A 72,089-nucleotide genomic window follows, 5' to 3' on the forward strand; every position below is an offset into this window, starting at 1 on the left:
GACTGGCAGATTGGCCCCTTCTGGGATGTGCAAGTGTCACAGCAGTGCATGAACAGCTCCACGTCCTCCCAGCACCCAGGCCGACAGAAGGACTCAGGCAGCCTGCCCAATGTCTTTGCAGCTCCAAAATGGCCGACCCTCACCAACCGCAGCAACTTGGCATGGAGCCGCTGGGGAGCCCCCAACTTCAGGAGATGTCTGTCGCCATCGGAAAACCGCCAGCGCCGAAACAGCAAACCATCACGTACCCCCCGCACGCCCTGCTAAGATCCCAGGGCTATGGAACCTGAGTCCAAGGCGGAGATCTCTGTACACTCTGGCTGCCATCTCACACTTAGCCATCGTTCCACCTGGGCCAGCACAGGATCACTCTCCTGCTTACTGAGCAGCTGCCGGTGGTCAGTGGTGGGGGAGGGGGTTTCCCTCACCACCGGCTACCGCAGTAACCATTACTGCTTACTCTGGTCTCTCAGTGTGGTGTTGGGCCGCTGCAGGGTGTGCTTCACTGCAGAGGGCCGCTGTGAGACCGATGGTGGTTGTTGCAGACCGGCCTGGTCCGTTACCTGGAGGTGCCCTGCCGGAGGGCCACACTTCAGTGCTGAGGTAGTGTTGTTGCCCCCTCAGCAGGACAGCAGGTCCAGGCCAAAGATGGATGTTGGCTAGCTACACCTTGTGCTCCATTGTGTTTTCCTTTCTCTTCCCTCTCATTGCTGCACAGTCGCTGGTGATGGCAGCCAGCTGGACCACCGTCGTTGCCCACCCAGGCGAGGGGGTTGGTCTGCGTTGGGGAGAACACCCAGTCAGATGACGTTGATGATGGTTGACCCTGTGTCTACCAACACACAGCCTCTGATGCTCACAGCCATGCAGTCTGCGTATATGCCTTGCTCTTCACCCAAACAGCCCACCCGGAGAGGTGACAATGGAAGGATTCTGCTGGAGGTCTCAGGCAGGGCCGCCCACTCGGTGATACCCGATGGCTGCGCTGGGTTGTTGTGTGGTGCTGGTGCGGGGCAGCTCTGGGACATATGGCCAGCTTCACCACACTTGAGAGCGGGCCTGACCTGTCTCACGGGCTCCTCCTCGGCAGTTGCTTCCCCTGCCTCAGTGACACAAGCACAGGCTCACGGCGTGATGCTGGAATACCTTGGGGCGGTTCAAATTGCTGCCTCCACCAGTGACGACGGTGGTGTCAGGCGAACGTGCTGCCTCGACTAGTGACGACGGTGGTGTCAGGCGAACGTGCTGCCTCTGCCAGTGCCTCGACCAGTGACGACGGTGGTGTCAGGCGAACGTGCTGCCTCTGCCAGTGCCTCGACCAGTGACGACGGTGGTGTCAGGCGAACGTGCTGCCTCTGCCAGTGCCTCGACCAGTGACGACGGTGGTGTCAGGCGAACGTGCTGCCTCTGCCAGTGCCTCGACCAGTGACGACGGTGGTGTCAGGCGAACGTGCTGCCTCTGCCAGTGCCTCGACCAGTGACGACGGTGGTGTCAGGCGAACGTGCTGCCTCTGCCAGTGCCTCGACCAGTGACGACGGTGGTGTCAGGCGAACGTGCTGCCTCGACCAGTGATGATGGTGGTGTCAGGGGAACGTGCTGCCTCTGCCAGTGCCTCGACCAGTGACGACGGTGGTGTCAGGCGAACGTGCTGCCTCTGCCAGTGCCTCGACCAGTGACGACGGTGGTGTCAGGCAAACGTGCTGCCTCTGCCAGTGACGACGGTGATGTCAGGCGAACTTGCTGCCTCTGCCAGTGACGACGGTGATGTCAGGCGAACGTGCTGCCTCTGCCAGTGCCTCGACCAGTGACGACGGTGGTGTCAGGCGAACGGGCTGCCTCTGCCAGTGACGACGGTGATGTCAGGTGTACGTGCTGCCTCGACCAGTGACGACGGTGGTGTCAGGCGAACGTGCTGCCTCGACCAGTGACGACGGTGGTGTCAGGCGAACGTGCTGCCTCTGCCAGTGCCTCGACCAGTGACGACGGTGGTGTCAGGCGAACGTGCTGCCTCGACCAGTGATGATGGTGGTGTCAGGCGAACGTGCTGCCTCTGCCAGTGCCTCGACCAGTGACGACGGTGGTGTCAGGCGAACGTGCTGCCTCTGCCAATGCCTCGACCAGTGACGACGGTGGTGTCAGGCAAACGTGCTGCCTCTGCCAGTGACGACGGTGGTGTCAGGCGAACGTGCTGCCTCGACCAGTGACGACGGTGATGTCAGGCGAACGTGCTGCCTCTGCCAATGCCTCGACCAGTGACGACGGTGGTGTCAGGCGAACGTGCTGCCTCTGCCAGTGACGATGGTGATGTCAGGCGAACTTGCTGCCTCTGCCAGTGACGACGGTGATGTCAGGCGAACGTGCTGCCTCGACCAGTGACGACGGTGGTGTCAGGCGAACTTGCTGCCTCTGCCAGTGACGACGGTGATGTCAGGCGAACGTGCTGCCTCTGCCAGTGACGACGGTGGTGTCAGGCGAACGTGCTGCCTCTGCCAGTGACGACGGTGATGTCAGGCGAACGTGCTGCCTCGACCAGTGACGACGGTGGTGTCAGGCGAACGTGCTGCCTCGACCAGTGATGATGGTGGTGTCAGGGAAACGTGCTGCCTCTGCCAGTGCCTCGACCAGTGACGACGGTGGTGTCAGGTGTACGTGCTGCCTCGACCAGTGACGACGGTGGTGTCAGGCGAACGTGCTGCCTCTGCCAGTGACGACGGTGATGTCAGGTGTACGTGCTGCCTCGACCAGTGACGACGGTGGTGTCAGGCGAACGTGCTGCCTCGACTAGTGACGACGGTGGTGTCAGGCGAACGTGCTGCCTCTGCCAGTGCCTCGACCAGTGACGACGGTGGTGTCAGGCGAACGTGCTGCCTCTGCCAGTGCCTCGACCAGTGACGACGGTGGTGTCAGGCGAACGTGCTGCCTCTGCCAGTGCCTCGACCAGTGACGACGGTGGTGTCAGGAAAACGTGCTGCCTCTGCCAGTGACGACGGTGATGTCAGGCGAACTTGCTGCCTCTGCCAGTGACGACGGTGATGTCAGGCGAACGTGCTGCCTCTGCCAGTGCCTCGACCAGTGACGACGGTGGTGTCAGGTGTACGTGCTGCCTCGACCAGTGACGACGGTGGTGTCAGGCGAACGGGCTGCCTCTGCCAGTGACGACGGTGATGTCAGGTGTACGTGCTGCCTCGACCAGTGACGACGGTGGTGTCAGGCGAACGTGCTGCCTCGACCAGTGACGACGGTGGTGTCAGGCGAACGTGCTGCCTCTGCCAGTGCCTCGACCAGTGACGACGGTGGTGTCAGGCGAACGTGCTGCCTCGACCAGTGACGACGGTGGTGTCAGACGAACGTGCTGCCTCGACCAGTGACGACGGTGATGTCAGGCGAACGTGCTGCCTCTGCCAATGCCTCGACCAGTGACGACGGTGGTGTCAGGCGAACTTGCTGCCTCTGCCAGTGACGACGGTGATGTCAGGCGAACGTGCTGCCTCTGCCAATGCCTCGACCAGTGATGATGGTGGTGTCAGGGGAACGTGCTGCCTCTGCCAGTGCCTCGACCAGTGACGACGGTGGTGTCAGGTGTACGTGCTGCCTCGACCAGTGACGACGGTGGTGTCAGGCGAACGTGCTGCCTCTGCCAGTGACGACGGTGATGTCAGGCGAACGTGCTGCCTCGACCAGTGACGACGGTGGTGTCAGGCGAACGTGCTGCCTCTGCCAGTGCCTCGACCAGTGACGACGGTGGTGTCAGGCGAACGTGCTGCCTCGACCAGTGACGACGGTGGTGTCAGGCGAACTTGCTGCCTCTGCCAGTGACGACGGTGGTGTCAGGCGAACGTGCTGCCTCTGCCAATGCCTCGACCAGTGACGACGGTGGTGTCAGGCAAACGTGCTGCCTCTGCCAGTGACGACGGTGATGTCAGGCGAACTTGCTGCCTCGACCAGTGACGGCGGTGATGTCAGGCGAACGTGCTGCCTCTGCCAATGCCTCGACCAGTGACGACGGTGGTGTCAGGCGAACGTGCTGCCTCTGCCAGTGACGACGGTGATGTCAGGCGAACTTGCTGCCTCGACCAGTGACGACGGTGATGTCAGGCGAACGTGCTGCCTCTGCCAATGCCTCGACCAGTGACGACGGTGGTGTCAGGCGAACGTGCTGCCTCTGCCAGTGACGACGGTGATGTCAGGCGAACTTGCTGCCTCGACCAGTGACGACGGTGATGTCAGGCGAACGTGCTGCCTCTACCAATGCCTCGACCAGTGACGACGGTGGTGTCAGGCGAACTTGCTGCCTCGACCAGTGACGACGGTGATGTCAGGCGAACGTGCTGCCTCTGCCAGTGCCTCGACCAGTGACGACGGTGGTGTCAGGCGAACGTGCTGCCTCTGCCAGTGACGACGGTGATGTCAGGCGAACTTGCTGCCTCGACCAGTGACGACGGTGATGTCAGGCGAACGTGCTGCCTCTGCCAATGCCTCGACCAGTGACGACGGTGGTGTCAGGCGAACGTGCTGCCTCTGCCAGTGACGACGGTGATGTCAGGCGAACTTGCTGCCTCGACCAGTGACGACGGTGATGTCAGGCGAACGTGCTGCCTCTACCAATGCCTCGACCAGTGACGACGGTGGTGTCAGGCGAACTTGCTGCCTCGACCAGTGACGACGGTGATGTCAGGCGAACGTGCTGCCTCTGCCAATGCCTCGACCAGTGACGACGGTGGTGTCAGGCGAACGTGCTGCCTCGACCAGTGATGATGGTGGTTTCAGGGGAACGTGCTGCCTCGACCAGTGACGACGGTGATGTCAGGCGAACGTGCTGCCTCTGCCAGTGACGACGGTGGTGTCAGGCGAACGTGCTGCCTTGACCAGTGACGACGGTGGTGTCAGGCGGACGTGCTGCCTTGACCAGTGATGACGGTTGTGTCAGGCGAACGTGCTGCCTCTGCCAGTGCCTCGACCAGTGACGACGGTGGTGTCAGGCGGACGTGCTGCCTTGACCAGTGACGACGGTGGTGTCAGGCGAACGTGCTGCCTCTGCCAGTGCCTCGACCAGTGACGACGGTGGTGTCAGGTGAACATGCTGCCTCGACCAGTGATGACGGTGATGTCAGGCGAATGTGCTGCCTCTGCCAGTGACGACGGTGGTGTCAGGCGAACGTGCTGCCTCTGCCAGTGACGACGGTGGTGTCAGGCGAACGTGCTGCCACGACCAGTGACGACGGTGGTGTCAGGCGAACGTGCTGCCTTGACCAGTGACGACGGTGGTGTCAGGCGAACGTGCTGCCTCTGCCAGTGCCTCGACCAGTGACGACGGTGGTGTCAGGTGAACGTGCTGCCTCGACCAGTGATGACGGTGATGTCAGGCGAACGTGCTGCCACGACCAGTGACGATGGTGGTGTCAGGCGAACGTGCTGCCACGACCAGTGACGATGGTGGTGTCAGGCGAACGTGCTGCCTCTGCCAGTGACGACGGTGGTGTCAGGCGAACGTGCTGCCTCTGCCAGTGCCTCGACCAGTGATGACGGTGATGTCAGGTGAACGTGCTGCCTCGACCAGTGATGACGGTGATGTCAGGCGAACGTGCAGCCACGACCAGTGACGATGGTGGTGTCAGGCGAACGTGCTGCCTCTGCCAGTGACGACGGTGATGTCAGGCGAACGTGCTGCCTTGACCAGTGACGATGGTGATGTCAGGCGACTGTGCTGCCGAAGCCGCTCTGGTGTCAGCGCCTTTACAAAAGCGCGGAGGGCAAGCTCTTCTTGGGTCAAGGGAAGGAACTGGGAGTAGCCATGCTAAGCGCAGTAGCAGAGATCTGCCATGAATGTCCCCAGGCTTTCTCCCACACGGCACCACCTGCTGCACAGTTCTCATTGCTTCCTCCAATGGCCTCTGCCTGAAATGCCACTCCTGCATCGCCATGAGGGCCAGTCACATTCCACAGCCAGTGTTAGGATGGAGGGCCCAGAGGGCATCCTCCTTCAGCGCCAGGGCAAGGTTCACCACCATCTCCGAGGGATACCACCCAATGTGCCATGTAAGCACGTTCGACCGTTACCAGGTAAGGATTCAGGTGGCTGGTACCATTGTACCTGGGGAGCTTCAGGGTGAACATTGTGGCGTTAATTGCTGGGACCTGTTGGTCTTCCTCTTCCTCTGGCGTTGCCCATCAGTTGTCTGCTCGCTCATGGCTGTGGTGTCTTGGGTTCCCCAGTGCAGGGCCTAAGAGGAGCAGGTGATACGTTCCACTGTGTACGCTGGGTGGGAGAGCCTAGGTATGCCTGCCTCATCAGGGCTCCTTGTGAAGGCACGATGCTTAGTCCCAGTTCTCCCTCCAAGTTAGGAGCCTGGCCCGGTGGCGTGGGGGTGGTGTACTGCTCTGATTTATTCCCCAGGTCTGACGTTGTAGCTCTTCAATTTCTAAACCCACTCCTGACACCAATATGGCGAGCATTTCGTCCATGATGACAGATGAGAAGGGCCCGTTTATCTCACTATCGTTTTTATTGTGGCAGGCACAATAACAGACAGGTTGCTATTGCTCAGTGAGAACCAACTCAGTCACAGACAGATGGGGGAGGTGATTATTACACCCCTCGGTCACAGTCAGGGTGACAAGCAAACTATCCTCTAACCCAAGCTAAAATATAACAGTAAATGAACTTGAACATCTCACCATAATTTCATGAATGCATTTAAAAATAAGAATAGTAAACAGTGCTGGCCACTAGGGATGCTGTGGCGTTCTGTCATCCACACCCCCTGAAGTGCCACAATATAATGACTGCAATTGTGCTAAAAGTTTGTGATCTAGGCTCTGTATAATATCCTGCCTAGTCCAGTGAGCCTTTTTGCTTAGTGCAAAAGCGAGGCACCATCATGTCCTCTCTTCCTGGCAGATGGACCCCGGAACGCATCCTCAGCGGCCGCCCAAAAGCCCTGGGAGAAGGCTGCTACCACTGGCGCCATGACCAGGTGCTGAAGGCAATGGCCGAAAGTATCTCTCAGCCATTAACAACAGTAAGCATCTCCATTAACACCGAAAGCCCAGAGCTTTGGTCAAAGCTGGAGACCAACCTTGTCCTCAGCCCGGAACACTTGCAGGCTTGCTTGCCATGGCAACTGACTGGTAATGGAAGGTTGATCCAGGCTCATAATTAAAGTTCCCTGACTTCACCACTGAGGCCTGACATGGGTATTCTGTCAGAAATCTCAAAGCAGGTGGTTATGATAGAACTGACAGAGCCGTGGGAAGACCAGACTGAGGAGGCGTTCGACCGTAAGAAAGCCAGGAGCTGGTAGAGCAGTGCCAGAGACAGGAGTGAATTGGAATGGACAAATTCAACGCGGAGTCACAGCATTCATGAAGCCATGAAAGCTTTAGTGAAGAGAAAAAAAAGGCAAGAAGTTTTTTTTTCAAAGTTACCACTAACAATTAAAATCTAAAAGAACAATTCCTAATTAATTTTCATGTCAGGCAGGTTGTCTGGCAATAAATAATTTTTAGTGGGTTTCATTTGTGACAAACACAATAACTGCAACTTCAAAGAAATTCAGAGGTTAGCAACACCATAAAAGTTTTTAAAAAGCTTTTGTTATCTGGTTGATATAACAGCTGCATACCTTGACACCAGTTTGAGGACTGCTTTATAGAAATCAGTCCTTGGGCTTTCAACCTGATACAAATAGCCACATGATATGTGTTCATTGCAAAATCTGGCTTCCATTGAAACTGAGGGAATTGCATCTTGGAAGAGGAGCACAATACACACTTAAATACATAGACACGGTGCTGAAAATTTAGCAAGGTTATTAAAAAAAGGCATAGCAACACATCAATATGAATTGGAGAGGAAAGATCTACTCTGTGATAGCAGGAACACACCAGTGGTTTGTTGCGTACACGAGACCTGGTTTACACTAACATACCAGGTGCCTGTAAAGCAGTCCCTCGACCTCTCATTGGACTCCCAGGTCACTTATTTGTGACGTTAATTCCAGCATGTAAACCAGTGATCAAGAGGTTCAAACCAGTTCTGAGGGTAGTGGAACACTGGCCTGAGGGTGTAGTCTCTGCACTGCAGGACTGCTTTGATGAAACAAACTGTCCAGGGAGGCTGCCACCTATGGCAGCACTGTTAACGTCGAGGAATATGTGGATTCTGTGACCAGCTACATAGAGAAGAGCACTGAGGATGTTACCATCATGAAATACTCTGTACATCCGGGTGAGGGCAAATCAGAAGCCATGGCCTGCTGCAGACATCCCACCCTGCAAAGCCTCATTTCAGGGAGGTAGCACCCTACCCCACCCCCGGTCCATCTCCAAGGGTGTATGTAATACTTTGTTTAGTGATTTTATCTAATCTCTAAACCAAGTTGAGTGTATGCAGAAAATGTGATATTAAAACATGTACTTACATTATATTATATTATCATGGAGTCGTTTTTTTTCATTCCATTACAACTTTGAGCAAGTCTACAGGCAGTTCGGTCTCATCAAGTAGGACATCAATAGAGTTGCTCCTTTGCAGCTCACCAGTTAGTTTAAATAACATTAGCTATGCTAATGACCAAACGACACCTGTTAAACTCACCTCAACGTGTTTTTTTTACATTTTAACCCACCATGGGCAATAGAAAAGTCACTGTTGCAAACAATGCAGCGAGAAACACTGTCATTATTTTTGAGGTCGACTGTAAAGCCCGCCCACAGGGAAAACTGATAGGTCTACTTAGCACGGAAAGAGACCAATCAGGATGCTCCCTCTCGCTCTCCCTCTCCAAAAAAATCGATTTCCGGGATATTGTATATAATTTGTGGGCATCAGGGAGCTGCTATCAATATGCAGGAGGCTTCCGGAACTTCCGGGAGAGGTGGGATGTCTGCTACTACAGGCTCCAAGCCAGGCTGAGGGATTGTGATGCTGCTAGATATTGAGATGCATCAGGTCTCAGGGAAGCAAGATCTGTGCTTTCCTGCTCCATCATGAAGGTGAAATGGAAGCATTCTCAGAGAAATTACAGTCACGCCTGCAATACAGAGACAAGAAATGCATGTGACAGGGAATTCAGCGAATTACAGACTACAAGTGTACCCTGCATTTCAGTGACCAGGATGCTTCACTCCCTGAGAGGCTGAAAGTCTTCTACGCTTGGTTTGATGTGCAGAACTAAGTGCTGGCGAGGAAGGCACCCCTCCCAGAGGAGCAGACACTCCATTTGGCTGAAGCTAATGTGAAGAAGACTTTGGCCAGAGCCAACCCATGCAAAGCTGCGGGACCTGATTATATATCTGGTTGTGTTCTGAAAGACTGCACAGTCCATCTGATGGAGGGGCTGATGGATATTCAACATCAGTCAGGAGCAATCCATCGTCCCCTCTGTTCTCAAGGATGCAACCATCGTTCGAGTGCAAAGAAGGCGCCAGTAACCTGCCTAAATGACTATCATCCGGTAGCATCAACATCAAGCATTATGAAATGCTTTGAGTAACTGCTCATGGAGAACATTAAAGCCTTTCTTCTGGCTACACTGGACCCTTTCCAGTTTGCTTATCACTCGGATCAGTCCACTAGAATGTAGTAGCCTCTGCCATCCACTCTGCCCTGTCCCGCCTGGAAAACGGGGTCTCATATGCCAGCCTGCTGTTTTTAGATTTCAGTTCAGCATTCAACTCCATCACAACCCAGAAACTGGCGAGAAAACTGTCCTCACTGTGTCTCAACATCTCCCTCTGCAAATGGACACTGGACTTCTTAACAGTAAGGCCACGGTCAGTCCGTGTGGCCAGCAATGTCTCTAGTTGCATTACGCTAAACACTACCCCTCCCCAAGACTGTGTGCTCAGCCCGCAGCCGTTCACACTGCTGACGCACGACTGTGTCGCAGGATCCAGCTCAAGCTGTGTCATCAAGTTTCCGGATGACACAACAGAGGTTGGCCTTAGCAAGAATGATGACAAGATGGAGTATAGAGAGCAAGTAGTGCAGCTGGCAGATTGGTGTGAGAAGAACAACCAAAGCTTGAATGTGGAGAAGACAAAGGAAATCATTGTGGATTTCATGAAGGTGCAGACAAACCTCTGCGAATACATGGCTCCTCTGTAGAGAGAGCTAAATGTATCTTTCCTGGGAGTTCACATCATGGATGACCTCACCTGGTCCCTTAATATCACCTCCTAGAACAAAAAGGCACAGCAGCACCTCCATTTCCTAAGAAGTTTGAGGCAAGCAAGGTTTCTCCTCCCATCTTAACTGTGTTTTACAGGAGCAATATTGAGAGTGTCCTGACTAGTTGCATCTCTATCTGGTATGGGAGCAGTCGAGCATTGGACCAGAAGTCACTACAAAGGCCTGTAAGAAGAGCTGAGAGGATCATAGTGGTCTCCCTACCATCCATCAGGAACATATATCAGGAGCACTGCATATGCAGGGACCTTAGTATTTATTATTCAGGATCCCACCCAACAATCTAGAATCCTCTTTGACTTTCTACCATCAGGCAGGCGACTCCAATGCAAAAAAACAAGACCGGTCAGGATGGGAAACAGTTTCTTCCCCCAGGCACTTTAGTTTGTTATTTATTTGTGATTCATCTGTAGATTTTATCCTTACCTTCATAAGTTTCAGGTGTTATGTATGTGTACTATTATGCTTTACACCCTGGTTTGGAGAAAGGGCTCATTTCTATATATATTATATGGTTATAGATGTTATATACATGTATATAATTAAATTACAATAAACTTGACTGTCTAATTTTTGCTGTTTTAAAGTATATTGCATCAAAGTTGAGAGCCCTGCCAGGAATCCTTCAGCAGTGTGTTCAAACATCTTCTGCAACCCACACAGAAAATATGGCAATAATACTGATAAATCTACTATACAGAATAAAAATGTTAAACTATCTAAACAGATTAAAAAGTTAAACTGAAGGTGTTGGATCAGAATTCATGAAGCGTTCATAACAAGGTGGTTAAATTAGCAGTGTAGGTAGGTCTAAATCAGAGGTTCCAAGGGCCCCTTGCTTAATGTTATTGGTTCATGGCATAAAAATGTTTGGGAAACTCTGGTTTAAATGGAAAAAACACATAAGAGATTTTGCAGATGCTGGTAATCCAGAGCAACACAAAATGCGGCAGGATTTCAGCAGGTCAGGCAGTACCTATGTAAATAAATAAACAGTCAATGTTTCAGACCGAGGCCCTTCATCAGGACTGGAAAGTAAGGGGGAAGATGCCACGTTAAGAAGGTAAGGGGAGGGAAAGGAGTACAAGCTAGAAGGTGATAGGTGATGGGGGAAGTGGGGGGATGAAGTAAGATACTGGGAGGTGATTGGTGTAAAAGGCAAAGGGCTGAAGAAGAAGGAATCTGATAGGTGAGGACAGTGGGCCATGGGAGAAATTAAAGAAATAGGGGCACCTGGGGGAGGCAATAGTTGAGGAGAAGAGGTAAGAGGGGGCCAGAGTGGGAAAATGAAGAAGGGGGAAAGGAAAAAATTGCTGGAAATTGGAGAAATCAATGTTCATGATATCAGATTGAAGGCTGCCTAGACAGAATATGAGGTGTTGCTTCTCCAACCGGAGAGTGTCCGATTATGGAAGAAGAGGGGACCATGGACCAATATGTCAGAATGGGAATGGGGATTAGAATTGAAAAGGCCACTAACAGGTTGGAGGAACAACACCTTATATTCCATCCAGGTAGCCTCATTCCCCCTACCCCTCCTGCCTGCCTTCACCTATCAGCTTCTTGCTTGTACTCCTTCCCGTCCGACTAACTTCTTATTTTGGCATCTTCACCCTCCTTTCCAGTACTGATGAAGGGTCTTTGCCCAAAACATCAACAGTTTATTAATTTCCAGAGACTCTGCCTGACCTGCTGAGTTCCTCCACCATTTTGTCAGTGTTAAATGGATACAATCTGATAATTATTATCAAGATCTGACTGCTGTTGAACACTTTGGGAGCCAGTGTGTCAAATGATATTTCAAAAGGCAAAGTAAGATCTGTGATAAAGTGATATTCCTAGTCAAGGATGAAGTTGAAAAAACAGATTTGGTTTGGATAGATCAAAGACACATCATGGGGTGGAAGATATTGGTGGGAGTTATCTGCATACCCCCAAACAGTACTAATGTATGTAAAATACATGTAAGTGAATCTGCTACATACTCATGAGTGATTTTAATCAAATCACCAATAATGCTGTGGAGGAATACCTGGAGTATACAAGGGTATGTCTTTGACCAGTATGTTGTCAGCCAAGTAGATGATAGCTTTTCCTCTGGTATTGTGCAATTAGCCAAGTTTTCCTACTAATCTTGTGTGAGGTCTATTGGGGAATAAAAAAATCATTATTAAGATGCAGAGTGAGATACTGTAGTTCAGTCAGAGATTAATGTTCTAAATCTAAACCAAGGTATGGGGGGTAAGATGTCCATGTTAGAGAAATAGATATACTGTTGACACAGCTGGTGTTGGCAGAATCTTAAATGGTGATGAGGGAGGTGGTACACGGGAGTGAGGTCGGTCAGTTGGTTGGACGGTGTTGAAACAATAATCTTGCACTCAATGTCAGTCAGGCAAGGAATTGTCTGTGGACTTCAGGCATTGAATTGAGGCTTCAGCAGTGCAAAAGGTGAGCAGCTTCAAGTTCTTGCATATCAACATCTCAGAGGATCTATCCTGGGTGCAATATATTGATGAGATCATGAGGAAGGCATGCCAGTGGCTGTACTTCATTAGGAGTTTGAGGAGAATTGGTGTGTCACCAATCCTATGGATGTACACTGGAGAGCATTCTGAGTAGTTGCCCCACAATCTGTTGTGGGGCCTCTGCCGTGCAAGGTCAAAAAGATCTTGCAGGGGTTATAGATTCAGCCAGCTCCATCATGCACAAGAGACTGCCACCATCAAGGACATCTTTAAAAGATGGTACCTCCATCATTGGGGACCCTCACCATCTGGGACATGGCCTCTTCTCATTACTGCCATTGGGGAGGAGGTATAGTGCGCCTGAAGATGTGCACTCAGTGTTTTAGAAGCAGTTTCTCCCCCCTCCACCATCAGATATCTGAATGATCCATGAACCCATGAAAACAAACATAATTTTTGCTCTATTTTTTATAGTTCTTATTGTAACTTCATAGATTTTATAGTTCTTATTATAGCTTGGTTCCTTAAAGTTGGCATAGCTGGGGGAGATAGTGGGGATAAGCTCCCACTACCTATTAAATGTTCCCAATGGTGTGCATCTCAAATAGTCTCTGATACCCAAGTCCAGCTTCTGGCCTTCACGTGTGTCTATTAAGACCAACTGAACCATTTCTACTGACAGGAGAAGAGGCAAAGGTGACTTAAAACCAGTCATTTCAAGCAGATGGGGCTCTTCAGCTGTGGCTGGCATCTCATCTAGCAGAAGGAGAGCTCTGATTTCAAACCTCTGCTGCCTTGTGTTTATACCCACTCATGGAGAAGGCTTTGGGAGTAAACCCCTGGGAAGGATCTGGAGCTGCAATCACTAAGGCAGTTCTACGTTGAGTTCAACATGGACTGACTACTCCTGCGATGCCATTGGTGCCGACTGTATCAGTCTCCACTGTTCGTTTGGATTCATCAGCTGCATGGAGAGGAGCAGCCTTCTGCATAGGCAACAGCTTGCACCCCATGTCGTACTGTACTGGCCTGTGTATCGTGTGGACAGGTAGGATACATTATCCATGGTCAACCCTGACCACTGGAGGGCCTTATGACTCTTGTAACTCATAGTACTTTTTATGTGTTCCACTGTACTGTTGCTGTAAAATTTCACAACATATGCTAGTAATAATAAACCTAATTCAGATTCTGATTCTGAAGTGCATGATAGCAATAGCTAACATTTAAGGCATTAATGCAGGAACTATAACAATCAGCAGCTGGGCGGAGGGAACTGGTATCATGTTGCATTATTGTAGTTTTTATGTTCCTGACCAGATTAAAAAATATTTAAAAATGATGCAACATAGCTAACAAAAGGCGTGAATAGTAGTACTAGATCATAAGACATAGGAGAATAATTAGTTCATTTGACCCATTGAGTCTGCTTTGCCATTCCATCATGGCTGATTTATTATCCCTCTTAACCCCATTCTCCCGCTTTCTTTGTTAACTTTTGATGTGTTTACTAATCAAGAACCTATCAACCTCCACCTTAAATATACCTAATGACTTAGCCTCCATAGAAATCTGTGGCAATGAATTGCACAGATTCACCTCCCTCTGGCTCAAGAAGTTTCTCCTCATTTCTGTCCTAAAGGGACATCCTTCTATTCTGAGACTGTGCCCTTTGGTCCTAGACTCCCTCACTATATTCTTGCCACATCCACTCTCTCCAGGCCTTTTATTAAGATTCATATCAGATGAATGATCTGGAAGAAGATGGCACCAGTGAACAATGCAGCCAGTGGGGATATCCTCCAGGCAGTTCACAAAACTACTTCTTTCACTTCTCTGTCTTCCTCTTCTTTCAAAGATGGTTCTGCTTCTGTTGAAGCTTGTGGACTACATTTTGATGGTGTTTTTTCAGGCCAATTGAGTGAGGTTTTGAGTAGAGGCTGTGGCCTCAAGACTACAAAGCCTGGAGATCACAATCAACTCCATTTCTCGCCATCACCAATTTAAAGCATTGGGGAGAGCGGAAAGCGAGCTGGTGTTCAGTGCCATCTACTAGTTCCATGCCGGCAGCTGCCAAAGGAAGGTGTCTAAGTGAGACAGTCTCTCTCTTCTTCTCATTCACTGCTCCTGGAGGAAGGTGCTAATCTATGAATGGTCTCTCTCTCTCTCTCTCTCCCTCCCTCTTGCTCAAAGCTGCCGGAGGGTGGTCTTAGACAAAGTTTAAATGACGCAGTTTGTGGATTGGACTCTAGTTCACGTTATGATCTGTTTCTGGTCACTCCTTTCTTTTGTTGCTACTTTGGGCATTTTTGATCAGGGCGGCCTATAGATAATGAACATCACATCGCAGATTGAACTGAACTGAGCTGAATATGCCTGGACTCTTTTGATTTTGAGTTCTATATTCTGTGTTTTTTACTTCTATTTTTTGCTGTTTTGCGTGATTTTTTTTGTACGTGGTGAGGTTGTGGGGGGGGGGGTGTTGTTGATGTTTTTCTTTGAACGGGTTCCATGGTGTTCTCAGTTTCATGACAGTGGGAAGCTGAATCCCAGGGTTGTATACTGTATATATACTTTGATAATGTACTTTGAATCTTGAATCTTTGAACATTACAAGACAAGGTGGTAAACTTGAGGACTGGGAACAATTTAGGTCTCAGCAAAAAGGACAAAGGAATTTAACAAATATAGAGTATGAGAATATACTTCTTGGGAACATAAAAGTGAATTGTTTTAAACTCTCTAACAAATTTGTAAGAAAAGGATTAATTAAGCCAAGTGAATATCCTCAGAAATTGGAAAATTCATAACAGAAAGCATGCAAGTGCACAGCAATATACCAAATTCTTTGTTTTGGTTATCACAGAAGTGGATACATCTGAAGTTTCATGATGTCAGAGAATCAAAGATCTAATGAAAGTGCATATCTCTGACTGAGCAACATTAACAAATGGAGTAGAAATTAATGGCACTGAGAGCCAATAAATCTAATGGCCCTGATTATTCAGATGCCAATATAATAATGGAGGAAGCCATGGAAATAGCTTATGTATTGATTTTATTGTCCAGATATCTATAGAATAGCAAAGGTGATCCTACTGTTTAAAAAGAGAAGGATGGAGAGAGAAACCTAAGTTTTCTGGGTTTTATATCAAATAAAATAGATGCATGAGTTAAGTAGATTTTCATACCACCTTTGATAAATGATTAGTTGGTACAACAAAAGCATATGATATTGCAGGTAATAGTGTTATGAATGTACCACAGCTCTGAGGGGCCGAAGGGTGCGGGGTAGCCCCCTCCTTTGTGAGAATCGCAAGGTCACTATTGATTTGGGTCAGGAGACCCAGGAAATGAGAGAGAGACGTGCGGAATGTCTTGTTCGCCGGGCGATATAAAGCTACGGGAAACGGCCATTGTCTCTTGGAGACGGACTTGTGTATTGCAATACTGTGCTACGTGGAAGCCCTCAGGCAAAGTGGGCTGGTTGAGGGAGGGATTGCATCACCCCCAACCTGATTGACATCTGAGACCCTGTGAGTCAGGATAAAAGAGGGTCTGTGGGAACAGCCCCTCAGAAGCACCAGAAGAAAAGCTAACGATCCCGTAATAGCGGAAGCCGATGGGAGGAGGCCATGCGCGTTTGGTTCCATTTTGCCCCGGAACCGGTGGCTTTTACCACGGAAGAACGGCTTTTAGCTAACCACGGGGAAACCAACTCCCAAAGACTCTCGAAGGATTGGCATCATAAAAGACCTGGGCATGTTTAACCCGTCTCTCTCTCAAACCAAAATGCTGCAGCTTGAACGAGCTAACAGTGACTTTTATATTTCCATCGGACAATACATTATCCCCTAGACAATGATAGAGCTATTTCTTATTGATTATTATTATACCCACGCTTTTAGGTTTGGTATTGACGACGTGTATTATCTGTATGTTTGCATTGATATTATTTTTGTGTATCTTTATCAATAAATACTGTTAAAAATAGTACCATCAGACTTCAACGGACCTCTCTATCTTTGCTGGTAAGTGACCCAGTTAAGGGGTTCGTAATAATAGTTTGAAACAAACTGAAAACTGGTTGACTGATAGGAAGCAAAGTAAGCTTTGATTTGGGGGCAGAAGGTAACAAATGGAGTCCTACAGGGACCAGTGCATGGGTTTCAGCTGATGTTCTACCTGAGGTGTGCACACGTGCGCGCACATATCTTTTGCTACACAGGAACTTATACTGCACACTAAAAGGTTGTCACCCTCTACCTCGTTGGCATGTTAAGTATATTTCACGATCGTGCACAACCACATGTCATTTTCCTATTTCTGATGCGCACAGCATTGACACCATGGAATTTGCGATGATTTGTCTGCAGATTTTAGAACTGGCTTATTTTTATTGTTTTAATTGAATAAACTATTCAGTGCATTCACGTTGTTGACATTGAGCAAAAAAAAAACTGCACAGCACAGAATTTTTGTGCACACTGGTCATTGCAAATTAGAGGTAACATTGGTCTCTCTTTCTGACATTCATTGATGATTTGGATGAAACAACAGAAAGTAATATTTCAAAGCATGCTGGCAACATTAAACTCAATAGGTTGGTAAGGAGACTTCAAAATAACAGAAATAGGTTGAGTGAATGGGCAAAAACACAGCAGGTGTGGTATAACCTGGATTAAGTGAAGCCATCCACTTTCACAGGAAAACAGAAATTGAGGGAATGATGTTAGTTTAGCCAGAGTTGATATTTAAAAAGGGATCTGGGTGTCATTGATTGATTTTAGTGAGTGGTGTACCTGTAGATGCACCAAGCGGTTAAAAAGGCAGATGATAACTTAACTTTCATAACTAGAGTTCAGTGTATGTTTGAAGACATCTTACTGCAATTACACAGGATCTTGCTGAAATAATACTGGAGTATTGTGCACAAATGAACAAATTCACACTGATTCCCAAGCAAGCTTTGCTGCAGCTGTTGCAGGATGTTGCAGAGATACAAATCCACCATTGAAAATTCTGGCAACAACAGTTGTGTCATCAGCAAATTTATCGATGGCATTTGAGCTGTGCCTAGACACACAGTCATGGGTGTGGAGAGAGTAAAGGAATGGGCTAAGCACACATCCTTGAGGTGTGCCAGTTTTGATTGTCAGTGAGGAGGAGATGTTACTGCAGTGACTGGGGTCTCCTAGTGAGGAACTCCAGTTGCAGAGGGAGGTGCAGAGGCCCAGGGTTTGGAGCTTATTGATTGGTACTGGTGGTATTGAAAGCTGAGCTGTAATCAATAAACAGCAACCTGACCTAGTATTGCTAAAGGCCAGGTGGTCCAAGGCTGAGTGGAAAGTCAATGAAACTCTATACACTGTAGACCTAATGTAGCAATAGACAAATTGCAACAGATCCAGGTCCTTGCTTTGGCAAGTGTTTACTCTAGCCATGACCAAACTCTCAAAGCACTTCACCACATTCAATATGAGTGATAGTCATTGAGGTAGCTCACCTTGCTCTTCTTGGGCACAGGTATGATTGTCCCCCTTTTGAAGCATGTGGGAGCCTCTGACTTGAGAAGTGAAAGATTGAAGATGTCCTTGAACACTGCTGCCAGTTGGTTGGCACAGGTTTTCAGGCCCTACCAGGTACACCATCAGGGCCTGTTGCCTTGTGAGACCTCACCCTCATGAAAGGTGTTCTGATATCAGGCTCCAAGACAGAGATTACAGGGTCACCAGATGCTACAGGGATTTGTATAGCTGCAGTTTTATTCTCCCTTTCAAGGTGAGCGTAAAAGGCATTTAGCTTATCTGGAAGTGAAGCATCTCCACTGTTCATGATATTTGGTTTCACCTTGTAGGAAGCAATGGCCTGCAAACCCTGCCAGAGCTGATGCGTATTCAAATCCATCTCTAAGTTCAACCAGAATTGTTTTCTCACTCTTAAAACAGCCTTCTGTAGGTTGTACCTGGCCTTCCCTTATAGTTCTAGACCCCCAGTCCTGAATGCTGCAGATCTAGCTCTCTGCAGACTACGTGTCTCCTGGTCATCCACAGCTTTTGGTTTTGGCCTGCACAGTAGGCTTTCAGAGGAACACACACATCCACACAGGTCTTGATGTAATTGGTGACAACTGTGGCCTATTCATTCAGATTCGAAGATGAATCGTTGAGTATATTACAATCCACTGACGCAAAGCAATCCTTTAAGCGCTCCTCTGCCTTCCTTGACCATACCTTCTTGTTGCTCTCCATTGATACTGTGGTCTATTCACCAGGAGTAGAAGTACAACACAAACACCTACATCAGGATGCTGCTCATCAACTATAGCTCAGCATTTAATACCATCATTCCCACAATCCTGACTGAGAAGTTGCAGAACCTGGGCCTCTGTACCTCTCTTTGCAATTAGATCCTCAACTTCTTAACCAGAAGATCACAGTCTGTGTGGATTGATGATAACATATCCTTCTCGCTGACAATCAACACTGGCACACCTCAGGGGTGTGTGCTTAGCCCACTGCTCTACTCTCTATATACACATGATTTGTGGCTAGGCATAGCTCAAATACCATTTATAAATTTGTTGACAATAGAACTATTGTTGGTAGAATCTCAGGTGGTGACAAGAGGGCATAGAGGAGTGAGATATGCCAACTAGTGGAATGGAGCCGCAGCAACAACCTGTTACTCAACGTCAGTAAGATGAAAGAGCTGATCGTGGACTTCAGGAAAGGTTGGATGAAGGAACAAATACCAATCCTCATAGAGGGATCAGAAGTGGAGAGAGTGATCAGCTTCAAGTTCCTGGGTGTCAAGATCTCTGAGGATCTAACCTGGTCCCAACATATCGATGTGGTTATAACTAAGGCAAGACAGCAGCTATACTTCATTCGGAGTTTGAAGGGACTTGGCATGTCAACAAATACACTCAAAAACTTCTATAGTTGTACCATGGAGAGCATTCTGACAGGCTGCATCACTGGTATGGAGGGACTACTGCACAGGACCAAAGGAGGCTGCAGAGGGTCCTAAATCTAGTCAGCTCTATCTTGGGTACTAGCCTACAAAGTACCCAGGACATCTTCAGGGAGTGGTGTCTCAGAAAGGCAGCGTCCATTATTAAGGTCCTCCAGCACCCAGGGCATGCCCTTTTCTCACTGTTACCATCAGGTGGGAGGTACAGAAGCCTGAAGGCACAGACTCAGCGATTCAAGAACAGCTTCTTCCCTTCTGCCATCTGATTCCTAAATGGACATTGAATCTTTGGACACTACCTCACTTTTTAAAAAATATACAGTATTTCTGTTTTTGTACATTTTTAATCTATTGAATATATGTAATTGATTTACTTGTTTATTTATTATTATTATTTTTGGGTTTTTTTATGTCTCTGCTAGATTATGTATTGCATTGAACTGCTGCTGCTAAGTTAACAAATTTCATGTCACATGCTGGTGATAATAAACCTGATTCTGATTCTGATTCTTCTGATTGGACTTTCCAAAATACAGGAATGGGATGGCATACTGATCATTCTTGATGGTGGTATAACAGTGGTCAATTGTGTTGGCTCCTTTGATTCCTCAGCTGATGTGTTGATAGTAGTTGGTCAGAGACTTCTCCAAGCTGGCCTGGTTTTAATTTCACACAATGATAGGGATGGCATGAAGGTACACTGTTTCAACTCTGCTGATCATGATGCTCAGCTCCTTCAATGCCTGAGGTAGAATGTACACCACTACCGGGATAACAATGGAAAACCTCTTTGGCAGATAAAGTTGATGACATTTGACCACTGGATGTTCCAATTCAGGTGAGCAGGTCTGAAGCACAGCCATCATATCTGTCCATCACAATGAGTTAATCACGAAGCATACAGTCGGCCCTTCTTATTCACAAGGGATTGGTTCTGGGAACCCCTGCAGACACCAAAAAATGCAAATGCTCAAGTCCCTTATTTAACCTGTCTCAGTGCAGTGGATTTTAGGACCCGGCGGAAGCCCAGACCTTATTTAACCTGTCTTAGTGGCGGTGGTCTTTAGGACCTGGCAGAGCTCTGAATCCACTGTGTTTCTGTTCACGAAAATAATCACAATCACGATTGAAAATAAAGTGGAAATAATAAAGCGATTGGAAAACGGTGAAACACCATCAGTCATTGGAAAAGCGTTTGGCTACAGTCGGTCAAAGATCGGAACAATTTTAAAGGATAAAGTGAGAAAGGCCCTGGCCCGATGAAAGCTACATTTATTACTAAGCAACGCAGTGGCTTAATTATTGAAATACGTATGTTTCTTAAGTGTTTTATATGCATAGAAAGGTAAAATATATACTATTTTCTAAGACAAACAGTGGAGGTGGTCAAATGTAAGGAATTCAGCGTGAGAATGAGATGAAGGGTGAAGGGCAAAGTAACAAGCATTGAACATACACTTGGACTGCACACACAAAATGCTGGTGGAACACAGCAGGCCAGGCAGCATCTATAGGGAGAAGCACTGTCGAGGTTTCGGGCCAAGACCCTTCGTCAGGACCTGTCCCTATAGATGCTGCCTGGCCTGCTGTGTTCCACCAGCATTTTGTGTGTGTTGTTGTTTGAATTTCCAGCATCTGCAGATTTCCTCGTGTTTGCACTTGTAGGACTGAATAGGACTGTCCTGCAAAATCTGCATTTCCCCAATTGAAGGTAAGTTCACATCATGAGCATCAAGTATATTACACTTGATTCAATGCTTCATCTGGCGGGAGAAGGGAGGAGTTAAAAGACAGGGGTCCCATCTCTTCAGTTTTACCATGAGAAAGCTGGTGGTAACGGAAGTGGTTTGGATTACTAATAGGGATGAGTGAAAGGTAAGTGTGCCTGTGGCATTATATTGAGAGTGTCAGATGCTATAGGCAATGATGCAGATGGTTTTCAAAAAGGAATGCTATACAAATGCATTGCTATTTCAACCTTTAAAAACATTCATTTCTGGTTACTAAAAGTAATGATCAAAACTGTCAGGATCATGAAGTTACTTTTTGATGTATCACTTACTGAATGTTTAATACACTCTCCTGAGATGTCTCACTTTTTGTATTTTAGGAGAAGTAAAATAAATGCAATACATTCAAATACAAAGCATCTCTTTAGGGCTCAAGAGAGATGAGCAACTGTTTTCCATGATCTGTGAGGTATTGGCACTTCATTCAATCTGTAAAAATGCTGCTTAACTACATCACAGAGTGATGCATTTGATGTTTTGCTCCCACTCTAGAGATGTTCCAAATGGGAATATTAGCCTGTGTGTTTCAAAAGTTGCTTACAAAGATGCTAGAATTGAATTTCAAGAAGTCATAGTGAGAGAACTGATGATAAAATATCTGATTTGATTAATAATACAATTTTCTGTTGTTACTTGAATAATGTGGTATCACAGATTGACACTTGGTAAAGTTTAGAAATTGTAAAATTGCAGGCAACGTATGGGGCTATCTGGATACATGGATATAAGTTTATTGATTCTACATATTAGATGAAGGAGTAAAATTATTAAATTAAAATAGAAATGCAAGAAATATGCAGTAGACTGGGTTGTATCTGTAGAGAGAGCAAAATTGAGTTAAGGTTACAGGTGAATGACATTTCATCAGAACTAAGGTTACAGGTTGGTGACATTTCATCGGAACTGGACAGTTCTATCACACATTTGAGAGGCTGGTTTCCTGAATTTGTCACATTTGGTATTAAATCTGAAGTACTGCATAATGCCTCAAGGGGAGATATAGTTCCACAAGCTTACGTGTGGCTTCATTGGGACAATTCAAGGGCATTGAATGATTGGCAATGTATTTCTAAGTTAGCATGACTCATTACATGAAGGTTATGGTGGTTCCATGTTCCTGTTGTCGGTATTCTCCCTAGCAGTAAAGGTCTCAGGTTTGGGAGGGGCTATCAACATAACTGCAATATCATAGATGGTGGAAGGGCATTAGGATTTGAAAAGTCAAGTAATCTGTCACAGGATACCCTGCTGCAATCGATCATTATAGTTAAAATACTTATAATTGTATTCTTGGTCAATAGTGACACTCATTATGTTGATGATTTGGGATTTGACAATAACAATTCATAGAATTATCAAAGATGGGTTGTAGATTTTCTCCCGTGATATCCTAGGTCTGGGATGACTGATCTCTGAAATTGAGCACATCTACAAGGAGCACTGTCACAATAAAGTAACATTCATCATCATGGACTCTCATCATTCAGGGCATGCTCTTTTCTCATCTTTGCTATGAGGAAGGAGGTACAGGAGCCTTAGGTCCCAGCTCATCAGGTTCAGGAATGGTTATTACCCCTCAACCATCAGGCTCCTGAACCAGAGTGTATAACTTCAATCTCTTCAACACTGAAATGATTCCACAAACTATGGACTCACTTTCAAGAATGCTACAACTTGTGTTCTCAATATTTATTCTTTATTTATTAATTATTGTTATTATTATTTAGTTTTTTTTGCTTTTTCTTTTTCTTTGAATTTACTCAATTTGTTTTCTTTTGCACATTAGTTGTTTTTCTGTCTCTGTGTGCAGTTTTTCATTGATTCTATTGTTTCTTTGTATTTACTGTGAATGCCCACAAGAAAATAAATCTCAGGGTAGTATATCGTGACATTTATGTACTCTGATAAATTTACTTCAAACTTTGAAACCACAACCTTTGTGCAAGCTATGATTCCAAGCATTGGAGTACACTTTTTTGATGTCCATTAACTCCAGTTTTAAAAAGGCATTGATGTTACTCAGTTAAATGCTGCCTTGATGTCAAGTTCAGTCACTCTCATCTCATATTTGAATTCAGCTCTTTGGTGAAGAGTTTTGGAGGTGAGAGGCCCTGGCAAAATCTAAACAGAGTTTTGGTGAGGAAGTTCGCAGTGGATGAGCTCCATTGTGAACTTACACAGGTGTTCACCTGGCGGAGAATCTCACCTGGTTCCTCAACACCAGCTCCATAGCCAAGAAAGCCCAGCAGCATCTCTACTTTCTGCAAAGGCTGAGAAAAGTCCACCTCTCATGCCCCATCATCACCACATTCTACAGAGGACGTATCGAGAGCATCCTGAGCAGCTGCATCACTGCCTGGTTTGGGAATTGCACCGGCTTGGATTGCAAGACTCTGCAGCGGATAGTGAGTTCAGCTGAGAAGATCATCGAGGTCTCTCTTCCCGCCATTACAGACATTTACACCACCCGCTGCACCCGCAAAGTTAACAGCATTGTGAAGAACCCCATGCACCCACACACCCCTCATACAAACTCTTCTCCCTCCTGCCATCTGGCAAAAGTTACCAAAACATTCGAGCTCTCACGACCAGACTGTGCAACAGTGTCTTCTGCTAAGCTATCAGGCTCCTCAATACCCAGAGTTTAGACTGACGTCTACATCATTTATTATTATATTGAAAATCGTCCTCTACTGTGCCTATTGTCTTGTATATTATTAATTAAATAATTAATTGTTGTTCTGCCCTGCACTGTTTTGTGCACTTTATGTAGTCCTGTGTAGGTCTGTAGTCCAGTGTAGTTTTTGTGTTATCTTACGTAGTCTAGTGTAGCCTTGAGTTGTCTCACAAAGTCTAGTGTAGTTTTGTGTTGTTTCATGTAGCACCATGGTCCTGGACGAAAGTTGTTTCATTTTTACTGTGTACTGTACCAGCAGTTTATGGTCAGAATGACACTAAAAAGCCGTTTGACTTGACTTGACTTGACTTAACTATGCCACTTAGCTGATTATTGAAAGAAGATGGATTGGGTGATAATTGACTAGATTATATTTGTCCTGAATTTTCTGAACAGAGCTTGTCTTGATAAATTTCCACATTGTGGAATAGATGTAAGTGTTGTAATTGAGCCATAAAAGCTTAGCTAGAAGCAATGAAGTTGTGTAAACTGTGAAACATTGCAAACAGACATTGACCTATCCAATTGACTGACTATGAAAATTGTTAATTGGCTGCCTGTCTAGGGATTTAACCATAAGTGGTCTCATAATTCCAATTAATGTTTTGTAACCATTAACTGGTTTAATAAGCCAAAACCTTTGCTGATAATATAAAATTGGTTATGTTGTTGATAATGAAGAAAAGATGGAATTGTACATTTTCTGAGTATGAGTTAGAACATAGAACAGTACAGTTGTGTCTGCCCACCTAATTTCTTACTTTATCTAAATAATTACTTATTATCACCATTTCATTTCTCCAGAGACACGTTTGTCTCTTCTGTTTCTTCTGTGTATCTAATTGTCCATGGATTTCTCCCTGGTGCCCACTGAAGATAAGATTATTGAGACAGTTTCCCTGAGGGTACTTTGGACTCTTGTCTCATGTATTTTGTTCTCTAGTTGTCTGATGGAATATCATGCAGTTTTTAACAACAAAGAGGGTGAAACAAAGTGGCAAATCAAATTCAGTTCAGTGAAGAGTGAAGTATTGTGGGTGGGAAGCAAGGCTAAGGAAGTTGTATAAAATAAATAGTCAGATTTTGAGAATTGTTGATGAATGGAGAGAGAGATTTCCACATATACATTGGATAGATAGGAAAGGTGGTCTAAGAAAATAAATGTACCCCATGCTGGTAAATGGTTTTGTATAGTTGGGTAATATGCTGCTAGGGGCCTATTCATTTTTTAAGCCTTACTGGACACCTTCAGAGTGCAAAGGATGTATTCTAAAGGTCCTCTCCATCAGGTAGGCCCATAATGGAGGGTGAATCCAGTTCGATTAGGCCCAATCTTACAGGAAGGATGTAAAGACACAAGATAATTATTGGAAGTGATTTCAAGGCAAGTGCCAGTGGTTGGAGATATTTATCGAGGAGAGAAAATTGGTGAGGCTAGAACAGGTTGAGAAGTGATTTAATTGTGATGAATACAATTCCCTGACAGAGTGTCCACCTATCATGGGGCTGCAAAACTTGCGGAAGTGGGTTTAATGAGATTGACAGATATATTAGAGCCAGTTAATAGTGCTTACCAAAAGGATGGGCTTGGAGCTCACTGTTCAAAAGCATGGTAGATGTCAACATGTCCAACCGACATAAAAAGGATCTGTCAAGTTAAAATCTGAGCTGGAAAATCAAGTTTAATGTCAGAGGTATTTCTTTTAGTTAGCAAGGATATGGTGATTTAAATGATTTCTGATTTACTAAAGATCTTATCAAGATATCATAATAGAGAATAAACTTGGTTCAACTATAACTTGCACTGTTCAGCAAGCTGTTTGCCACCATTCTCTCTTGGACCTTGACCATCTTTAATTATTTTTTGGAGTATTGTGTACTTCTTTCCTCACCCTGTGTCGAGACAGACATTGTCAAGCTGGAGAGGGTGTAGAAGATATTTACAAGGATGCTTCATGGACTAGAGAGCCTAAGCTATGGGGAATTACGGGGAGAAGTTAGCCATGCTAGATCTTTGTTCCCCAGAGCACAGGAAAATGAGGGGAGATCTCACAGAAGTTTACAAAATTATGAGGGTATGGGTAAGCTTGATGTCATAGTTTTCCCCAGGTTGGGAAGTCCAAAATTAGAGGGCACCTATACAAGATAAGTGGAGAGATTTAAAGGAGATGTGAAAGGTAACTTCCATATGTAGAAGGCAGTGAATACCTGAAATGAGCTGCTAGACAAAGTTGGTAAAGGAGGTACAACTGCAATGTTTAAGAGGCACTTGAATTGCTACATGGACGAGAGAGGTTTGGGGGATTATGGGCCAAGCGCAACTGGGACGAGCAAGGAGGATGCTGTGATTGGCATGGACCAGTTTCTGTGTTGTATGACCCTGTCTCTATGTGCCAGTGTCAATCATTAATCCTGCTTCTATTCCAGTATAAAGTTTTTTTTTAAAAAATTAGAATTATTTATATAGTGTCTTATTTTATGGCTTGCTACTAAGAGGGACTGAAAAAGTAGCAAATGTTAGGCAAACCTTCTTCCAACTTCCTATTAAATATGGAGCTTGGGGGAGGGGAGATTAAAATTTTAAATAAAACATTTCCTCTGATAGTATTGAGATTTTGAAATTCTAAGTGAAATATCATATTTGTTTTCTTTTGATTGTTAAGATATAACAAATTCAGAAAGATACAAATTAACACTGCATTTCATATTTTCTAGTGCATGTATGTAACATGCAAATAAATAGAAATACATAACTAATAATGGATAATCAAATCTATTCTTTCACATGAACACTGATTGGCCTAATCTCAAATAATAATGAGGCAGCCTACAGAGAAGAAGTCATCACCCTGACACAGTGGTGTTAAGAAAACAGCCTCTCCCTCATTGTCACAAAAACAAAGGAGCTGGTTGTGGACTACAGGAGGAATGGAGACAGGCTAATCGCTATTGACATCAATGGATCTGGGGTTGAAAGGGTGAACAGCTTTAATTTCCTTGGCATAAACATCACTGAGGATCTCATGGCATACTGGTTGTGTGGTGTCAAAAGCACAGCAGTGCCTCTTTCACCTCAGCCCATTGAAGAAGTTTGGCATGGGCCCCCAAATCCTAAAAAATTTCTACAGGGGCACAACTGAGAGCATCCTGACTGGCTGCATCACTGTCTGGGATGGGAACTGTTCTTCCCTCAATCGCAGGCCTTTGCAGAGAGTGGTGTGGACAGCCCAGCTCATCAGTAGATGTGAACTTCCCACTATTCAGGACATTTACAAAGACAGGTGTATTAAACGGGCCTGAAGGATCATTGGGGACCCAAAGCACCCCAACCACAAACTGTTCCAGCTACTACCATCTGGGGAAAGGTACTGCAGCATAAAAGCCAGGACCAATAGGCTCCGGGACAGCTTCTTCCACCAGGCCATCAGACTGATAAACTCATGCTGGTATGATTGTATTTCTATGTTATATTGACTGTTCTGATGTATATACTATTTATTATAAATTACTATAAATTGAACATTGCACATTTAGATAGAGATGTAACATAAAGATTTTTAATCTTCATATATATGTGAAGAATATAAGTAATAAAGTCAATTCAATTTGACAGGAACTCCTAGTGGTCTTCACCATTTATAAGGTGTGCCATGCACAAGGTCACTGGTAAGTAAAGAGGGCGAGTGTGGAGATGTGAACCTGCATTTGCTTTAAATATGCAACATAAAGAAACATTATAATGCATTATATAGCAGATAATAATGCTCATTGGTATTTATCAGAATTTGCTATCGTTTACAAATTTTTTAACATTTGAAATAGTAATTCACAAGAAAACCAACTTTTATAACCATATGTAACCATATAACAATTACAGCATGGAAACAGACCATCTTGGTCCTTCTAGTCCGTGCCGAATGCTTACTTTCACCTAGTCCCACTGGCCCGCACTCAGCCCATAACCCTCCATTCCTATACCTATCCGATTTTACTTTAAATGACAATACCGAACCTGCCTCTACCATTTCTACTGGAAGCTCGTTCCACACAGCTACCACTCTCTGAGTAAAGTAATACCCCCTCGTGTTACCCTTAAACTTTTGCCCCCTCTCAACTCACGTCCTCTTGTTTGAATCTCCCCTACTCTCAATGGAAAAAGCCTATCCACATCAACTCTATCTATCCACCCCATAATTTTAAATACCTCTATCAAGTCCCCCCCTCAACGTTCTATGCTCTAAAGAATAAAGACCTAACTTGTTCAACCTTTCCCTGTAACTTAGGTGCTGAAACACAGGTAACATTCTAGTAAATCTTCTCTCTACTCTCTCTATTTTGTTGGTATCTTTCCTATAATTCGGTGACCAGAACTGTACACAATACTCCAGATTTGGCCTCACCAATGCCTTGTACAATTTTAACATTACATCCCAACTCCTATAATCAATGCTCTGATTTATAAAGGCCAGCATACCAAAAGCTTTCTTCACCGCCCTATCCACATGAGATTCCACCTTCAGGGAACTATGCACCATTATTCCTAGATCACTCTGTTCTACTGCATTCTTCAATGCCCTACCGTTTACCATGTATGTCCTATTTGGATTATTCCTACCAATGGCTCTTTTTATGGCTCTTTAGCAGATAATAAGGACAATTTAAATTCTGCTGTACAATTGAATGCTTCTACATCTTACAGCTGAATGCTGAGTGTTTAGGTAATAACATGGATTGATTGAAAGATCAAGAGAAAAATGCCTAGTGTTGACATAGGAGCATGATAGTCCAAATTATTTCACAAGTGCTGCAAGGTAGCATAGTGGTTAGCTTAACACCATTACAGCACCAGCTACCTGAGTTCAATTCCTCTCTGTATGCAAGGAGTTTGTACGTTCTCCTTGTGACCTGTGGGTTTCCTCCGGTTGTTATGGTTTCCTCCCATATTCCAAAGATATTGGTAGGTTAATTCATCACAGGGGTGTATTTGGGCTCATTGGGCTGGAAAGGCCTTTACTACGCTGTATCTCTAAATAACCTACATAAAAAGTTAAAACTATTGGAATTAATATTGGAGGTCCTGACCATTGTGCTCAAAAGGAGTAATTTTAACTTGTGCAATAATGCTGAAGATTTATAAGCTACCAGTCAGGCCGCACTGGGAGTATTGTCAACAGTTTTGGACCCCATTTCTCAGAAAAGATGTGCCATCATTGAAGGGAGTCCAGAGGAGGTTCACAAGGATGATTCTGGGAGTGAAGGGGTTGACATTTAAGGAGCATTTGGCAGCTTTGGGCCTGTACTCACTGGAATTTAGAAGAATGCGTGGGGGCATGGGCAGTGATCTCATTGAAACCTACCGAATGTTGAAAGGATGAGAGAGGGTGGATATGGAAAAGATATTTCCTATAATGGGGATATCCAGAACAAGAGGGCACAGCCTCAAAATTGAGGGGCGACCTTTTAGAACAGAAATAAGGAGGATTTTTTTTGCATCTGTGAATCTGTGGAATACTCTGTCACAGACTGTGGTGGAGGCCAAGCCCATGAGTATACTTAAGGCAGAAGTTGATAGTTTCCTGATTGGTCAGGGCATCAAAGGATATGGCAACAAGGCAGGTATATGGGGTTGAGTGGGATCCAGGATCAGCCACGGTGGATGGTGGAGCAGACTCGGTGGGCTTAATGACCTAGTTCTGATCCTGTCTTATGGTCTAATAACGTAAAGGGGAGATATTGAAATAGCTTTCCAAAATGGCAGACTAATTTTCCACTCCATTGACATTAGTACTAAGGAAAACCTGGCATGATGCATATTGGGGAACTATTTGTTATACCATGGCCATCAATCAAAGTATAGCTTTGTGTATATCAAGAAATATTGATCATGATTCACACTGTGTGGCATTATATTGTCCACCAGCTTGCTGAATTGGATTTTATCTTGTGACACACAGTGACATCGCAATCAGATGTTAATATTATTTAATATGAATGAAGCCTTATACCTTGGTGTGCTAACCAAATAGATAAAAGTAGATCTGCTAATAATAGAACCAGTTCCTGTTCTTCATAATTTCTATAATGATGGAGATCTTCTGTTATGCTGAGAATGCTATTGCCTTCTCCTGGGGCATGCTATTTACTCTGGCATTATGCTCTGCTGGGAGCCTGGTTCACAGCACTTCAGCATGGCTGACTGCAGTATAATGGTTGTCTCAGCACAAGGTGTGTGACTTTGAGAGCCAAAGAGGTCCCAGTCCCAGGCTTTCTGGCTGTCAAAGCTGTCATTAATAAATGGGAATATCTTTGGTAAAGTGACAGTACTTATCAAAAGGTAGTGAGTAAAGCTGCAGGTACAATTAAAAGTTAAAGCTGTGCATAGCTATTAGAATACCTACATCATATTTGTGTGTAGTATTTGATAGCATTTTACATATAGTATTTGATCAGTATTTGTGACATGTTATGTGCAGTATTTGCATTGACGTGGGTGTTTACTCAGTCTTATGATGTTTTTATAGAGGGGAGCCATGGAGTCATGTGTAGCTAGCCATCTGGACTCAAGCTGGGGTCTGATCAGCCCCGGCTGGGTCACCTGGAGGACGGTGTATGATGTTGAAAGACCCGAAACACCCGATGATTCCAAAAAACATCACCGATGATGTGTCCAGAGGCATCAGTAGATGTATGCACACAGCTTAGAGTTCTAGGTTGTGCTGTTCTTTGAGTCTTGATGAGATTTAGTTCACTGGTTAGGGCAACGTCAAAGCACAGAAGATTCTGCTCCATAAGCTCTACATTTTCAAAATGTATATTGAAAAGTCAGTTTCTTGTCTAGATGTAAACATTGTATGTTACTTAGGCCTATTTTCAAAACTTGAAAAATAGATTCTTTTTAGATATATAAGTTTTTTTTACTGTGGCAATTGAGATCAGCAACAGGAGAAGTAATTTGACATTCACCAGAATTGGAATTGGGTTTATCGCTGACATACAGTCTGCATTGAAATTTGTTATATTGTGGAAGCATGACAATGAGACATAGAAACAACCGTAAGTTACAATAAATAAAAGAGGAATGCAAAAGAGGAATAGTGAGGTAGTCTTCATGGACTGTTCAGAAATCTGATTGCGGAGGGAAAGAAGCTGTTCTTAAAACGTTAAGTATGGGTCTTCAGGCTCCCAGACCTCCTCCAATGTCAATCAGGCTTTAGATGACCTGAGCAATGGGATCAACATGCACAAAATAGTGTACCCTAATGGCTTCACCATCGTATTGGGAGACGTTAACCAGGCCAGTCCGAAAAAATCACTAATCAACTACCATCAACAGATCGCTTGCAATACCAGAGGAAATAACACGCTGGACCATTGCTGCACCACCATTAAGTATGCCTACTGTGCTGTTCCACGCCCTCACTTCAGGAAGTCTGACCACTTAGCTGCACTTCTACTCCCTGAGTATAGACAGGGACTGAAGGCTGCGGCACCGGTAGTGAGGACCAAGAAAGTATGGACAAGGTATGGACCGATTGCTTTGAATCGGTGGACTGGACTGTATTCAGGGATTCATCTTCAAACCTGGATGAGTAGGCTGCAGTTACTGACTTCATTAAAACCTGTGTGGACGAATGTGTGCCTACAAAAACTTACTGTACGTTCCCAAACCAAAAGCCGTGGAGGAACCAGGAGGTACATTGTCTGCTGAAGGCTGGAACTGTGGCATTCAAGTCTGGCAACCCAGGCCTGTACCAGAGAACCAGGTATGATTTGCAGAGGGCTATTTCAAGGGCAAAGAGACAACTTTGAACAAGGTTGGTGGCGACATCGGATGCACAGCAACTCTGACAGGGTCTGCAAGACATTACTTCCTACAAAGCAAAGCCCAATAGTATGAATGGCAGTGATGCCTCACTACCAGATGAACTCAACACCTTCTATGCACACTTTGAAAAGGAGAGCACAACTACAGCTGTGAAGGTCCCTGCTGCACTTGATGACCTTGTGATCTCCATCTCAGAGGCCGATGTTAGACTGTCTTTAAAAAGAGTCAACCCTCGCAAGGTGGAAGGTCCCAATGAAGTACTTGGTAAGGCTCTGAAAACCTGTGCCAGCCAACTAGCGGGAGTATTCAAGGACATTTTCAACCTCTCACTCCTACAGGCTTAAGTTCCCACTTGCTTCAAAAAGGCTACAATTGTACCTGTGCCTGAGAAGAATAATCTGGGCTACCTAAATGACTATCGCCCGGTCACACTCTCATCGACAGTGATGAAATGCTTTGAGAGATTGGTCATGACTGGTGTTGTAGTGTGAGTACTATTAAAAGTAAGTTAATACTAATTGGGAAGCTGTTTTTAAAAACAGGCTGGTTCCGGGGTTGGCAGGGTTTTACTCCCAGTATGCATTGTATATAGTTCCTCCACCCAGGCCACACGAGGTACCTGGAAGCCTCTGTATTGTAAATATCATTTGCCGTCCCAGATAAAGAAGCTCTTTTGGCCATAAAATTGTTGAGTGGTCCTTTTAAAAAGTAGAAGTTACCACATATTTTTGGTGACGAGGTGAACTGGGTTTGTGGACATGTCGACGCGTTTCGAACGGGAGCTGTGAGAGGACGAGGAGCCTCACGTTTGGATGGCAACATTCGGGACTATCGGTGAATTTGTGGAGGAAATTCATGAGACTGATCCAGGGGTGTCTCGAATGAAAAGCCTTGCAAGATCCTACGTCTGGTGGCCAAGAATGGATCAGGATCTGGAGAACATGCACACAATGTCAGACCAATCAGAACATGCCACCACCAGCTCCTTTGCGCTCATGGGAGTGGCCAGTCTCTCGCTGGTCTAGGCTACATTTGGACTTTGCTGGCCCTTTTACGACGTTTCTTGTAATGGTAGATGCACACTCCAAATGGATCGAAGCTCACATCATGAGCAACATCACAGCCCCCTCAACCATAAACAAACTCAGGCAAGTGTTTGCAGTCCACGGGTTGCCTGACACTCTGGTCACTGATAATGGCCCGACATTCACCAGAGAGCTGTTTGGTGAGTTCATGCAGCAGAATGGCATTCGTCACATTCGGACGGCCCCTTTCCACCCAGTCAAATGGTTTGGCTGAGCGGGTTGTTCAGACAGTGAAGGAAGGCCTGAAGTGGATGACAGGGGACTCTCTTAGTACCCGGCTTTCACGTTTCCTGTTTAAATACCTCCTCACTCCACAGACTACGACTGCACGCACTCCAGCAGAGATACTGATGGGCCCAAGTCAAGATTGGACCTGCTGTGCCCAGACATGAAGGCAAAAGTGGAGAGAAAGCAGGAAAAGCAGAAGGAGGGACATGATCAACATGCGCAAGAGAAACAGTTAAAACCAGATGACAATATCTATGTGAGAAACTTCAGCAGTAGCAACAATCAGCAATGGCTACCTGGGGTTATTTTTAAGCAGAGTGGTCCAATCTCCTAAGTTGTTAAGCTGACTGATGGGCGTGTTTTCCGCAGACATCAGGACCATATGCGCCTGCATCATGATTCTGGCTCAGAGGTAGACAGTTCCATCGAGTTCCAATGGTGAGACAGACGACCAGGAAAGCATGTCCACCAGTGACTTTGCTAGAGGGAGAGACACTGACAGAGGGGGCAGAGTCCCCTGAAGAGGATGGTCATTCTTAAGCGGATACACAGACCCCTCTCATGTCCCCAACACCAGATCCACCAAAAACACCCTCACTAGGGGTAGTGCATAGATCACAGCACCCTCACAAACCTCCTGACAGACTGAATCTTTGATTGGATAGTTTTTCTGTTGTTAGATTGAATGTTGAATTTGCCATGTTTTTTAGGTGTCTTTGTATTGGTAACCTGTTGCTAATGATACCACTGTTTTTATTTCCCAGTTCTTCTATATTTGGGGAAAGTTGGATTTTAAAGGGGGAGAAGTGTTGTCATGTCAGTATTATTATAAGTAAGTTAATACTAATCGGGAAGCTGTTGGTAATCAGAGGCTGGTTTTGGGGTTGGTGGCGTTTTACTTCTGGTATCATTGTATGGAGTTCCACCACCCAGGTCGCATGAGTTACCTGAAAGCCTCTGTATTATAAATATAATTTGCCGTCCCAGATAAAGATGTTCTTTTGGCCATAAAATTGTTGAGTGGTCCTTTTTTAAAGTAGAAGTTACCACAACTAGACTGAACTCCTGCCTCAGCAAGGAGCTGGACCCATTGCAACTTTCCTCTCTCGCCACAATAGGCGAATGGCAGACACAATGTCAATGGCTCTTCACACAGCTTTAGACCACCTGGACACCACAAACTCCTACGTCAGGATGCTGTTCATTGATTACAGCTCAGCATTTAATACCATCATTCCCACAATCCTGATTGAGAAGTTGCAGACCCTGGGCCTCTGTACCTCCCTCTGCAATTGGATCCTCGACTTCCTAACCGAAAGACCACAAACTGTGCGGATTGGTGATTAACATATCCTCTTCGCTGATGATTAACACTGGTGCATCTCAGGGGTGTGTGTATAGGAGTGAGATATGCCAACTGGTGGAATAGTGCTGCAGCAACGACTTGGCACTCAATGTCAGTATGATGAAACAGCTGATTGTGGACTTCAGGAAGGGTAAGATGAATAAACACTTACCAATCCTCATGGAGGATTCAGAAGTGGAGAGAGTGAGCAGCTTCAAGTTCCTGGGTGTCAAGATCTCTGAGAATCTAACCTGGTCCCTACATCTCAATGTAGTCATAAAGAAGGCAAGACAGCAACTATACTTTATTAGGAGTTTGAAGAGATTTGGCATGTCAACAAATACACTCAAAAACTTCGATAGTTGTACTGTGGGGAGCATTCTGACAGGCTACATCACTGTCTGGTATGGAAAAGCAAATGCACAAGACCAAAAGAAGCTGCAGAAGTTTGTAAATCTCATCAGCTCTATCTTGGGTATAGCCTACAAAGAACCCGGGACATCTTCAAGGAGCGGAGTCTCAGAAAGGCAGCGTCCATTATTAAGGACCTCCAGCATCCAAGGCATGCCCTTTTCTCACTGTTACCATCAGGTAGGAGATACAGAAGCCTGAAGGCACACACTCACTGATTCAGGAACAGCTTCTTCCCCTCTGCCATCCAATTCCTAAACGGACATTGAATCTTTGGACACATAGAAACATAGTAAACCTTGTTAAAAAGAGTCCCCATGTGGCGAAGTTTCTTACAGGTTAAGTCTATCAGGTGGTCGAATCTGTCGCTGCGATCTACATAGAACCGGCTGCGATTGCACAGATGCTGGTGGTGGTGATTGCACAGGAGCCGGTGGTGGTGATTGCACAGGTGCCAGTGGTGGTGATTGCACAGGTGCCGGTGGTGGTGATTGCACAGGTGCTGGTGGTGATTGCACAGATGCCGGTGGTGGTGATTGCACAGGTGCCAGTGGTGATTGCACAGGAGCCGATGGTGGTGATTGCACAGGTGCCGGTGGTGGTGATTGCACAGATGCCGGTGGTGGTGATTGCACAGGTGCCGGTGGTGATTGCACAGGTGCCAGTGGTGGTGGTTGCACAGGTGCCAGTGGTGGTGATTGCACAGGTGCCGGTTGTGGTGATTGCACAGATGCCGGTGGTGGTGATTGCACAGGTGCCGGTGGTGGTGATTGCACAGGTGCCGGTGGTGATTGCACAGGAGCCGGTGGTGGTGATTGCACAGGTGCCGGTGGTGATTGCACAGGTGCCAGTGGTGGTGATTGCACAGATGCCAGTGGTGGTGATTGCACAGGTGCCGGTGGTGGTGATTGCACAGGTGCCAGTGGTGATTGCACAGATGCCGGTGGTGGTGATTGCACAGGAGCCGGTGGTGGTGATTGCACAGATGCTGGTGGTGGTGATTGCACAGGTGCCAGTGGTGGTGATTGCACAGGTGCCGGTGGTGGTGATTGCACAGGTGCTGGTGGTGATTGCACAGATGCCGGTGGTGGTGATTGCACAGGTGCCGGTGGTGGTGATTGCACAGGTGCCGGTGGTGGTGATTGCACAGATGCCGGTGGTGGTGATTGCACAGGTGCCAGTGGTGGTGATTGCACAGGTGCCGGTGGTGGTGATTGCACAGGTGCTGGTGGTGATTGCACAGATGCCGGTGGTGGTGATTGCACAGATGCCGGCGGTGGTGATTGCACAGGTGCCGGTGGTGATTGCACAGGTGCCAGTGGTGGTGGTTGCACAGGTGCCAGTGGTGGTGATTGCACAGATGCCGGTGGTGGTGATTGCACAGGTGCCGGTGGTGGTGATTGCACAGATGCCGGTGGTGGTGATTGCACAGGAGCCGGTGGTGGTGATTGCACAGGTGCCGGTGGTGGTGATTGCACAGGTGCCAGTGGTGGTGATTGCACAGGTGCCGGTGGTGGTGATTGCACAGGTGCTGGTGGTGATTGCACAGATGCCGGTGGTGGTGATTGCACAGGTGCCGGTGGTGATTGCACAGGTGCCAGTGGTGGTGATTGCACAGGTGCCAGTGGTGATTGCACAGGAGCCGATGGTGGTGATTGCACAGGTGCCGGTGGTGGTGATTGCACAGATGCCGGTGGTGGTGATTGCACAGGTGCCGGTGGTGATTGCACAGGTGCCAGTGGTGGTGGTTGCACAGGTGCCAGTGGTGGTGATTGCACAGGTGCCAGTGGTGGTGATTGCACAGGAGCCGGTGGTGGTGATTGCACAGGTGCCGGTTGTGGTGATTGCACAGATGCCGGTGGTGGTGATTGCACAGGTGCCGGTGGTGGTGATTGCACAGGTGCCGGTGGTGATTGCACAGGAGCCGGTGGTGGTGATTGCACAGGTGCCGGTTGTGGTGATTGCACAGATGCCGGTGGTGGTGATTGCACAGGTGCCGGTGGTGGTGATTGCACAGGTGCCGGTGGTGATTGCACAGGAGCCGGTGGTGGTGATTGCACAGGTGCCGGTGGTGATTGCACAGGTGCCAGTGGTGGTGATTGCACAGATGCCAGTGGTGGTGATTGCACAGGTGCCGGTGGTGGTGATTGCACAGGTGCCAGTGGTGATTGCACAGATGCCGGTGGTGGTGATTGCACAGGAGCCGGTGGTGGTGATTGCACAGATGCTGGTGGTGGTGATTGCACAGGTGCCAGTGGTGGTGATTGCACAGGTGCCGGTGGTGGTGATTGCACAGGTGCTGGTGGTGATTGCACAGGTGCCGGTGGTGGTGATTGCACAGGTGCCGGTGGTGGTGATTGCACAGATGCCGGTGGTGGTGATTGCACAGGTGCCAGTGGTGGTGATTGCACAGGTGCCGGTGGTGGTGATTGCACAGGTGCCAGTGGTGGTGATTGCACAGGTGCCGGTGGTGGTGATTGCACAGGTGCTGGTGGTGATTGCACAGATGCCGGTGGTGGTGATTGCACAGATGCCGGTGGTGATTGCACAGGTGCCAGTGGTGGTGGTTGCACAGGTGCCGGTGGTGATTGCACAGGTGCCAGTGGTGGTGGTTGCACAGGTGCCAGTGGTGGTGATTGCACAGATGCCGGTGGTGGTGATTGCACAGGTGCCGGTGGTGGTGATTGCACAGATGCCGGTGGTGGTGATTGCACAGGAGCCGGTGGTGGTGATTGCACAGGTGCCGGTGGTGGTGATTGCACAGGTGCCAGTGGTGGTGATTGCACAGGTGCCGGTGGTGGTGATTGCACAGGTGCTGGTGGTGATTGCACAGATGCCGGTGGTGGTGATTGCACAGGTGCCGGTGGTGATTGCACAGGTGCCAGTGGTGGTGGTTGCACAGATGCCGGTGGTGGTGATTGCACAGGTGCCGGTGGTGGTGATTGCACAGGTGCCAGTGGTGGTGATTGCACAGGTGCCGGTGGTGGTGATTGCACAGGTGCTGGTGGTGATTGCACAGATGCCGGTGGTGGTGATTGCACAGGTGCCGGTGGTGATTGCACAGGTGCCAGTGGTGGTGGTTGCACAGGTGCCAGTGGTGGTGATTGCACAGATGCCGGTGGTGGTGATTGCACAGGTGCCGGTGGTGGTGATTGCACAGATGCCGGTGGTGGTGATTGCACAGGTGCCGGTGGTGGTGATTGCACAGATGCCGGTGGTGGTGATTGCACAGGTGCCGGTGGTGATTGCACAGGTGCCGGTGGTGGTGATTGCACAGGAGCCGGTGGTGGTGATTGCACAGGTGCCGGTGGTGGTGATTGCACAGGTGCCAGTGGTGGTGATTGCACAGATGCCGGTGGTGGTGATTACACAGATGCCGGTGGTGGTGATTGCACAGGAGCCGGTGGTGGTGATTGCACAGGTGCCGGTGGTGGTGATTGCACAGGAGCCGGTGGTGGTGATTGCACAGGTGCCGGTGGTGGTGATTGCACAGGAGCCGGTGGTGCTTGCACCGGAGACAGAGGTTGTGCTGGTTCCGGCCTAACTGGAGGTGTCTGCCACTAGGCGTCAGTGATCCCTCACGCATGTATGAGGCGCCTGGTATATATGCGTACGAAACGCCCAGTATGTGAGTGTCGTGAGGAGTCTGTGTAGGGCCTGGTGTGCACGGTGTCACCTCGGGTACAGGGTCCTTAGTTACCGTGGAGTGTTCGGGGTAATGGTCTGCTGCTCCTGCGGGCGCCAGATCGCGGACGGAGACCGTGTCCTCCCGCCCATCAGGTAAGACCACGTAAGCATACTGGGGGTTCGCAAGTAGAAGGTGAATCCTCTTGACCAGTGGGGAGTATTTATTACTCCTCACATGTTTCTGGAGCAGCACTGGCCCTGGGGACGTCAGCCAAACTGGTAGGGTGGTCCCAGTGACAGACTTCCTGGGAAAAGAGAATAGGCGCTCGTGAGGGGTGGCATTGGTGGACGTACATAACAGGGAGCGGATAGAGTGGAGTGCCACAGGGAGGACCTCCTGCCATCGAGAGACCGGCAACCCTTTTGACTTAAGGGCTGAAAGTGTGGCCTTCCACACTGTGGCATTCTCCCTCTCCACCTGTCCCTGGGGATTATAACTTGTGGTCCGACTAGTAGCAATGCCCCTAGCTAGCAGGTACCGGCACAGCTTGTCACTCATAAAGGAGGACCCTCTATCACTGTGGATGTAGCAGGGATATCCGAACAGACTGAAGAGCTGGCCCAGGGCTTTTATGACGGAGGTGATAGTGGTGTCGGGGCAGGAAATGGCAAAGGGGAACTGCGAGTATTCGTCGATAATATTGAGAAAGTAGACATTGCGGTTGGTGGAGGGAAGGGGGCCCTTAAAGGCAACACTCAGTCACTCAAAAGGACGGGTGGCCTTGACAAGTTGCGCCGTTTCAGGATGGTAGAAGTGCGGTTTGCACTCAGCGCAGATTTGGCAGTCCCTGGTCATCGTCCTGATGTCCTCCAGGGAGTAAGGCAGGATCCGGGCTTTCACAAAATGGTAAAATCGGGTGACCCCCGGATGGCAAAGATGTGCATGAAGTGTGTATAGCTGGTCGAGCTGTACACTAGCACAAGCTCCCCAGGATAGGGCATCAGGGGGCTCATTAAGTCTGCCAGGCCAGTACAAGATGTCAAAGTTGTAGGTGGAGAGTTCAATTCTCCACCGCAAAATTTTATCATTTTTGATTTTGCCCCGCTGTTGGTTGCTGAACATGAACGCAACCGAGCACTGGTCGGTCAGCAAGGTGAACCTTTTGCCGGCGAGATAGTGCCTCCAGGGCCTAACAGCCTCCACAATGGCCTGGGCTTCTTTCTCCACCGCGGAGTGCAGTATTTCAGGGCCTTGAAGGGTACAAGAAAAGAATGCTACTGGCCTGCCTGCCTGATTGAGGGTAGCAGCAAGCGTCACTCTCTACTTGAAAGGGAATGGTCTCGTCCACCGCATGCATCGTTGCTTTGGCAATGTCCCCTTTAATGCAGCTGAAGGCCGCGCAGGCCTCGGCAGAGAGGGGAAAAGTGGTAGACTTGACCAGGGGGCGGGCCTTGTCTGTGTAATGGGGGACCCATTGGGCGCAATAGGACAAAAAGACCCAGGCACTGTCTGAGGGCTTTGAGAGTGGTGGGAAGAGGGAGTTCTAACAGGGGGCACATACGGTCGGGATCAGGGCCAATGACCCCGTTTTCCACGACATACCCAAGGATAGCGAGTCGGGTGGTTCTGAACACACACTTGTCCCTGTTATAAGTAAGGTTCAGAGCTTTGGCCACTTGGAAAAATCATTGGTGGTTGGCGTTGTGATCTGGCCAGTTGCGACCACAGATGGTGATGTTATCCAGATATGGGAACGTGGCCTTCAGTTGGTACTGGTCCACCATCCAGTCCATTTCCCTCTGGAAGACCATTTGTGACACCAAATGGGACACACAGGAAGTGATAGAGCCTGCCGCCCGCCTCGAAGGTGGTGTAGGGGCTGTCCTCTGGGCGGATGGGGAGGTGGTGTTAAGCGGATTTCAGATCTATTGTCGAGTATACCTTGTACTGAGCTATCTGGTTGACCATATCCACGATGCGGGGTAGGGGGTACGCGTCAAGCTGAGTGAACCTATTGATGGTTTGACTATAGTCCACGACCATCTTATTTTTCTGCCCAGTCTGAACAACAACCACCTGGGCCCTCCAGGGCTTGTGCTTGGCTCAATGATCCCCTCCCTGAGCAGTCGCTGCACCTCTGACTGAATGAAGGCCCTGTCCCTCACGCTGTACCTCCTGCTTTTAGTTGCCACAGGTTTACAGTTGGGGTCAGGTTGGCAAACAGCGGTGGGGGAGGGATCTTGAGGGTGGAGAGGCTGCAAGTGGTGTCGGTAGCGCAGCTGTCGACATGGTGCTAGGTGGGACGTGTGGTTCAGTGTGTGTGTGTGTGTGTGTGTGTGTGTGTGCGGTCAGTAGCGGGGTATATGGCGAAGTCCCACCAAACTGAGGATTCCGGACAGTGAGTGGTGGGAGGGGCCCGTCATATACCATAGTCACACTTTTGAGATGGCTCTGGAAGTCCAGCCCCAATAGCACAGGTGCACACAGTTGAGGCATGACCAGTAGCGCAAAGTTCCGATATTCTGTGCCTTGCACCACCAATGTCGCTACACAACCCACCCGGATGTCTGTGGAATACGACCCAGAAGCCAAGGTGATCCTCTGACTTACCGGCCGTGTCACGAGTCTGCAGCGTTGCACTGTGTCTGGGTCAATAAAGCTCTCGGAGCTGCCTGTGTCAAACAGGCAGCTAGTCCTGTGCCCCTCCACCAGGATGTCGATTATTGACCTTGCAAGCTGGTGTGGGGCACTTTGGTCGAGGGTTATGGTGACCAGAGTTGAACTGCCGTCTTGATGCCCGGTAAACACTGGCGGGTCGGGGGCGGGGCATGTTGATGCTGACAAAGATGGCCGCCCACATCCGGGCATGCAAGATGGCAGGCCCCATGTCTCACATGCAGCACTGCCCGACCCCGCTCGTAGTTTAGACTTACAGACCTTGGCGAAATGGCCCTTCTTCCCGCAGCTGGAGCAGGTTGCTTCTCGGGCTGGGCAGCATTTTCGGGGGTGCTTTTGAGTCCGCAGAAATAACACAGCTCAGGCTTTCACCTGGCCGCAGCTGTGGTTGGGTTCGGGGAGTTCGTGGAATCGTGACTGGTGAATTCGCTCATGGGAACCAGCGGCGGCAGGGTCTAAGGCATCCAGGGGACCGGCGTGGGACCGTGCAACTGGATAGCATCAGCGTTGTGTAGAGCAGCCTCCAGCATGTCGGCCGTCTCGATCGCCGAGCGTAAGGTAAGATCGGCATTTTCCAGCAGCCGCTGATGCACGTACACTGACCTCATTCCTATAACAAAGGCGTCTCGTACTAGCCGCTCCGCATGCTGTTCCACCGTGAGCGTTTTGCAGTCACAATTTCGGATGAGTGTCTGTAGGGCTTGGAGAAATTCGGTGCCCGATTCTCCAGGCCGCTGTCATCGGGTAGCTAAATGATGTCTTGCATAGATGGTGTTCACCGGCCGCAGGTACTGTCTTTTGAGGGTGTCCAGTGCCCCTTCATAGGTCAAGAGGTCCCTGATAAATGAATAAACTTTTGGGGTGACCCTCAAGAGGAGAATTCTGTGCATAACAGCGGGTTCAGTTGCACGAACCTCCTCCAAGTATGATTGGAAGCATGCAAGCCAGAGTTCAAAGGCAAGAGCTGCTTCAGGGTCTTGGGGGTCCAAATCCAATCTTTCCGGACATAAAAAGGTTTCCATATTTTAAAACTTCCAGTCAATAAAATTGATGCACCATCAATAACTCATTCTGAGACATAAAGGCGAGATATCGGCTTTTATTGACTGGAAGAAGGAACAAGCAGTAATTGACCACCATACTACTTCCTGGAGACTGAGAGGCCGGGCTCAGGCCCCAATTGCCTTTATACGGGGGTCTGTGGGAGGAGCCACAGGAGCAGTCAGCAGGGGGCGTGTCCAGACAGGTATATGTAGTTCACCAAAAACCTACAGCACAATACAGAGTCATTCAGCCCACAAAGTTGTACCAAACTTGTCCCTAACTTAGAAATTACTAGACTTACCCATAGCCCTCTATTTTTCTAAGCTCCATGTACCTATCCAAAAGTCTCTTAAAAGACCCTATCGTATTCACCTCCACCACCGTGGCTGTCACGTATTCACCATTCTCTGCATAAAAACAAAAACTTAGCCCTGATATCTCCTCTGTACCTACTCCCCAGCACCTTAAACCTGTGTCCTCTTTTGGCAAACATTTCAGCCATGGGAAAAAGCCTCTGACAATCCATATGATCAATGCCTCTCATCATCTTATACACCTCTATCAGGTCACCTCTCATCCTCCGTCACTCCAAAGAGAAAAGGCTGAGATCACTCAACCTATTCTCATAAGGCGTGCTCCCCAATCCAGGCAATATCCTTGTAAATCTCCTCTGCAACCTTCCTATGGTTTCCACATCCTTCCTGTAGTGAGGCGACCAGAACTGAGCGCAGTACTCCAAGTGGGGTCTGACCAGGGTCGTATATTCAGTTCCACGATTGATTAAGGCCAATACACCATATGCCTTCTTAACCACAGAATCAAACTGCGCAGCTGCTTTGCGCGTCCTATGGACTCGGACCCCAAGATCCCTCTGATCCTCCACACTGCCAAGAGTCTTACCATTAATACTATATTCTGCCATCATATTTGACCTACCAAAATGAACCACTTCACACTTGAACTCCATCTTCTACTTCTCAGCCCAGTTTTGCATCCTGTCAATGTCCCTCTCTGACCTCTGACAGCCCTCCACACTATCCACAACTCCTCCAACTTTTGTGTCATCAGCAAACTTACTAACCTATCCCTCCATTTCCTCATCCAGGTCATTTATAAAAATCACGACGAGTAAGGGTCCCAGAACAGATTCCTGAAGCACACCACTGGTCACCGACCTCCGTGCACTACCTCACAATAGGATTCTGAATCTCTAGTCTTGAATGTCATAGATCTAGCACTCAGCAGATTGTGAGTGTCTTGGTTCATCCAGGGCTTTTGGTTTGGTATGACTGGAATGTTCTTGAAGGCACATACTCATCTCCCAGGTCTTGATGAAATTGGAGATGACTGTGCCATATTCATTCAGACTTAAAGATTAATCCGTGAATATGGTCCAGTGCTCCGATTCAATGCAATCCTGTAAGTGCTCCTCTGCCTTTCTTGACCATTACTTCATGGTCCTCACCAGTGGTGCTGCAGCCTTCAGTCTCTGCCTGTAGGCCAGGGGTAGACATACAGGCAGGTGAACAGACTTGTATGGGCTTGGGATGACACTATAAGTGTCTTTGATGGTTGTGTAACAGTGACCAAATGTAGAGGTTCCTCTGTCTCCCCAGATGACATGTTTCTGGTAGTTTAGCAAAAAGTTCTTCAGCTGGTCTGGTTAAAGTCCCCTGCTATGATCAGGAAGGCATCAGGATGTGCTGTATCATGACCGTTAAACATGCTGCTCAGCTTCTGCAGTGCCAGCTTGTTGTTTGCCAGTGACGGACTGTGTACTGCATCCAGAATTATGGCAGTAAACTCCCTCAGCAGATGGAATGCAAGATGCTTGACCACCAGGTTGGGGAGCAACATTGAGATAGATCTGCCACATGAGTTAATCGTGAAGAAAATTCTGTCACCTCTGCCTTTACCTGATGCCACTGTCCACTCCATAGGTTGGAAGATGAAATAGTTGGATTGGAGCGCTGTGCCCGGAGTTTTCTGGAGCCATGTCTCTGTGAAGCAGCTTACACACAGTTCCTGATGCCTGTTCAACATTGCAGGCTTGCTCTGAGTCCCGCAGTTTTATTTTCCAGCATTTTGTGTGTGTTGTTTTGTCCCCAGAGACTGTACATTAGCCAGCAGGATACAATAGTAGTGAGAGAGGGAGTGGGCTTATGTTTCTGCAGTTCAGTTTTACCTGTAGCCTGGCCTGGCAGCTGTGTTTCCCAAGACAATGGCGACATTCCCGGAGGCTCCAACTGCTGCACTTGCTGCAAGAGTGGACCGCAGTTCTGAGTCTGTCAGTTCTGAAGATAGCTTTTTAAATAAAAAATCACTTTGAACCATGTTTATACCTACAGGTTTCAGCTGTAGCAGTTGTGAATGGAAATATTTGATAATTCCCTTGGGAGCTGCCCACAAAATGTTGCCACTTGCTGTTACTATTTTCCTGCTGAATTCCAAGATGTTTCAAGAACGGTGAAACAATACTTCCATTTACAATATCAAGCAGACAACTATTTGTGAATGATAAGACTGAAAGACAATAAGGAAGCAACTGTTAATGAAAGTGGCACAGCTGCCCAGCAGGTAATGCTGCTGTCTCATTTCTCAACTCCAGTGCTCTCTGTGTGGAGTTTTCACATTGTCCTGGTGATTTCAGGTTTTCTCCCATATCTGGGAGAGGTGCTGCTAGGTAAATGGAGGTTGTTTACGGTGTAAGCTGGTAGTAGGAGGATTGGAAGATTGTTTCTGAACTTGTTAAGGAAATAGACTGCAGGGAAATAGATTTGATGGGACTCACTGGGCTGATTGGATGCCTTGTATATTATGTATAAAAATGTAAATGTGGCAATAGTTATAAATTTACTTATTTTCAAAATTTTATTTATGGAGATACACCACAGGAATAGGTCCTTCCAGCCCTTTGAGCTGTGCCACCCAGTAATCCTTGGATTTAATCTTAGCTTGATCACAGGAAAATTTACAATAACCAACTAAGCTACAAACCAGTACATCTTCGGACTGTGGGAGGAAACTGGAGCATGTGGAGGAAACCACCTCAGTCATTAGGCGCATGTACAAACTCCTTACAGTCAGTGGTGGGATATTCTATATTGACATGTCATTGTAGCTTTGTAGATTGGATGCAGTATGCTCATATTTACCTAGTCATTGTTTAAGAACTGAGTTGAATTCAGTTTAATTAAGCATGATCGATAGGGTACCGCTTGCAGAAGAAAGTAATCCTGGGATCATTATTAAACAAATCACATTTCTTTTACCATTAAACTTTGAACTTTGAATGTCTGACTTAGAATGTCTAAAATTCTATTTGTGCAGTCTTAAGATGCTATGAGTAGGCTTTGCAGCCATCACATAAAATAGAGAGTATCATAATAGGAGTTTCTATTAGTTGAAAGAGGTCATATTGCGGTAAGAAGCCTCACAGGCAAGAAACAAGAAAGAGATTATAGTTGGAGGGGACAAAAATTAATGCTTCATTCTTTGCTCGTGTCATTAGAAACTTAAATTTAAACAGCAGATTCATTACCTGCTAATGATCTAGAAGTTCTAATATCTATTAAATGCCTGAAGCATATTCTTGTTTAATCTCTTCTGTTTTTAAATTCTGATGCAATATAAATGGAGTATTCTTCACAGCAAAGGTTGACCAGTTTATGTGCTTTGGTTTCATAAGTGTGCAGGGCTGGTGAAAATGAACTTCTTCAGACATGTGGAGTTTTATTTTGAATGACTTAAAATTTATTAGAACTCTTAATCAATTTTACTCTAACATATATTTCTGAAGTGTTAAGTTAATACTCTGATTCTTCTCAAAAATATATATTTGCAGTTTATACGGAGTTTTTGGATTCCTAGAAGTCCTAAAGAACATTACAGTAATTGAGTTACATTGTAGGCGTTGCCACTGTTTTAATGTAAACAAACAAGACAAGCTAATTGGGCTGCATGAAGATCTTCACAACAAATGGTTGGTTAAGAGGGTAGGCTAGAAGACAGGGATATTCCTTAAACTCCCAAATTCTGACAGGTATTTTCCTGGATGCTGGGAGAACCCTTCCTTTGTTCTCTTAATTACAGCAGATGTTTTAATACAATCTGGACGCTCAGAGAAGCATTCCAGAGAACGTTAGTACATCTGACATGGAGTGAAATATTTATCTAGATTATGTGCCCAAGCTCTGAATTGCTGTTTGGAATTTTTACCTCTGACTTTTGATGCATGTAACCTTTATCAATGACTTTTGGTGAGTGAATTTCATCTCATGGGCAATGCTTTGATGTGGCAAAATGACTGAAGAATCCATTGAAAGCTGTATGTTTGTGAAACACCAATGCCTTTGAAAAGAAAATCCTACAAAAGGTAGGATTTAGACCAGAACATCATGAGTAAAGCCCTCCCAACTATTGAGAACATCTACATGAAACGCTATCATAGGAAATCAACATCCATCATTAGAGATCCCCACTACCTAAGCCATGCTCTTTTCTTACTTGTCATCAGGTAAAAGGCAAAAGAACCTTGGGACTTGCACCGCCAGCTTCAAGAACAGTTACTACCCCTCAAGCATCAGACTCTTGAACAGAAAGGGATAACTACCCTCTCTTACCTATCCATTAAGATGTTCCCACAATCAATGATCTCATTTTAAAGACTCTTAATCTCATTATCTCATGTTCTCAAAATTTTTTGCTATTTATTTATATTTACATTTTCAAAGTTTCTTGACTTCTGCACTCTGGTTGATCTCTCACTGACTCTGTTATAGTTACTCTTCTCAAGATTTACAGGGTATGCCTGCAGGACACTGAATCTAAGCATTGTATACAAGCCATATATGTACTTTGATAATAAAATATACTTTGAACTTTGAACTTCTCTTGTGCTTGACACTAGACTGTTGATGCAAAACCTTCATAGTTTTTTTTTTCTCTCCATACCTCTACATCAATAGGGTTAAAATAAGTTTAAAATTACATTTCTTATGGATCCCATTTATTATTTGAATATTATCAACTTCCAAAAGCAAGAAAAATAATGAAGGTGTATAATTTTGAACAAATATAATGAATTCACTAAAGGAGTCCATTCAATTGATTGACCTTCAAGGTGGAAAAGAATTAAATTACTTTGAGATTAGTGTTTCCACTAAAATTTAACAATTGTTTATATTCTAATGGAGTGCTTAAAGGCAATAAGGTCTTCATTCAGAATTTCTTTAGGCTGTTAATGTGATGAAAAACCTTGAATTAATTCAATCAATTTCCATTATGATGGCAGTTTTATTGCAGATATTTACAACTGAAGGTACAAAAGAGAATCAGTTCAAACAAGTGATGCCATATGTTTGATTACATTAGCAAGTTTAGGAATCTACATGCAATAATAAATTTGATACCCATGCTTTTAGTATTCATAAACTTATATCTTTATGCTAAATTATTGCTACTTTGCACAGAGTTTGTTTTCTATTCCTTTCAGATCAGATTGGAGTTGAATGTAGCAAGTAATGAAAGAGCAGTTGTAAGTATGGTACTGTTACTGCAATAATCCAGGAAATTCAGGAGCCAGTTTGCACAGAGCAAAAGTTGATAATGATCAGCTAATCTGCTTAAACCACCTTGATTAAGGGAAAAATATTGGCCTGAAGAAGATGAATAATTCTCCAAGTCTTTGAAAGATTGCCATGGGATATTTTGCTTGCAACTGAGAGAGCAATGATAAACACAAGAGATTCTACAAATGCTGGAAATCCAGAACAAGACATACAAAATGCAGGAAGACCTCAGCAACTCAGGCAGTATCTAAGGAAATGGACAGTCAACTTTTCAGGCTGATCCCTTCATTAAGAATGGAAAGGAAAGGGCAAGATGCCAGAATAAAAAGGTGGGGCAAAGGAAGGAGGACAACAAAGAAGAAGATAGATTGAGTCAGAAGGGTGGAGGAGGGGATTAATTAAGAATCTAGGAGGCGACAAGTGGAAAAGGCAAAGGACTAGAGAAGAAGGAATCTAATAGGAGAGGAGAGTGGACCATGGGAGAAAGGGATGGATGGAAAAGGGGTACCAATGGGATGTCATAAGCAGGTGAGAAGAGATAAGGGACCAGCGTGAGGAATAGAACTAGAGGGAAGCAGGAGGGGATAAGAAAAAAAATACCAGAATGTGAAATCGATGTTCATGCCATCAAGCTGGAGTCTACATAGATGGAATATGAGGTGTTGTACCTCCACACATTCATCTTGGCACGAGAGAAGGCCATGGAGCCATGGGGATAGGAATTAAAATGGTGGGATACAAGGAAATTCTGCTTTGTGTGGATGGAGCAAAGTGTTCCATAAAGTGGTCCTGCATTATTCGTCGGGTTTCACCAGTGTACCGGATACAGTAAACAACCGCAACAAATTTTCAGGTGAAGTCTTGCCTCACCTGGAAGGGCTGTTTGGGCCCTGGAAGGTGAGTGAGGAGGTGAATGGGCAGGTGTAACATTTTGGCTGCTTGCAAGGATGAGTGCCGGGGGAGATTAATGGGGAGGGACAAATGTACAAGGTAATTGTGGAAGGAGTTATCCATGCAGAAAGCAGAGAGTGGGGGAGGTAAAGATGTGTTTTGGTGGTAAGATTGCAGAGTGATGTGTTGGATGTGGAGGCTCGTGAGGTGGTAGGTGAGCACAAGAGGAACTCTACCCTGTTAAGGCAGTGGGAAGATGGGATGAGCGTGAATGTCTGGGAAATGGGAGAAACATGGGTAAAGGTAGCATCAATGGTAGGGGAAGAGAAACCCATTCTTCGAAGAAGGAGGACATCTCTGACGTCCTGGAAAGGAAAGCTTCATCTTGAGACCAGCTGTGGCAGAGACGAAGGAACTTAGAAAAGGGACTATCATTTTTATAGAAGACAAGCTGGGATGAAGTATAGTCAAGATTGCCATAGGAATCGATAGGTTTAAAAAGATATTGGTAGACAGCTTTCCTCTAGATATGGCGACAGAGCGGTCAGGAAAGGGTGAGAAGTCTCAGGAATGGAACAAGGTTAAGATGGTTTATATGAAAGATCAATCCTCTACCAGTGCAGTATTTCCTCAGTACTCTAGAGTTTCAGCTGATATTTTTGTGCTTAAATATTTGCCATGCAATTTGAACCAATAGATGTCTCACTCAAATTCAAAGTAAATTTATTATCAAAGTATGTCTATGTCACCATTTACTAACTTGAAATTCATTTTCTTGTAGGCATTTTCAGGAAAATGAAGGAATACATCAGAATTTATGAAAAATTATATGTAAACAAACACTGACAAACAAGCAACCAGTGTGCAATAAAAGAGAAATAGTGCAAACAAATAATGAAAGAAATAATGCTGAGAACATGAGTTAATAGAGTCATTGAATGTGAGCCTGTAGCTTGCGGTATCGGTTTGGGTGAATGAAATTATACACGCTGGTTCAGGATTCTGATGGTTGTAGGGTAATAACTGTTCCTGAACCTTGTGCTGTGGGACCTAAAGCTCCTGTATCTCCTGCCAGATAGCAGTAGTGAGAAGAGAGCATAGTCCGGATGGTGGGTATCCAAAATGATGGATGTTACTCTCTTGGGGAAGTGCTCCTTGTAAATGTGCTCAATGGTGGGGAGGGCTTTGGCTGTGATTGTCTAGGGTTTCTCCAATTTTGTAGAATTTTCTATTCCTGGGCATTGGTATCTCCATACATGCATGACTGAGACATACATGAACCGAAAAATCAAGTTAAAATGAAAATAAAGCAAGGAATTTAGCCAGCAAGGATATGTACCTTACAGTAAAATCCCTGCAAAAACATAATCCAGATCTGGATTGAGCAACACAAAAATGTTTTAATAGTTAACTTTCACTCTGGTTTCTTAAAAAGATCTTGTACACAAAACAAAAACTTAAGAATTTCTCAACTATACATTCATGATTTGATAATGTCAAGAAAATTATGACTTTCAAAGTCAGTACACTTTTGATTCAAGATTATTTAATGTAATTCTTAGTACTTAAGTGAAAAGGAGAATGAAATAATTTTTACTCTGGATCCAATGCAGCATAAAAAACAAACATACAATAAGATAAAGAACTATATATATAATAGTATTTGTCTTTCCAGCTTCCAAATAATACTTAATACTACTGTGCTAATACAAAACTAAGTACTCTTTTATTTTGTTTTCCAACCACTTTCCTATTTTAAGCAATATACAGTACAGTGCAGAAGTCTTAGGCACCCTTGCTACAGTATATATAGCGTACGTGCTGAAGACTTTTTCACGGTACTGTATAAATACATAAAGTAACCTGTACAGTATACATCAATCGATTGTATGTCCATTAAGTGCCACTATGTACAGGAGTGTCTGTACAAAACGTGACATGCAGGAAAGTAATGGTGCTTGATTGGCATCGAGGGGTAGGTTAGTGGATTGAAGTGTTGATCAGCCTTACTTTTTGGCAAAAATAGCAGGTTTAGCAGTACAGGCGTGGATGCTATGTAGCTTCCTCCCTAATGGGAGTGGGACAAGCAGTCCATAAGTAGGGTGAGTAAGATCCCTCATGATGCTACTGGACCTTTTCCGGCACCTTTCTGTGCAGGTAAGCTTGTGCCAGCGATGCATTGGGTAATTTTGACTACCTGCCTGCTGCAGTGCAGTTCCCCTGCCATGCAGTAATACAGCTTGTTAAAACGCTCTCTACTGTGCACCTGTAGAATGACATGAGTGTAGATGTGCACAGTGCATCTCTCATCAGCCTTCTCAGATAGGAGAGGCATTGGTGAGCTTTCCTGATTAAGTAGAGTGTTCTGGGACAGTGAGAAGTTGTGTGAGATGTGCACTGAGGAGTTTGAAACTGCTTGTAGTTTCCACTGTTGTGCTACCAGTGTAAGGAGGGGTGTGAGTGGTGCCAGTTCTCCTGAGGTCGATAACATCTTCTTTGTCTTGTTGACATTGAGGAAGAGGTTATTTGCCTGGCAGCAGGCCTCGAACCCTTCCACCTCCTCCCTGTAGGACATCTCATCATTATTGGAGATGATCCACACCACTGTTGTGCCGTCGGTAAACTTGACAATGTGATTACTTGGGTGTTTGGCCGTGCACTTGTGTGTGAGCAGAGTGTACAGCAATGGGCTCAGCACACAGCCCTGGAGGGGCAACTGTGTGGGGGATGATGGGAAGGTTCTGCATGCTGAACATCTGAGGTCTGTTGGTTAGGAATTCCAACACCCAGATGCACAGTGGTGCATTTAGACTGAGGAGTCAGAGCTTGATAACTATGTTCTGTGGGACAACAGTGTTGAATGCCAAACTGAAATCTAGAAACAGCATTCTGATGTAAGTGTCCTTGTTTTCTAGAATTGTCAGAGCCAGGTACATGACCATTGCTATGGCATTTGTCAGAGTGCAGTCCTGACGGCAAGTATATTGGTGAGTGTCCAATACAGCAGGAATGGGTTTTTTGATATGTACCATTACTAGCCATTCAAACCACTTTACGATGATTGGAATCAGTGCTACTGGGTGGTAGTCGTTTAGTTCTGAAGCTGTAGAGTTCTTTGATACAGGGATGATGGCTGATAACTATATAATGGAATTATAACAATCATTAGTATTTGTGGGAGATTTTAATAACTATCTTAATCACAGTTTCCTGTCCATGGTTTGCTAATAGCCTATATATAAGCTATGCCCTAGACAAGATTTCTTGAGATAAGAACAGAAAGAAAGGGTTGATGTGCAGTTTTATCTAACATGCCCACTCATTCACATGTAAATGGTTTTGTAATGCCCAATTAAATTTTGTATGCAAATATAAAGCTCATCACAAAGGGAAAGATCTATTTTTTGACATTTTGATATATTATTATCAAAAGGAACTTCTCAGTACTTTCAAGTTACTTAAATCATTTTTTTAAAGTAAGTGAAGTATATGTAGTATAAAAATGCTTTCAAGGCAAAATTTCTTCTCTGTAAGGTTCCTTAAGATGATTTTAACCACTGCTTATTAAATACTCCCAATAGTGTGTGTCTCAAATTGCCTCTGACAACCAAGACCAGCTCCTGGCCTTCACGTATGGTTTAGCTACTAAGCCCCACAGAACTGTTTCTACTGACAGGGGAAGGGGCAATGGCAGGATATTGCTGACTTAAAACCAGTTGCGTCAGCTGTGGCTGGCGTCTCATTTAGCAGAAGGAAAACTCTGATTTCAAACCTCCACTGCCCTGCAGATATACCATGATGGGGAAGTCTTTGGAAGTAAACCCAGGGGAAAAGTCCAGAGCTGGAGTCCCTAAGGCAGTCCAATTTTGAATTCAATGCTGATTGATAATTTCTACCACATCACTAGTGCCAAACTGTATCTGCCATTCATTTGGATTCATCAGTTGTGTGGTGAGGGGAGCCTGCTACAGCTTATTCTCCATATTGTACTGCTCTGTCTTGCATATCACATAGACAGCTGGGACACAACATCCATGGTGGAATCGACCAGTGGACAGCCTCAAATACAGTAAGCGAAACTTAAGATCCAATTAGAAAAAAGTCCTATTTGCTAAGAGGCTTAATAACACAGACTGGAATAAGAGACTCAGAATTTTTCAGGTGTTACGCTTATCAATAAGCAGCAGGTAATTTGAAAGAAAGAGTGATTCTTTCGCCATTAATTAGCATGGAGACAAATAACAAGCCATAAAACAAAGTTCCAGCTCAATCCAGGAGCAATTTTATGCTGCCATTGAATGCTCAGCATTTCTGAATGCTGTTTTTCATTCCACTGTTCAGTAAATCAACTGAACGCCAATCTGATGATTTCATAGTCCTTCATCAATTCTGTGTTTCAGCTTGCACTAAGCTATCAATTACTTTCTACATCAAAATGATAGAAAGGGAAGTGTTGGTCCAGAGTTTGGCATATTTCATATGTCACCCTAATAGATTTGTCAGCGAATACAGAAGAAGCATGTACTGTGCAGTGCAGCACAGCAGTGAAGTGGTTAGCAATCACCTTTACACTGGCAGATGTAAGAATGAAGTTTCGATCCCCACCACTGCCTGTTTGCACATTCTCCCTATGACTGCCTGTGTTTCCTCAGGGTGCTCCACTCTTCTGCCACCTTGTCACAGTAAGGATTAGTGAGCTGAGGGCTATGTTGACACCAGGAAGCACAGCAACACTTGTGGGCTGCTCAATCCTCACTGATTTGATTTCACTGTACTTTTCGATATATATGTGATAATAAAGTTAATCTTTAATTATGGAAAAATGATCAGCAAAAGTGAATATTGAAAAGCATACACTTAATGTTTTTTTTTGCAGGTTTCTCAGATGGGCATTGGCTCTCCGTTAGCTTCTGGTTAATTGATATGTAGGCATCAATTTAAAAAAAAAGAGCATTGAAAGTATAAATGCTTCAAATAAAAGTGTGCTTAGTTGCCCTTTCGAAGATTTTACAGCGTCATGCAGAGCAGATTTCCCATGTTTAGTCCAATGATCCTAAGGTCAGTCAGGGTTCACATCCTGCTAGAAGAGACTGTTGGGTCACAGAAGAACTTTATTTAGCTGTGATGTCCTTCATGGCTGAATGCTTCTTGAATATAGTCATTTCCCAAATTTCACATTTAACTGTGCACGCATTATTGCCGAATGTTGATGTTTGTCTTACACTTCAGTAATAGCAAATGCGTTTGGCCTCATTTCTATTTTCTCAGCAAAATCCAGCCTAATAGCTCATTAGATATCCTTGTTCCAGTGCACAGAGATAGTAAAGGGTCATCTATTCTTCAGAATTCTTCTGGCCTAACAGAAATCATAGAGTAGCATAGTGAAGTAATGATCTACTATTTCAGAGAAAAGAATTGGAAGCCCAGGGGTTATTGCACTGAACAATGTAGAAAATCTCTTCTTTGATGTGATCTCCAAAATATTGCTTTTAGATTATATTACGAATGGGAATAGATCAACCGGTGGTGGTGTCAGCAGTTCTCTGCCCTGCAGTGTACCCGTAGTGTTCATTCACTGGAAATCCTGCATAACCAAAGAAGATAGAATCCCAGGGAATATTTGATGTGAGATCCAAAGGTGATGCACGAGACTGCTTTGGCATTTGAAGATTCTGCGACAATGTGAACAGGTATTTCTGACCAAGTGTCAGGTATGGGGGCTCTATCTCCTGTCCTACTTTTCTATTTCCTTTGAGTGTCATATGGTTTCAAATCGCTCAGGTCTTCTCAGCAGGCTTTCAGACCACATATTTACATCTATATGTGCACACAGATTTTCATGTTATGGCTTTAAGACTATCAAATGAAGCTTTTTATTAAACCTTGTCATGCAGAACTGAACAAAATTGAACTGTTTCCGTTTGTGATTACATAGAAATAATCCGAGGTGAGTTGATTACTGTACGCTTGTAGATTGTCATATGCTACACCCTGCAGTGTGCTGGTAATGGAAAGGAATGAATGTAGAAGGTGAAAGATAGGATGTCAATCAAATGGACAGCCATGTGATTGGATGATTAGATAGCCTACTAATGATTAGATTATCTACTCTTAGTAATTTGTTTTTTTTACAGGATCAGTGAAATACTTTCCTGTTCTTTCACACTGTGAGTAGCTATGAAATATACTGCAGTAATTCACAAGGGCTACGTTGACAGCAGATCCTGAATTGTGAACTGTGTTATCTACAAAGACGAGCAGCAGGTGCCTGCAAATCACCACCAGCTTCCAAATCATACATATTCGTATGATTGACCCTGTGACTTGGAAATATTTTTGCCATTTCTTCATCATTGCTGGAGCAAAATTACAGTATGCTTTCTGCTAATAACTTGTAGGATTGCCTCATTGCAGATCTTGCAGTTGTTCAAAAACTGGATCATTGTTACCTCTTTAATATTGACGGTAAATGCTGGACATATGTCATAAGAAGCTAAAGAACACCAAGTTCATTTTATTTAGAAATTTAAATTGAATGTAATGAAAGATCTTACATATTCTATACCAAGTGCTTTAGTTAATTCAGATGGAAAATGAATATTAATATTTAGTATTTTTAATACAAACTGTGGATGAAGACTTTATACCTTTTGTGAAAAGTATAAACACAAATATTCCTTCAAGTTATAAAGCTGAACTATTTTCAATCAATAAATCAAAATACACTATTTAACTTTAAATTGTAAAATGTTTTTCCTCATGTAAATCATTTTGCTGGGACGAGCAAAAGGTTGCCTGTGGAAAACCCGACTGGATTGTTTGATCTGGTTATTAATGTAGGCATGTGATTCATTGTCTACAATATTTGGCCAGTCCTTTGGGGTTATTAATTTGGGGGTGTGGGGGAATAGGGTAAAGAGTTTGCACAATGTGCAAAGTACTTCAAAATTTAACTACTAAGTTTGGTCAAGTTTTCTGTTGATGTTACTGGTATTCTCAGTAACATCAGCTAACATTTCAGAAAGCACGAGTTCTAATCTCAGCTCGGACTCTTCTGAACATACAGATTCCATTTGATGCCATAGACAAAGGCAGGTTCTCTGTCAGAAACTGGATACATTCAGTCAGCAGTGTCAGAAATGGATTTTAATGGGCACAAGACCAGCACTAAGATCTGTCATTGAGCAGTACATCCTTGGAGATATCAGGAGATGAAGCTGTCTGGTCAAGAGGCTGTTTTTTTTTTGTATGTTCCCCTGACTGATCTTATCAGAGCCCTGTGCACCTTGAGCAACAGTCCACCATAAGACTGGAGCTGGCCTTGAAGCAGACTACAGCGTAGTTGAGGATTACCTCAAATCTCACATTCCTGAATGTGCGCAATGTGTAAACTGTTCAAGATATGATTGCCTGACAGTACTCTGAGGAAAACACAGAAAGAGGTATAGCGTGTGGATTTGCTGGGATCTAGGTAGTGGGCAGGGCTTTGTCTAGTTTCCAAAATTGAATATGTAAGACAAGGGTGCTTTGTCTCTCTGTAAGGAATCAAGCACTGGGGACTGAAATTTAAGAGACTTTTTTTCTCTCTATTAGAAGCTGTGATTATTTGAAATTTTCTTTTTCATGGTTAAGGGTGAACTTAGTTGTTCTTTAATCTATGTACGTACAATGTAAGTCTGGTTGAGTGGTGCCCCAATAACACCCACTCCCTCAACATCAGCAAAAACAAAGATCTGATTATCGACTACATTAGGAAGAAGCTGATGGTCAATGAGCCAGTCAACATCAGGGGATCAGAACTGGAGAAGATCAGTCACTTTAAATTGGTGTCCTGGGATATCATTATAGGGGCTGTACTTCCTTAGAAATTCTGCATGCTATCAAAATCTTTGACTAACTTCTACGAGGGGCAATTGATAAGTTCGTGGCCAAGGTAGAAGGAGATGAGTTATTAACTTCAAACTTCCTGCATTTTCACTCAAAGAGCTGAACTGCACGTGCATGTAACAAGAGCTGTATAACTCATCTCCTTCTATCTTAGGCCACAAACCTATCAATCACCCTTGCTGTGGACCACCTGGAGGTCCAAGATGCTCTTGTTACATGCACGTGCAGTTCAACTCCTTGAGTGAAAATGCAGAAAGTTTGAAGTTACTAACTCATCTCCTTCTACCTTAGGCCACAAACTTATCAGTCACCCCTGCTGTGGACCACTTCTACAAAGAAGGGATCCATTTGCTCCATGACTGCTGGACTAAGTGTGTACATGTAGGAGGGGACTATGTTGAAAAATAAATGTGCTAGGTTTTCTAAAATTGACTCCTTCTACCTTAGGCCATGAACTTATCAATCACCACTGCCTGGTATGGAAACACCAATGCCCAGGAACAGAGAAGCCTACAGATAGTAGTGGATACAGCTCAGTCCATCACAGGCAAAACCATCCTCACCACTGACAAAAGAAAGCAGCATCCATCATCAAGAAACCCTTCCATCCAGGCCATGCTCTCTCCTCGCTATCACCAGTGGGCAGCAGCCTTCCAACCCACACCGACTGGTTCAGGAGCAGTTATTTATCCTACGTACATCAGCTTCCTGACTCAGCATGGATAACTTCACTTACTACAACTCTGAACCAATTCTATAACTTACAAACACACTTTCAAGGACACTTGACAATTCATATAATCAGTATTTTTATTTGCCTAATGTGTCCTCTTTTGCATATTTATTGTTCATCAACTCTGTATGTATAGGATTTTTGTAAAAATCTTTCCTGTAAATGCCTGCAAAAATAAGAATCTCAAGGTAGGGTAACATATATGTTCTTCTATAATAAACTTTACTTTGACTTTGATTTAGATGAAGGCCAAAATTATTTTTATTGACCATCAATGGTATGTATTGCAGCTCAGTAAGCAATACCTATATTTGAATCAAAAGGCAATCAGTACTTTAACATTTTGCATAATGCAATTACTCAGTTTATTCACTTGCTGCATAGTTTGCAAATGTTGTGGACTGGTTTGTTCTTAGACATTTAATTAATAAAAGATGTGTTTTGAATGATTGCCTAATGAAGATTGATATTGCTTCACCTTTATTCAATCCACTGTAAATTGATTTATTATAAGGTAAAAATATGGTCATTTATGCATTTCAACAAAATACATTAATTCTATAAAAATATAGCAATTTAATTATATTGTACATGTTACATATCGTGCAATTGAGTTAATGTTTAAAATTAATTACTTAAGGAGCACAGTATGGATTTTGTATGCACAGAGCAAGAACAACAACGGATAATATGATTAAAATAAAAAACACAAAATGCTGGCAGAACTCAGCAGGCCAGACAGCATCTATGGGAGGAGGTAGTGACAACGTTTCGGGCTGAAACCCTTCATCAGGAGTGCTTTGCCTTTAAATATGATTAAAAGTTTTTATTGAGTCATCTTAGTGATGACCCATGCTGGGCAGCTTACAATGTGTGAGTTATGAGCTGTGAACCGGGCCAGTCAAGACAAAAGACATGCACACTCGAAAGTCTGTGCCCAGAAGAGAGTGCTTCTCACATATGGGAGGTCCAATCGGTTCATCATGTGATCAATTCGCTATGTGTACTCGCCACCTTCCCGTAATGACCTGTTACGGTATAGTATGAAATTGTTTTCCATGCTTCCATACACATGGTGTATCCATGCATGACATGCATACAACTTAAAGTCGTGATACCAAGTGGGGTGATTTTGACATCCTGGCTGGACATGATATGGTCCATAAGAACTGTATCTGCCTTTAATATTTGCCATCAAATTTCTGGCCCCAAACTTCAAGCACCTTCATCGATTTTTGTAAGTGAAAATATCTGTTTGATCCATGAGCTGGAAGTTGTTTCCCTGTCTCTTCGCTCTCCTTTCTGATTCGGCTTTACAAAATCTAATCTTATTCTGTGGCAATTCATAAGCAGAGTTTCTGGTGGCAGAATGGGAATATGAGGAAAAACAATACAAGGAAATCGGATGCAGTTAAGTCAACAAATGTTATTTGACGTTTTCATTGGAGTTCTTTAATGCAACAAAGAGTCGTCATTGGAACTGCAAGCTACTATCAAAGTCCAACTTTTGTGGAAGGTCGTACACTGCATAAACTAATTGTAATTTCTCAATAGTTTGGTAGTGGTCCAATCAATAGTATTTTGATTTACTTGAATGGTGATCTATTACAATGAAGGTATAAAGCACTCTGAACTGGAGTACACTCCTGTACACAGATAGAGATGCCTGATGTATATTTTGCTGTGATTCCAGTGATAACATGGTAAGCACATGTAGACTGATCCTCCATCTTATTCAATATCTGACCAAAATATGAAACTTATTCTTCAATTGAATGATGGTGATGAACACTGGTGAAGATGTGCTACTGTAATGTCTTCAGATGTTGCAGGTCGGTGGATAGCTCATACCACCCCCTCCAAAAAGGCTGAAGGTCTACACTGATGCTATCATCTTTGATGTATCCCAGCCACAACTGTCCAAGTAAACTGTCCTGTGTAGTTGTATGTGTGTGTGGGCACGTGCACGCGCGCTGTAGAAGAGGGGGTATTGTCAGAGGGTTATAATTGGGGAGTGAGTGGCCTCAGAATCTTATTCAAGATTGTATATTGTCATTCTTAAGTGCATAAGTGTAAAGGAGAACAGAGCAATTGTTACTCCAGATCTGATGCAGCATAAGAAAACACAATAAACATAAAGAACACAATAAAACACAATGAATATACAGTGGCATGCAAAAGTTTGGGCACCCCTGGTCAAAATTTCTGTTACTGTGAATAGTTAAGTGAGTAGAAGGTGAACTGAACTCCAAAAGTCATAAAATTAAAGATGAAACATTCTTTTCAACATTTTAAAGCAAGATTAGTGTATTATTTTTGTTTTGTACAATTTTAGAGTGGGGGAAAAAAAGGAAAGGAGTATCATGCAAAAGTTTGGGCACCCCAAGAGATTTGAGCTCTCAGATAACTTTTACCAAGGTCCCAGACCTTAATTAGTTTGTTAGGGCTATGGCTTGTTCACAGTCATCGTTAGGAAAGGCCAGGCGATGCAAAATTCAAAGCTTTATAAATACCCTGACTCCTCAAACCTTGTCCCAACAATCAGCAGCCATGGGCTCCTCTGAGCAGCTGCTCAGTACTCTGAAAAATAACATAAATGATACCCACAAAGCAGGAGAAGGCTATAAGAAGATAGCAAAGTGTTTTCAGGTAGTTGTTTCCTCAGTTCGTAATGTAATTAGGAAATGGCAGTTAACAGGAACGGTGGAGGTCAAGTTGAGATCTGGAAGACCAAGAAAACTTTCTGAAAGAACTGCTTGTAGGATTGCTAGGAAGGCAAATCAAAACCCCTGTTTGACCGCAAAAAGACCTTCAGGAAGATTTAGCAGACTCTGGAGTGGTGGTACACTGTTCTACTGTGCAGCGACACCTGCACAAATATGACATTCATGGAAGAGTCATTAGAGGAAAATCTCACCACAAAATTCAGCATCAGAAGTTTGCAAAGGAACATCTAAGCAAGCATGATGCATTTTAGAAACAAGTCCTGTGGACTGATGAAGTTAAAATAGTACTTTTCGGCCACAATGAGCAAAGGTATGTTTGGAGAAAAAAGGGTGCAGAATTTCATGAAAGGAACACCTCTCCAACTGTTAAGCACAGGGGTGGATCAATTATGCTTTGGGCTTGTGTTGCAGCCAGTGGCACGGGGAACATTTCACTGGTAGAGGGAAGAATGAATTCAATTAAATACCAGCAAATTCTGGAAGCAAACATCACACTGTCTGTAAAAAAGCTGAAGATGAAAAGAGGATGGCTTCTAAAACAGGATAATGATCCTAAACACACCTCAAAATACACTATGGACTATCTCAAGAGGCACAAGCTGAAGGTTTTGCCATGACCCTCATAGTCCCCCGATCTAAACATCATCGAAAATCTGTGGATAGACCTCAAAAGAGCAGTGCATGCAAGACGGCCCAAGAACCTTGCAGAACTGGAAGCCTTTTGCAAGAAAGAATGGGCAAAAATTCCCTCAAACAAGAATTGAAAGACTCTTAACTGTCTACAGAAAGCATTTACAAGCTTGCCAAAGGGGGTGTTACTAAGTACTGACCATGCAGGGTACCCAAACTTTTGCTTCGGGCCTTTTTCCATTTTTGTTATTTTGAAACTGTAAAAGATGGAAATAAAAAAATAATCTTGCTTAAAATATTAAAGAAATGTGTCATCTTTAACTTTATGCCTTTTGGAAATCAGGTCATCTTTTACTCGCTTAGCTATTCACAGTAACAGAAATTTTGACCTGGGTGCCCAAACTTTTGCATGCCACTTTAAATACACAAAATTAACTTCTATACGTAGACTGATTGTATGTGCAGAAAGTGATGTTAAGTACAGGAGGATCTGTACATAAGGTGACTTGGAGAGGAAATGATAAACTAGCAGTGATTTTTTATATACAGTATTTCTGTGTTTGCACATTTTTTAATCTATTCAATATACATAATTGCTTTGCTTGTTTATTTATTATTAATATTTACTCTATTTATTATTCTTTCTCTCTGCTAGATTACGTATTACATTGAACTGCTGCTGGTAGGTTAACAAATTTCACATCACGTGCTGATAATAATAAATCTGATTCTGATGGATTCACAAACTACAGAAAATCTGCAGATGCTGGAAATCCAAGCAACACAAACAAAATGCTGGAGGAACTCAGCAGGCCAGACAGCATCCATGGAGAAGAGGACAGTTGATGCTTCGGGCTGAGACCCTCAAATCAAATGTTGATGAAGTGCCTGACCATGGTCTCGACCCAATCGTACTCTTTCCCATGGATGCTGCTTGGCCTGCTGAGTTCCTCCAGTGTGTGTGCTAACTAGTGGTGGTAGGTTGGGCTAATGGGTGGAGGTGTTGATCAGCCTATTTTTGAGTTTGTGGTCCTAATGTGGATGCTGCATAGCCTCTTCCCTGTAGGGATTGGGACAAACAGTCCATGAGCAGGGTGGATGTGATCGTTCATGATGTTGCTGGCCTTTGTCTGACAGCTGTCAATATACAGTATGTGTCCTTGAAGGCTCATCTGTTTTGGACTTGCATTGCTTCAATACAACACCATTCATATCATTTGATTTTAGGTGTTGTCCATGAAGGAATAATAATTTTAGTGCAGCAATACAGGACAATGTAATTGTGAAGCAGCTGAGCTTATAGTTGCATGTTTAGCACGATAGTACTTGGGAGGCTGGAATTGATGAACAGCCTCTTGAAACAGTTCATGCTGGTAGGTATCAGAGTCACCAGGCCCTAGTCATGAAGGCATACTAATCAATTATCAGGGCTGATTTCATTCCTTTTGGCAATTTGTATAATCATAGAGAGCCATCTTCACGTTTTGCATCAGAAATCACTGATTTCTTAATTCTGCATTGAACTGGGCATAAGGATGGGGAAATCAAGACTAGGACAGATATCAGTTTCTGTCAACACACACCAAATGCTGGAGGAACTCAGCAGGCCAGGCAGCATCTATGGAAACAAAAGAATGGTTGAAGTTTTGGGCCAAGACTTTGACTGTGCTTTTTCCATAGATGCTGCCTGGCCTGCTGAGTTCCTCCATCATTTTGTGTGTGTTTCTTGGATTTCCAGCACCTGCAGATTCTCTCTTATTTATCAATTTCTGTCAGTGTGCATATAAGCACAACAGGCCGAGGCCAAGTTTTGTTGATAATAAGTTTATAATCACTGCAAAATTACAAAATCTAACTCCACTCAGAACCACTATTCATGAGCCCAGTCATTCATCTGTACTTTCCTCAGCCTCCAGCTTTATCAGCCCTTCTTCCACTTTATCCTAAAGGAGTTGAGTATAGGTCTGAACTTGGCATCTTGGCCGATGTGATGCAGGCTCTGTATGCAATGACAGTATTAAATGAATCCTTGAACCAATACACCCTCCCCATTAATCTCCCTCATGGCACTTATTCTTACATGCAGCCAAAGTCCTTTCACCACCTCCTTACCACCATTTGGGGCTTTAAACAGTCCTTCCAGGTGAGGCAAATCTTCATCTGCAAATCTGCTGAGGGGTGTCTATTGTGTCTAGTGCTACTGATGCAGCCTCCTCTACATTGGTGAGACCCGTTGTAAATTGGGGACACTTCATTGAACACCTCTGCTCCATTTGAAAAAATGCGGAACATACCGATGGGCAAACATTTTAATTCTGATACCCATTCCTGTTCCAACATGTCGGTCTATGGCTTCCTCTTGTGCCAGGATTAGGCCACCCTCAGGGTGGAGGAGCAACACCTTACATTCTGTCTAGGTAGCCTCCAACCAGATGGCATGAATATTGATTTCTCCTTTTAGTAAAATAAAATTCCCTTCCCCTCCCCTCTTCTTCTATTCTCCATTCTGGCCTCCTGGATCCCCTCCTCCTTCCCTTTCTCCTGTGGTCCACTCTCCTCTCCTATCAGATTGCCTCCTCTCCAGCCCTTTATTTTCCTTACCCACCTGGCTTCATCTGTCACCTTCTAGCTAACCTCCCTCCTTTCACCCACCTTTTTATTCTGGAGTCTTTCCACTTCCTGTCCAGTCCTAAAGAAGGGCCTCAGCCTGACCAATTGACAGTTTATTCATTTCTGTAGATACTGCCTTGCTTGCTGAGTCCCTCCAGCATTTTGTGTCTGGTGGTTTGGATTTCCAGCAACTGCAGATTTTCTAGTGTTTATGATTTGCTGCACCACAGAAAACAGTTACACCTTCTCTGCTTCAGTTGTGATGAACCCAGACCTCTGGGATTTAATTACACACACCAATTTTGTAGCTTTGAGGTATTTCTGACAACACGAGGTGAAAAGAATTTTCAATATCTGGAAGATCTTATTAATTGGGTAATATTCGATGAGTTAATTCCCCGGACCTTTCTTCCAACAACAGTTCTTTTACTCATGAGTGGCTGTTTTTTATTTAAAAATTTTCACATATGATTTTTACCTGATGATTACATTCAATTGTCCAAGTTCAATGCAATGCTGAAGTCTTCTTGAATTATATCATGTTGACAGAGTTTCTTGGTATATATTGTTTGCACCATTTGGATCCTGTCTCCTTGAGCCTGATTATGTATGGTGGGGTGTATTGGGATCTTCTACCCATTCAAACCCCAATATATTGGGATTCACGCTGATTAAATAGTAGTTGGTACTCAATATTTGAAGCATGATACGTACAATATTGCAATAACTAGACTTGTGACACAATGCCTTAAAATAACAGTGACCCCACCAGACTTACACAGTTCACTCACTCTTGCTCAGCAAAGTTTCTATTTTAACAAAGAATCCATCATCATTTGAAATTCATTAATGTACTCATTATTTTTATGATTATTGCTTATTTGGCAATAGAAGAGCATTTGGTGAAAATACTCAGGTCATTTGATCTGAATGAATTCTTCGAACTATTAAAGGTGATACTGGGGTCCACCTTGTGTTGCATTAACTGAAATTATGTCCGGAGAAGTGAAATGCATTCATTTCCCTTTATTGTAATGAATGCAACCTTTTTAAAGCAGAGAGTATTAAATAAACCCCTTTCTTGTGGCAAAGTTATGTTAAGTGATTGTTTGCTAACTGTACATTTCATATTAGTATACATACCCAGCATATTCACATCTTTGCAAATAATGCTTTCTACTTACTACTGATCTACCAAGCTTGGTGTTAGAAACTACCGTTAAGTGCCTTTTCTTGTTGCTACGCTATCATTCCAAGCATTAGCTGGGTTGACTCAGCCTCATTATTATTAAAATCAGCACTTCCTAACAAGACTACTGCTCACTTCCCCAGTGCCAAGAAACAAATTATGGAATGGTTGTAGTTTGCAGTGTCATTTTTATCCACAAATTTTAGCCTATTGCCTTTAATATGCAGTACTGTGCAAAGTTTTATATATGAATAGAGCAAGGGTGCCTAAGGCTCTTGCACAGTACTAAATATGTCAATGTGTAGTGGAGAATGAGTTTGTAAATCCAGTGAAGGCAAAGGATGTTGGGAATGTTGAGGGTGGAACGTTGCGGGAGGAGTGTGGTACAGGTGACGGGAAAGGAGGGCCAGGGGCGGGGGCTGGTGCAGGTGCAGAAACACCCAGCCTTGAGACAATCAAGCAAAGTCATTTGATTCCAAACAATTAGTTTATGGATGATTACAAAATGTCTCTCTGGTGCTTCCGGCTCCCTTCCCCTTCCCCTCTCCCTTTCCATTTTCCCAACCATAATTTTCCTCTCCTCGGCCCTTTCCCACTCTCAATCCACAATTGAAACTCACATCAGTATATATATACCTAAGAATTTTGCATAGTACTGTAGTTGATATGAATTCATAATTAAGAATTACATTATATCTCTGTTATGCCCTCAGAACCAAATAGTTACTTTTGAAGTAAAGTCACAGCTGTACTGAAGGCAAACAGTGTATGAATATTTGATATGATCTCTGAAGCATTCAGAAGGGAAGCATGCACTCAGACTTGGACAGAACATTGAAACAGATATGATTAAATACAGAAAAATATCCTGAACCCTTATCCACTGCAAGGGCAAGAGTGTTGCCACTAGAATTGGGTTGGTATTTATTAAGTGTCAGGGAAAAAATAATTACATGGCTAGGTGGCATTGTTACGGAAATCTAATGTGTTTCTGGCGTTAACAAAACTTCATCAAGAATTACAGTCTTGTAGGAGTTGTGGGAGTTCATTGCATTATGTTTTTTTAATGCACTTGAAAATGATGTATTTTGGGATAATGCATCAAAAGAAACAAAGGACTATAGGGGTGAAAGGTAGTGATTGGCTTATGTAAGAGATTTTCTTGTCAAATTAACAATCCGTTTTCCATTTGCTGAAGGTAAATGCACAAAAGCATCTGTTCAGGCAACAATAGGGACACGTAAGCAATGAAAACCGGAGCAATCATGCCTTTCAATTATTTTAATGCTGTGTACTTCAAACAGGTGCATGGCAGATAACTCCTTTATTGAAACTGTTGTGAATTGCTGCCCTGAAAATTTCACTTGTCTGATAACTTTCTCCTGAAGGTATTATATAAGTAGGAAATCCATTAAAATTAAGCCAGTTATAATAACATACTGATTCTTACAATGAAGTGCGTGTAGCTGTTGTTACTTTCTCAACAACCTTTGTGACCTATGCCTATGATAAGAAGCTGAGGTTTAATTGGAACATTTAACTGCAATGGATTTTTACTTAGACTGTTCTGTAGATGTTTACATTACCCAATGCAATAGTCTGTTTTCATCCACAACAGAACTTTCTCAAATTCATTTACAGTTGAAGTCAGAAGTTTACATATACCTTAGCCAAATATACTTAAACTCAATTTTTCACAATTCCTGACATTTAATCCTAGAAAACATTCCCTGTCTTATGTCAGTTAGGATCATAACTTTATTTTGAGAATGTGAAATGTCAGAATAGTAGTAGAGAGAATGATTTATTTCAGCTTTTATTTCTTTCATCACATTCTCAGTGGGTTAGAAGTTTACATACACTTTGTTAGTATTTGGTAGCTGTGTTGCCCTTAAGGCATTCATTTAGTTTATTATATTTTCACTTTGGTAATTCGTTTGTAATTGTTTTCTAGTTAAAGTTAAGATTGTTGAAAGTAATTTCTTTGTCTGTGATATATCGCGGCATGCGATGACGTCACACCCAGTTTCGCTGCGTCTTGTGGGAAAATACCAGTTTGGAGAAACGGAAAGGAGGGGGCTTGTGTGTGCAGGATCTGTGTGAGGAAAGTTTCTTTCTACGCACTAGAAACATCATAGAAGCAATGCCGTAAGTTTATAAGATAATCGATATGTTGAAGTAAAAGTGTTAACGCTGATTCTGTTATAAGTAATGATGGTTGATAAAGTTTATGTTCTTTGTTATTTAAAGAGTTGCGGATAGTTTGTGTTGAAGTATTTAAAGCACTTGATGGGGTAGGTAGATTCTGACTGTATGTTGCACTTTAATGTAATATAGTTTGTTGTAGTTTTATTTTTGCAAGTATTTATGATGTAACTGTGATGCCAAGAAGGAAACAAATACTGTATATATTTTGTATTGTTTTTTCAACAGTTTTCGCCATACGTTAATGTGGAAGAGTGAACAGTAAATGGTTAACCTTACTGGGATCGTGCCTCATTGACTGGTTTATTCTTGGTGTTTAATTCAGAGTTTTTATACTTGTGTGAGAACACTACAGTGAAAAGGCAGCATTACCAGGCTACGATGCATTACAATCCAATGTCAAGTCATTGCCATCTAGCATCAGGAGCAGTAGGGCATCAACAAATAAGACTGCCCACGCAAGAGCTAAAGCAGAAACCGCTAAGGTGCGAGCATCATACGCTGAACAGGTAGCAAAACTGAAAATGGAAAAGGCTGCCAGAGAAGCCAAAAACCAATTGGAAAGGGCAAGGATAAAAGCAGAGTTAGAAGTACTGACACTACACCGAGAAGCTGAAGCTGCCTGGGTGGAAGCAGAGATATTAGAAAATACTGAAGAAATGTATGATCTGGAAGAAGTAAAATCTACTTCAGAAAGGACCAGATTGGAACGCATAAGCGACTACGTCCGATCTCAAATGGACTTGAAGAGTCGATCTTCCTCTCCATACTTATTTGTTAACATCCCATTTCATGAGGAGTCAAAGAGAAGTCTAACTGCATCACATCCGTCTGAGGAAGACAATTTACCCTTGCGACTCCGTGACGAATTCAAGAATGAAAGGGCTGATGACGTACATCTCGACTCCAAACTTACCAGATTTGGCAAGTGGAGAGGCAAAGGCTGAATTCAGAACAGCAAATCCCATGACAAACGTACACCCTCAGTCATATACCCGCCGACATATCCCCCCAGCCAGCATTCCACTTGCAGTTGAACCTATGGCACAGTATTTAGCACAATGAGATCTCGTCACTTCAGGACTATACCAGTTTGACGATAAGCCTGAAAATTACCGTGCATGGTACTCATTCGCCAACGCTATCCACGGAGTCCAACTCGGAGCAACCCAAGAGTTGGATCTTATGACAAAATGGCTGGGAAAAGAATCATGCGAACAGGTGAGACGCATACGTTCAGTGTACATCAACAACCCCTAGCTAGCCTCATGCAAAGCATGGGAGAGACTTCGGGAGTGCTGTGCGATCCCTGAAATTATTGAAACGGCACTATTTCGACGTCTGGAAAATTTTCCTAAGCTGTCAGCCAAGGACTACACTAAGCTAAGAGAGCTCGGAGATCTACTCATGGAGACTTAAGGCACTAAAGAAGACTGCTATTTAACTGGCCTGTCATATTTAGATACTTCATACAGGATTAGACCAATCATGGACAAACTTCCATTTGGGCTGCAGGAAAGGTGGGTGTCTGTTGGCTCAGAGTACAAGGAAAAGAACGATGGTCGTTTTCCTCCCTTTGAATATTTCACTAGGTTTGTGTACAAGGAGGCGAAGAATTGAAATGACCCTAGCTTCATGAGTCCAGGTAGCAGTACAATTTACACCAAGCCAGATAAATCCGCTTCGAATAATTTCAACATTAATAAACCTGTCTCAGTGCGTAAAACTGAAGTCTCTACGACTAACAATGACCCTAGCAAGAATTGTTCATTGCACAACAAACCCCACCCCCTCAAAAAATACAGAACGTTTAGGAAAAATACCCTTTGACGAGAGGATGTCCCTTCTCAAGGAGAAAAAAATATGTTTTAAATGCTGTTCCTCTACCTCTCACCTCACTAGAGAGTGTACGATCTCCATGAAGTGTCTGGAGTGTCATAGCACTAATCACGATGGGGCCATGCACTCCGGCCCATTACCGCAAATTGACAAAGCTCCTTCACCCTCACAACAGGACAGCGGGGAGGGAGAGGATCACTCCAAGACAACTGTTGTCAGCTTGAGCTGCACAGAAGTTTGCGGTCAAGGTCAGTCAAGCTGTTCTTGTTTAAAGTTCTGCCTCACTAAGGTGTACCCTAAGGGAGCCAAAGACAAGGCCATCAAAGCCTATGTAATTCTGGATGATCAGAGCAATCGCTCACTAGTCAGACCAGAGTTCTTTGACTTGTTCAACATAGAGAGTAATCAGTTCCCATACTACCTTAGAACTTGCTCAGGCAGCGTGGAAACTCATGGAAGGAAGACAGAAGGCTTCCAGCTCGAGTCGCTGGATGGTAAAGTTGTCATCTGTCTCCCTCCACTCTTAGAGTGCAATGAAATTTTGAATAACTGTACTGAGATCCCGAAGCCAAGCACTGTGCGACACCAGCCGCATCTCCACCACATTGCCAAGCACATCCCGGAACTGGACCCAAAAGCAGAAATACTCCTGCTACTGTTATGATCCCAGCAACCTCCTTTGTGAGAATTGCAAGAGCACCCGTTGAGGGGGGGGGGGGGGGGGGGTCAGTAGACACAGGAAGTGGGAGAGAGAGAAACGTGCCGAATAGCACATTCCACTGGGATGCCAAATAAGGTGACAGTGACTATTGTTTCATGGAGACCACGTGTAAAGCCCTTGGGCAAAGTGGGCTGGTTGAGAGAGAGATTGCATCATCCCAACCTGATTGACACCTGCGACCCCGTGAGGAAGTATAAAGGAGTGTCTAAGGGGGACAGCCCTTCAGACGCACCAAGAAGACACGAAAGTGATCCCGCCGTAGCGGGAAGCCATTCTGAAGGAAGCCACGTGCGTTAGATTCCGGGATTGGAATTTGTGGCTGGAATCACGGAAAACTGCTTTTAACTAACATCGGGGAGGGGGAACCAATGTTCCCCCGATTCAACGGAAGCTTCATAAAGACCCGGCAAGTCTTTCCCCTTCTCCCCAATCTCTCTCTCTGTCGCCCCACGTGAAACCCAGCGATTCCCAAAAGGCTGAAGCCTGCAGATTTCTGAGTGACTTTTATATTTCCAATGGACAATATATTATCCCCTAGACAACAGTAGAGCTCATTGCTTAATGATGATTATTACTATACCCGCGCTTTAGATTGAGTATTGACGACGTGCATTATCTGAATGTTTGTATTAACCTTACTTTTGTGCCCCTTTATAAATAAAAACGTTTGAAAATAGCGACATCAGACCTCAACGGACCTCTCTATCTTTGCTGGTAAGTTATCCAGTTACGGGATATGTAACAATACTAGGAAGAGATGTTCTCCAGGTGCACAAGGTCAGGCAGCAAGTCAATGGACCACACAACGCCCCCTTTGCCCAATGCCTGGATCTGGGCTGGGTGGTGATAGGGGAGGTGTGCCTTGGCAATGTACACAAACCGACAATTAACACACTCAAGACCAATGTGCTAGAGAGTGGCCGCCATTCAATTTTTCAACCCTGCACAAGCTTCATGTGTATCAAGGACACACGACAGGGCTTTAATAAGTGTACTAAAGTAACTGACAAGACACTGGGACAGTCAGTCTTTGCTCAAACTGAGCATGATAATAAACTTGCTTTATCAGCACAAGATGTCAGCTTCTTAAAAATAATGGACACCATGGTCTCCAGAGACGAAGCAAATAACTGGGTCGCCCCACTACCTTTCAGAGAACCACGCCAGCACTTGCCAAACAACAAAGAGCAGACAGTCAAGCGGTTCACGTCTTTGCAAAAAACCCTGAAAAGGAAACCTGAGATACAGCAACAATACATAGTATTCATGGAGAAGATCTTCACTAATGGACATGCTGAAGTAACACCACCACTGAGAGAAGGTGAGGAGTGCTGGTACCTCCCAACGTTTGGTGTGTACCACCCACAAAAGCCCAATCAGATCAGGGTGGTCTTCGACTCCAGTGCTCACTGTGCTGGTATCTCCCTAAATGATGTGTTCCTCACAGGCCCCGACCTTAACAATACCCTCCTTGGGGTCCTGCTGCGCTTCCGGAAGGAGAAGGTCGCAATCATAGTGGACATCCAGCAGATGTTCCATTGCTTCTTAGTACAGGAGGACTATCATGATTTCCTCCATTTCTTATGGCACAAGGACAATGACATTAACAAGGAAGTCATTGAGTCCCGGATGAAAGTCCACGTTTTCAGCAATAGTCCATTACCTGCCGTGGCCATCTATGGGCTGCGAAGAGCCATCGAAGAGGGCGCACAGGAGCACAGCGATGACACCGTTAAGTTTGTAGAAAGGCACTTCTATGTTGATGACGGCTTGTTATCGCTACAGAAAGAAGATGAAGTAATCGATCTGCTCCGACATACGCAAGCCTCACTCACCGAGTGAAACCTCTGCTTGCACAAGTTTGCATCAAACTGTCAAGCAGTAATGGAGGCCTTTCCACATGATGACTGTGCTCCGGCAATCAAAGACCTAGATTTAGATGGAGAAACCATACCCACACAAAGGAGTTTGGACCTCCTTTGGGAGATTACCACTGACACATTCACATTCTCCGTGCCGGCCGTGATCAAACCATTCACCCGCCATGGAGTTCTCTCCACTGTCAACAGTGTTTTTGATCCTTTGGGTCCACTGGCGCCAGTTACGATCCAGGGAAGAGTCCTTCACAGAGAACTTACCTTTGAGCTCTCCGACTGGGATACTCCCTTACCAGAAGACATGCTAAACAGATGGGAGGCTTGGAGAGATTCACTTCAAGATCTAAAACAGCTTCATATCCCACGTAGGTGCACTGCCGACGAATTGGCCGAGGCAAAGGATGTCATCCTTAAAGCAACTCAAAGAGCAGCCTTTGCAAAGGAGTTTCCAGCCCTCCAAGTTAATAAACCAATACCAAAGGACAGCCTTTTGAAGAAACTCAGTCCGATCCTGAAGAGCAATCACATTTGCATTGGAGGTCGGTTAATACACTCTCGCCTTTCAGCTGCAGAAAAGAGCCCAGTAATCCTGCCCAAAGACAGCCATGTGTCCTTACTGTTTACTCATCATCACCATGAACAGGGAAGGCATCAGGGCCGTCACCTGACAGAGTGAGCAATTAGGGCAGCAGGACTGTGGATCTTGGGAGGCAAAACACTGATCAATTCCGCAGATGTGTAACCTACAGGAAACTGCGAGGGGAGATGGAAGCTCAATATATGGCGGACCTCCCACCAGAATGCCTCAATGCCTGCCCTCCTTTTACATATGTGGGGCTCGATGCATTTGGTCCCTGGACTATCACCAC

The sequence above is a fragment of the Hypanus sabinus genome, chromosome 7, assembly GCF_030144855.1.
Source record: "Hypanus sabinus isolate sHypSab1 chromosome 7, sHypSab1.hap1, whole genome shotgun sequence".
Lineage (NCBI taxonomy): Eukaryota > Metazoa > Chordata > Chondrichthyes > Myliobatiformes > Dasyatidae > Hypanus > Hypanus sabinus.